Source organism: Hyperoodon ampullatus (assembly GCF_949752795.1).
Source record: "Hyperoodon ampullatus genome assembly, chromosome: 6".
NCBI lineage: Eukaryota > Metazoa > Chordata > Mammalia > Artiodactyla > Ziphiidae > Hyperoodon > Hyperoodon ampullatus.
In genome coordinates this window covers 62,518,576-62,590,664 of record NC_136919.1, presented here as the reverse complement: position 1 = coordinate 62,590,664, position 72,089 = coordinate 62,518,576, and the positions used below count along the sequence as shown (strand labels likewise).

Below are 72,089 nucleotides of genomic sequence, written 5' to 3'. Positions count from 1 at the left end.
TTTTTATTCTTCAATTATTTAATGCGGTATATCACATTGATTTACAGATATTGAAAAATCCTTTATCCCTGGAATAAATCCCACTTGCTCATGGTGCATGATCTTTTTAATATATTGTTAAAGTTGGTTTGCTAGTATTTTGTTGAGGATTTCTGCATCTATGTTAATCAGTGATATTGGCCTGTAATTTTCTTTTTTTTGTGTGTGGTATTTTTGGTTTTGGTATTAGGGTGAAGCTGGCCTCATAGAATGAGTTCGGAAGTGTTCCTTCCTCTGAAATTTTTTTGCAATAGTTTCAGAAGGATAGGTGTTAACTCGTTTCTAAATGTTTGGTAGAATTCATCTGTGAAGCTATCTGGTCTTGGACTTTTGTCTGTTGGCAGTTTTAAAATTACTGATTAAATTTCAGTACTGGTAATTGGTCAGTTCATATTTTCTATTTCTTCCTAATTTTGCACAGCAAAGGAAGCTATAAACAAAATGAAAAGACAACCTATGGACTGGGAGAAAATACTTGCAAATGATGCTACCAACAAGGGATTAATTTCCAAAATATACAAACAGCTCATACAGCTTAATATCAAAAACAAACAACACAATCAAAAAATGGGCAGAAGAGCTAAATAGATCTCTCTCCAAAGAAGACATACAGATGGCCAACAGTCACATGAAAAGATGCTTAATATTACTAATTATTAGAGAAACGCAAATCAAAACTACAATGAGGTGTCACCTCACACCAGTCAGAATGGCCATCATTAAAAAGTCTCCAAATAATAAATTCTGGAGAGGGTGTGTAGAAAAAGGAACCCTCTTACATTGTTAGTGGGAATGACTGGTGCATCCACTATGAAGAACAGTGTGGAAGTTCCTTAAAAAACTAAAAATAGAGTCATCATATGATGCTGCAATTCCACTCCTGGGCATATATCTGGAGAAAACTCTAATTCGAAAGGATACATGCACGGCAATGTTCATAGAAGCACTGTTTACAATAGCCAAGACATGGAAGCAACCTAAATGTCCATCGACAGATAAATGGATAAAGAAGATGTGGTGTATATATGTATACACACACACACACACACACACACACACTGGAATGTTACTCGGCCATAAAAAAGAATGAAATAATGCCATTTGCAGCAACATGGATGGACCTAGAAATTATCATATTAAGTGAAGTAAGTCAGGAAGAGAAAGGAAAATATCATGTGATATCACATGTGGAATCTAAAAAAAAAAAAGATAGACATGAACTTATTTACAAAACAAAAATAGACACACAGACATAGAAAACAAACATAATTACCAAAGGGGATAGCGGGGGGTGGGGGGGAGAAATAAATTAGGAGTTTGGGATTAATGTATACACACTACTATATATAAAATAAACAACAAGGACCTACTGTATAGCACTGGGAACTATATTCAATATCTTGTAATAGCCTATAATGGAAAAGAATCTAAAAAAGAGTATATATATAAATGAATCACTTTGCTGTACACCTGAAACTAATACAACATTGTAAATTAACTATACTTCAATTAAAAAATGGTTAAAAAAATAAAAAAAAGAAGAAATAGAAAACCTGAGTAGACCTATAACAGGTTAACAAAGTGAATAAGTACTAAAAATTTTCTAGCAAAGAAAAGCCAAGGTCCAGTTAGCTTCACTGGTAAAATCTAACCAACATTTAAATAAATAATACCAATCCTTCATAACTGTTTCAGGAAGTGGAACAGATTAAAAAACTGAGGTTTATTTATATAACAGAATACCACTCAGTAAGAAAAGGAAACAAACTGATACTCACAACATGAATGAATCTCAAAAACACAATGCTGAGAAGCCTGTCAAAAAAAGAGGACATATTATGTAAGTCCAGCTATGTGAAGTTTTGGAAAAGGCAAATCTAATCTAGAGTGAGAGAAAGCAGATCAGTGTTTCCTAGAGTTGGGAGTGAGCGGCCCCAGGGAATTTTTTGTGGTGACTGAATGAATATTCTATATCTTGATTGTGCTGGTAGTCATAGGGTGTATATATTTGTTAAGAACTAATTGAAATGTACACTTAAAATGGGTACCTTTTGTTGTATATAAACTATACCTTAATAAAATTGATTTCTAAATGGATGATATAAAATAATCTATAAAATTCCAAATTATATTCACTAAAAAATAAGTGGAAATAGGGAATTAAAACATAGAAAAATTATTGTTTCAAATGGGTAGAGGAATTAAAAAATACTATTTTTACATGAAGGTTACAATTAGAAAAATATAGGTGAATGCTTTTGAAATTTTTACCAATAATTATTAGAAGAATAAAATGCATGCTACTTACCTTTAAGAACACAAATGACATTATAAATCATATATGCAAAAATGAACTTTGCAAAAAATTGTGTTGGTGATATTTTGTATATCTAAAAAAATTTAAAGTTAGTCTCCCACTATACACTTATTACAAAAATAAAAGTTTACAGAAATACACAAAAACACTGAAGTTTACTAAAATTAAAGTTACACTGGAGTTTATAAAAGTATCTAAATGGATTCAGCAGCATAATACAAAAAAGCAAAACTATCAAAGTTTTTTGAAAAATAAAGGAAAATATATAATCTTGATTGAGGAAAGGCTTTTTAAAACAAGATAAAACCCCAGACATCTTAAAATGTTTAAATTTCAAGATAACTTAATTCTTCCATAAAATATGATTGTGGCAGATTTATTTTCCATATATGTCCTCAACAATACCTCCCTTCCAAGACGATTTTCTTGTTAAATGTGTATTGACACTCTTCCCAAGAAGTGGAGTCCACATTCTCTTTCAGGCAGGGTTGAGACTACAGCAGGCTTGTGACTTCTGAAACTAGGTCACAAAAGGTGATATAGCTCCTACCTGGTTCTCTTGGGCTACTCTCCTGGAACCCAGCCATCATACTGTGAGGAAGCTCAGATACATGGAAAGATCCAGGCAGGTGTTCTCAATGACAGCCCCAGCTGAGGTCCCAGCTGACAGCCAGCATCAACCATCAGACATGTGAGTAAATGAGGCTTTGGCTGATTGCAGTTCCCAGTAATAGATTTCTTCACAGTCTTCAAAACTTTCTAGCTGAGGCCTCAGACACTATGGAACAGAGAAAAACTGCTGTGCCCTTTCTGAATTCCTGACCCACAGAATCTGTGACCATAAGAAAATGGTTGGTTGTTTTGTGCCACTAAGTTTGGGGTTATTTGTTACACAGCAGTAAAGAAAAACCATAAAGAAAAACAAGAGACTGGGCTAAAATTTAGAAACATATTGAATAAATTAAAAAACAATATCCAGAAAATATAAAGAGTTAATAACACTCAATAAGGAAAGAGTCAAATGCCATAAACAAGGAATTTGGAGAAGAAAAAAAATGAACAGATGCCCACCTCTATTAGACTGACACAAATTTGAAAGATTAATGGTACCAAGTGAGGCTGTGTGTAAATTAAAGAATTTTGGGAGACAATTTGGTATTTCCTATCAAAATTAAAAATATGCACATCCTTTGACTTATTTCACTTCTAGAAATCTACTTACAGAAATACTAGCAAATGGACACAAAGATTTTTGTACAAGTGTTTACTGTAACATTGTTACCAACAGCAAAAAAAAAAAAATATATTTGAAGTGCATTATAGAGGCATGGTTGAATATACTTATTTATTTTATATATTTATATTTATTTTATACTTATAGGATATTAATATGATTAGATCTACAGAAAAGTTAGAAAGAATGGGATAGACTATTATGTCGTGATATGGATGATCTCCAAGATATATTGTTAAAAAGGCAAATCACAGAAAAGTTAGTTGGGTCTCCCTTGAAAGCCAAATAACCATGCGTATGAGAATAGATAGATAGATAGTTAGATAGATATGAGATATGTGAAGGAAAGGAAGAGGAATGATGGATACCAGGCTATTCAGTAGCTACCTTTGGAGTGGACAGTGGAAGAGGGGATTTTTCACATTTTGTTCTAGATGGTGGTAAGTGCTAATGGAGAAGAAAAAAAAAATAGCAAGAACAAAAGATAAGAACTGCTGTGAGGAGGTTTATGTAAATTTTAAAAATCATCAAATAATATTTCTCATGTTTACACACGTGAAAGTATAAAAACATGTTTGGGAATAATACATTCCAAATTTAGGATAGTGTTTACTTCCAGGGAGGGAAAAGGGGAAAATTCTACAAGAGTTTGAATACCAGGAGGTGGGGAACACCCGAGGTCCTTTTAGAGATTATCTACCACCAGGATCACCCAAATTACTGAAATTATTTTTCAAATATAAAAAATACACATGGAAAATGAATGGCAAAAATTAGAGCACTTTGTATGGATTGGAATTTTATATTGTGGATACTTTTCCATGTTGAGAACATGTGAAATGCTTTCAAACACTCAAGAACTCTCTAAATCAGACATCAAGTTAAAACATGTGTAGACCACCCCAAAAATTTGATATTGGTTATTTTTAGGTGCCATTAAAATATGAACCTGTTAAATGGAATGAGGGTATTTGGTCCAACAGCTACATAGCTTATACAGTTTATAGAATAAATTTCATTAACTTGATGGTCATTCCTTATTCATCAAGATTACTCACCCACAGCTTCAAGGTGGAACTATAACAACTCCACATTGTATTAGATCCTCAATCATTCAGTTTATGCCAAGAACCATCACTCATTAGAGTGAGGGAACACTTCTAGTTATAAAAATAGTAAATTTCAGTATTAAGAAAGATAAATACCATCCAGACCATTGCACAATTTACTACCAACAACATACTTAAGCATATATGTACAGTAGCATCTGAATGTTTGGATTTGTATATTCCAAGTTCTCTATCTCCTGAATTATTCTGGCTTTTTCACATGCAAAACACATTGCTATTTGGGTGTTGATCTTTAAACAGAGGCACGCATTTGTTTGGAGAAAAGGGCTAATTTGAAAAATACTAGGCGACCAGAGGACATATAAAGAATGTGTTGTGACTGATACAAATATTTTTTTAAGCTTAGATTTTTTTTTTTCAAAGCACACATCCTCTATCCTTCCTCAGTCCTGTTTGCTCAGCTGGATGTCCACAGGGTCCAATTTTCCCTCCAATTGCCCTTGCACACTAATGTAATTGCTGCTCATATGGATAATTGATCAGCCTAGAGCAGCATTTGTGCACATTTGTTCACTTACAGTATCTGGCAGCTTCTCAAATGATTTTGCAGTATTATAATACTATCATGTATTTTTAGTTTTTGTCTCTTTATAACAAGGCTAAATAGATGTGAATCTTTAAGAATGCTACATTTTAAGTACTTCAAAAGCAGGCATACAGAAATACAAATTCTCTTTTTAAGCAGCTAATGCTCCTTTTCACTTATCAAATATAGAGTAAATGAACTGGAGTCTCAAATGCATAGTGTTCTGTCCTACCTCCCCCCACCCCCCCATTGCTTTTCTCCCTAAACAGACTCAAATTAAGTAGACTCAAACAAACCTCAGCTTAAAAAAGAAAATGACAAGCCAGTTTCACTTAATATGCCCTTGATGAATCAGTAAAAATATTTTTTATTAAATCTTGTCCTTTGAGTACATTTTTGAATATTCTTGTTTGACAACATGGAAAGTAAACATGAAGCCCTTTACCTGCATTCCCAAGTATGACTGTTCATTCCTGAGGAAAAAAGCACTAGTGCTGAGTTGCAAGCTGAACTAGCCACATTTTTCATGGAACGTCATTTTTTACTTGAAAGAATAACTGACAAACTTTCATTTTTCAGACATGGGTATCTGGCAAACATTTTCTCAAAATGAGTGAAGTGAACCTGTCACCTTAAGGAAAATCACTGACATTGTGGTTACCAATAATAAAACTCAAGCTTTTACGTGAAAATTAGGATTTTACAAAATGTAATGTGTCATTATGAGCTTAACAGTTTTCTAGTACTTACTTTTTTGACCAGATCAGTGGTAATATTAGTTTAAAATTTTTAATTTAATCTAATTTTATCTTATTTTTATCGAATGAAATGTGTAACACTTGGATCTGTGTTACTCCAATAGTTTCCAAATGACTAATGAATGATGTCACAAAATCATGTATGGGTGAAGAGAACTTTCCAAAGTGAAAAAGAGACCAATGGCTTTTAATGTAACAGAGTAGGAAAAGTTCCTTGGTATTGTGTCCGGTTCTACAATGCAACTAAACTTTAAGAAACCATAACTTGTTGAGATTTTTATATTATCAAAGAATATCCACAGGCACCTGAAAAGACTATTAAAATATTCTTCCTTTTTCCAATTCCATTATTTGCATGAGACCAGATTTTTCTAGATACTTCAGCCAAAATAACAATGCAACGGATTGAGTGTAGAAGAGTATCAGGATCCAACTTTCTTTTATAAAGGCAGATATTAGAACTTTGAAAAAAATGTAAAATCATGGATCTCTAAATAAAAATACATTATTTATGTTAACATGCAATAGGTTTATTATTGGTATGTTTAAATGAATTAATAAATAAGCATTTAAAATACTCAGTTTTAATTTCTAATATAGTCAATATTGATAAAGACTATTTACATAAGCAAAAACTCCTTGGGGCCTGTAATAATTTTTATGAATACAACGGAGTTCTGAGACTAAAAAGTTTGAGAATTATAATTTATCATCACTGAGAAAGCACAATTATTTTAAATGCTGCTTTGAATCAGAGCAAAGGAAATTGAAAAAGGAACAAGAATAAAGTTTTATAATCCTTTAAGGTTTGTCAGCATGCAACAATTTGCTCTCATTTACCAATACAGCAAAGTTTATAGTTTTATCTGAAACTCTATCAAGTCGTTTAACTTATCTGTTAATTCAGAGTATTTATCAACATTACTTTTCTGGTAATAAAAATTTAAGAAGGGATTTTTAAAATAAAGTTAAGCCCCTATCTTTCAATCTCAGTTTCTACACCTTCATTATTTCTAAGACATACTGATTTGTCTTTTCAGATATTTTTAACCAATTTATACCCACTGATATACACGTCTCTGTTCTCACTTCTTGCATATACAAGTAAAGCAATTAGTTGAGACTTAGGAAATTTGTCAATAAAAAGCTACCCAGATACTACTCTTAGACTATAACTCCATAACAGCAAAGGCTCTAGGTAATTTAATACCCCTAGATCTAAAACAATGCCTAGATATATACTCTCTGCATTTTATTTTATGTAAATTATCCACAAAGAAAAAATATTTCCATAAAATACTGTCTGGCACAATAAATGTTAAATAAACGGGGTGACTGAACCTAGCCAACTGGGTCATCTCTAAACAAATACGCCTAACTAGAAATACTGCATTTGTCAATTTCAACCCTACTACATATACCCAGTTTTTCTTGAATATATAAACAATTTTGAGATTATAATAGAACAAAATCCTAAGGCTACTAAGTATGAATAATTATCCAAATTGCATAAAACTAAACAAAGTGGCCTGCCACACTGATAGTGCTGAAATCTAGAATTTGGGTTGATTTTAATAAATACAGAGGTGGGGGAGAAGAACAGTCCTATGTTTTTAAAAAATATTTATTTAAAAATAAGATTTCTAAAAATACAGTACATAATACATTTCAAGAGAAGTAAAAACTCCACAATTTAAATTAAAAACAATCTGCAAAGAAAACAGAAATATTACATGAATAAAACTAAATCGTTAAAATAAATTAAAAATAAAACAAAACACCGTTCTTAAAGTAGATACATGGTTTGTTTTTCATTTTAAGAACCAGTGTCGACTTTTCATTTAAACAAGTATATCTCAGATACATGGCTCCCACTTGTCATTTTCCTCCCTCTTCTCAATCTATTCTCATATTCCTCAACTACCATTTTCCTTATTACCTTTAGCACAAGAAATGTCAGTGAAGATTTTTCTTTAAATGCTCTTAGGGGAACTGCCAAAGTAAAACAGACATGCAGCAAAACAGCACTCAGATTTAAACATATGCACTGAATGAGAAAAAATGCCTGATAAATGTAAAAACAGGACCGTCATATGGCACTTGGAACATACCACTATTAAAATAAAAGTCTTTTATTTTAGGGATATAATATTAGACACCAGTTGAGGTTGACACACAATTTTAGGAGCCTCGAAATATCACAAATTTTGCCTATTCATTAAACTTGCCAGTCACATTTTAAAAAGACTAATTCCAGGGGCATAAAGCTCCTACAAGCAAGATCATCTACGCTCAGTTCTTCCAAAAGCCTATTCTATTCCCCCAGGTTAGACCTGCAACTTATTTGTCTGAGTATCTCCAATTGTGGAGAAACTTCTTCCTATTGTATCATTTAGTCGCTTTACTGTACCTATGCTAAAGTAGATGTTTCTTTTTAATATTCATCTCTGGAGGAGACCAGATAGTTGTGAATCTTCTACTACCCAATAACTTGAACAAATAACTGCATTCAGCCACATTAATTTAAGTAACACATAAACAAGCTGAGTAACTCAGAACGATATTGTCCCAACAAAATCTAGAAAATATATTGTTGACAGAGAGAGACAATGTTGTCTCTTCCCATTTTGCTTTTAAATTTTGTCTTTACCCCTAAAAATATGTACATCTGTATTTCTACATATCATTCAAATGATCCTAAGTCACATCTCACACTAGTTTGACTTGATTTTTTTCCATTCAGAATTCACTGCAAAACCATATATTGTATCTACATTCAAAGACAGAATGATTTTAGTTGATTGAAAACTATGCAAAACATTCTCAAATGTGATTGTCTACTTTTCCAATACATACACACAGTTATCTTCTTGCCAAAATTTTTAATCATTTCAGCTACGGTTTTTTTAAGGACACTAAATGAGTGCTTTAGAAGTCTGTGGAAAAAAATAGGGAACCAGGATAGTACACATAGCAGTATTACATTTGGACAACTACTTCTAAAGGATGTTCTCTCCCATTTTTTGTAAAATGAATCACAAAGCAGAATTAGTTTTAAAAATACTCTTAACTCTAACTTATGTAAAATGAGTAACAACATCCAGGCTTGTTTTTGTTTTTGGTAAAGTTCAATTTTCGTTTTGCTTTTAAATCAAAGTTTTGCATTTCCTCTTGGGCAAGAGTGTGTGTGTGTGCGTGTGTGTGTGTGCATACATATATCACATATGCGTATATTTTTAAAACGTTCTTTAATTTTATCTTTATTTGCAAAACAAATGGCAATTATCATTCTTTAATACTACTAAGGATTACACACACACACACACACACGCACACACACACACAGATGCAGAATTCTTCATCTGTAATCAGAATGGGCCCTTAACTTCTCCTTTTAGCATTTTGCTTTAGCATTTATTAAAAGGGCCCAACAAGCTACAGAATTCATCTGTAGAAATAAGAGTTATTATTTCTCATTTATTCCTGCAGAATAAGACAAAAAAATCTTGTGTAAAGTGTTTCAATTATCTTTTTAAGTTCGACCTATTAAACTACTTTTTAAAGTAGCCAATCTATACGAAAATACAAAATTAAAGACCATATTAAGTAAAAAAAAAAACAAAAACTTTTTTTTACTTTACTTTCTAAGTAAAAAAAAAAAAACAGACCAAGTGAGAGACATTTAAAACCAATTAAATTGAGGCAGCAGTGTGCAAAAACTAAGATCTATTAATCAAAATTGTTCTTAGTGACATTAAATTCTACTTTATAAATACAAGGATGTGAGAAGAAAACTCAGTGAACCAAAAAGAAAATTAACTCTTTGGTAAGGGAGTTAAAAATGTCACTCAATGCTAAAGTGAGTAGCACCAGGATGTCTTAGCTGTTGAGGCGGTGAAACACTAACTTCAGGCACCAGTAGTTCCAATGTCACCCGACACACCCTGGCAAGAGCACCAAGCGTGCAATATGCAGACTAGCTGTCCCTTTACTTGACAGCCTACCCAGGTAAACCCTGTATTTAGTCAACAGACAAGCAAAATCACAAAAAGACCACCTTTCACTGCTACTGTTTTGTCCATATCTCTGTTTAGATATAAAGCTATCAATACCCAAAAGATCAGAGTGTTGAACAACTGTGGTAAGCACCACATTACATGTTACAGGGATTCACAATACCAATAGCTACGGAGACCCTCAAGAGTCTACATATCCACAATACCAATAGCTACAGAGACCCTCAAGATATGAAAAACTGAAATAGTCCAAATTTTAAAGTGAAAATCACCCTTTATATACAAATTGTTGATTTTCCCTCTGTTGACAGATCTTACTACAATAGTTAGTATATCCTTTCTCTGCAAGAGGAGACTTATAAAAAGGTCCCAGCTTTTTCAATCAAACCTTGGGCAACCTATTCATTTCTGCTTGGCATTAAGTAGCTGTACTTTCTTGAACTTCATGTTAGCGTACACTGTACACTTACGATATTTAAAATTCAAAATAATTTCTTAAAGGCATCTGACTAGCTGACAAGAATCAGCAATATACACTCCTTGGATAAAATAACTCAAATGAAATGCTTACACGCATCAACAACTCTTACAGTGAAACAGTGTCAACAAGAGATAAGACTAAAATGATTGTAGCAGAGGAATTCTCTGATGTCACATATTCTGTATCCAGTAAACCCTGCTGCTGAGATGCTGATTACACATGCTCTGTCTAGCCTTCTCTCCATCTTAATACTCTCTTTATCCAATTTTGGCTACTCACTACTCATTTGTACCTGTCCTCTATGGTAGACAAGGGAAAAAGGAAATAATAATAGTAAAAAAAAAAAATAATGGAAAATACCGAAAATACCAATGATGTAAGGATAAACACCATTATTATTTCTGTTTCAAATTAGCACTAGCAGGCAGTATAACAGCATCTGAAGAACAGACAAAATGGTAGTAAATTTTGTTGTTAAAAATTGCACAATGATAATGAAAGGAGACATCAGAGAAAACACTTCCTGAAGTTAAACCATCATCATCCTAAATGCAGCTGAAATGCTAAATACTGATTGATATACAGAAGAACAACATTGGTTCAAAATACTTCAAGCAAGTTGGTTCTATTATTTTCTCACATTCTGCTGAAGAATATTCTAGAATTCAATTGAGAATGGCTAAATTCAGAGCATAATGAAATTTGTGATTTACAGAGAAATTCAGAGGATTCTCAGGATCGAAAGTAACAAATGTGGACATTAAATAATACACTCATTCATTTGTTAATTATATGGTTACTAATACTAGCAAGTAGAACATATTAAATGTACATGACTTACTAACTACATTTGCCAGTACTTATATTTTTGAAAGCAACAGTGGAATTGGGTAAAAAATCTAATACTTATATCTATTAATAAATTATTTAATGTTTGTAAGTGTAAACTGTATCAAGTAAATTCTAGATATATCTACATATATAGAGGTCATGTCAAAAACTTATTTAATGAAGCAGCAATAGTTTAGTAAACTTGAGCTAAGTAGTCTATTCATACATGAAGCACAAGGGAAGTAGACACTAGAGAAAAGTCCAGGGAAAGACTAGCAGCTCTGTTAATATTAATACCACTGTAAACTAGAGCTGGATACATTGTGATTTTATACCAACATATGTGAGAACCTTCAAACTGCTCCATTATCTAACACATAGAAAGGTATGTGGTTATAATCAAAACTACTTCATACTTCCTGGGTGGAGGTGTTGTTCTAACTCAAGTCTTTATGATTAGCATTAATACACCCTTTTGGGTGACACACCTTCAACTAATTATTTGTAGGAAAGTGACTTGAAAAAGCCTGATGAAGAACAGTTATAATTAGCCACCATCCTTAGAGGAAAATACCTCTAAGCATTAGCAAACATTCACTGATGTTCATTCTGACAGAAGTTTTAACTTAGCTGTTACACTAAACTTTATGCTTATGTTCTCTATTTCTATTACTTAAAAGTAAACTATGCTTTCTTCTGTTCAAAGAGATTAATATATTAATATTTTAAGTATACCTATCTCTTATGTTAACCACAAATATTTTTAATACAACTCTGAAGCAAAATAGTATTTTTCTCACAATGGAACATCAGCTAACTTAATATTTTTAAAATTCTGAACTCAGTCACTTTTTGCCTACAATCTTGAGCCCATAAACATTTTTGTTTGCAGAAAAGAACAGCAACAAACATAATTGTTCAAGAGGTGCAACTTATAACAAGTACTTAACAACTACTTTCATTTCCAGAAGTCCAATTAATGACTATGCTGAATGTAAAACATCCTTTAAAATACATTTTGCTTAAAATGAAATGAAATGTTTATAAGGAAATACTTCATCCAATATAGAGATTACATCAGTAATCTCACTGCTCATAATTATTTTCTAATGCTCGACATCATTAGTTATTTTCATGGTTATCCAGAATATATAATAAATTGGCTACTAAAGCTACAGCTCTAACTCACAGTAGGAAAGTTAAAAAGAATGAAGAGAAGTATAGAAAGAATTATTAATCTCTTATTATTTTAATGCAATTGAATCAGTTAAAAAAAATCATTCCAAAACTGGGATTAAAAAACTGAATGTATTTTTTTAGATATTCAGTAAGACACATTAGACACTGGCTTGCCATTGTAACTACGATAAATTTGTTTTGTAATAAATTGGTAATTTTAAGGTAATGACTTTTTAATTCTAAGAACTTAATTTGCCAAAATAAGGTTCAAAATAAAATTCATGAAGTGGTTTATATTTATTTATCCTGATCTGATATAAATTTGTCTGATAGTAAAAAATATAATATGAATATACATAAATGAAGCAAAGTAGTCATATATGTATGAACCAGACATCAGAATCATAAATAGGAACACATTCATTTTCATAAAACCTTACATTTTTGTACATAGAATTCCCTTAAGTTTGTAAAATGTTCAGAATTTGGGTATACATTTCATTTGGGCAATAAATCTCGAGCCAGTAAAATTACATCAATTAGCCAAAAGAGGGCGCAGAGAGCACACTAGAGTTTATGGACTCCCTAGGAAAGTGCCAGGTGTTCTCTCTCAGGTTGTCTAACAAGAATCATAAAACCCAGTTAGGTGTGCTAACTTTGAAATACTGAAAGTTACAGCATAAGTATATATAGATATACTTTATATAGATTCCTACATAAATATATTGATATGTAGCATTTCTGCCATTCAAACAAAAATAAATATATGCCTTGCCTAGTGCATTAGTTTGTATTCCAGTAATTTAGAGAAATCAGGTACAGAGAGATCAGGATCAGGGAAGGTAAAGAAAAAGGTGGGAAGAGGTGCCCTAGAAGTGGGAAACCTAAGAAAACCAAAACCAGAAACCATTGGAGTGGGAAAGAGACCACCTCTTGATTCTCATTACTGAGGCAGAGGTTGGCACTGAGTACCTCCCTGGTACCTTTCAAGGTAGCTACTGCTACCATATTAAGTATAAATATGTCCATAAAGCTCTTTAGGGGGTCTTCAGTTGGCTTTGCTGTTTTCTCAATGTCCTTATTTGAAAGGAATGTATACAGCATAAGGCATCTGACTGACATCTATCTACATTATCTATACATTACTCCTTATAACAGTTCAGTCACCAGGCCAAATTTGGTCAAAACCCAACCCATCTGCCTGGAATGAATATATGTACTAATTTTGTGGTTCATTAAGCTCTATAAATATACTTCTTATATTAAATTTACTATGAATCCTATCAGCACCAATAAATATTTCCATCTGCCACTAAGTTTTTAAATAATAAAGCATAGTAATCAGAACATGAAAGACATGGTACTTGTATCTCTGAGTAGACCTTATTCTATTATTTTAGGAGATATTTATAATTTCTAAAAAATAACCACAGTATAGTTAACTAGCTGACAATGGTAACCTTCTGTTTCATGATTTCTCAGGTATGACTCCTTGCTACCAAAACTAACCAAAAAGAAAATATTGATATGCTCCAAGAACACTAGATACCCCTTCAATCCTCTCTTCAAAGGAAAGGCTGAGTACATAATTATTTTTTAAAGATGTATGGATTTTGCAGTATTCTAATGGAAAAAAATTTTTAACTGAATTTTTTTCAAACCATGCTAAATTTTTTCTCACACAAATATTCTATGCTTTCCAAGAGACCATCACAATTAGCAATTTAAATTTGTATAAGGCTAATAATGAATATAGATTATTATATTTTCTCATTTTAAGGTCATTTCCTAACATTGGCTATTAACAAAAGGTCTCTCAATCCAGATTTTAGTTGGTCAATTAAAATTTAATTTCAATCTGGGTGATTACAGGTATACAAAAGTTACTTACTTCTACTAGTAACTTCCTATAAATAAAATTTCAATATTAGTTGGCCAATATCTATTATATAAAAACCTTCAAGGTGCAATTTTAGATCTACTAGTAGGTAAACAAAAGTATACATATTTTTTTAAAAGCACAATATTCTTCTTTATACTATACATTATATATTATCTAGTTATACTAGCATTTTAAAAACATATGCATTCTAACATAACTACACTAGAAAAGGTATCAGTGGAATTATTGCAAATTTTTTACCCTTTTTGCTAATAAAAATCTTAGGGTAAAATAGGAACACATGCCTGTTTGGTCAAAAATTTCCCCTTGGAGCAAATATTTTAACAAAAACCAATAATTACAACAGTACAGGGGAAAGAAATGGGAAAGGTAATGTGAAAAAAAACGTAATCTTTCCTTTAAAATAAGGTAGGTAGTTGGTGTTTTACTTTAGTGGTGTTTTTATTTTGTTTTTGGTGAAGAGAAAAAAAAACATTAGAAAGCTACTTCTAAGAAAACACTGTCCTTTTTTGCTGCTGTTTTTGTTTTTTTGTTGTTCAATCCTATATGCTAAATTTTAAAAAATCTTGCAGCACATATAAAAGGAAGTATAACATAAAATTGTATTTGAAAAAGAAAATTTACATATAAGGTGTATCAACTTTTGTAAAACCTAAAGAATGAAATTCAGATTTGGTTAGTACTGCTTAAGGGTGAAAAATTTAAATAAACATCTGAAGTTTCCCATAAAGTAAAATCTGTAACACTGTCAGTACTAAAAGAAATTATGTACAATTATTTCATCCCAATCACTGCCTTTTGAGTTTAATAACAAAAGCATTTAAAGAAATCCCTGTGGAAAGCTAATTTGAAAGTAAACATGCTTTAAAACTTAAATATAGATCATGTATTAGTCCCACAACAGGATCAAGATCACTATTAAAATAAAGCCTGGGGCACATTATGATGCTTAAGATTGGTGGGTGGATTTTAATTGACTTGAAGACTGTCATAGTTCTATTATCAGAAAACCTGTAACGCATTTCCAGCATGGAGGACCCATCTGTGCCCACCATCCATCTGTTTAGACGTGATTGGCAAAGTGGTAGGGAACTCGCAGTGGTTGCCTCTGCCTGAAAGGAATAAACCACAGGATCTTCCAACGAGTGCCAAAAACTTCCGAGAAGGTCTGCTGCCATGGCTTTCGGGGCCTCGATCTACAGAAGACAGCATTATTAGTGAAAGACAGCACTCCCATGGTGCACTTCAGTCAGCTAAAACAATACAGGTTGGCTGGGGATCCATTACTGGACTCTGATGAATTGTGTCCCAGCATCACAAATACAGCTTTTCTTTCATTATGGCATGCAGCTGAGTTTTAACTCTGGATAGCAGATACGGTATCTGTGTCGTCAATCAACCTAGGGCAACTTTTGAAGCAGAGGAGAATCTCAGGATTAACAGAATGTGTGTCAACAACACAGTAGCAAATCTCTTTTGATGTATTTTCAGGACAAATAATTTAACTTACTTTAGTAGGACAAGGAACAAGAATGATCAGTACTTATTTTGTTTGAAAACTATCACGGCTACAAGACCCCTACCCCTACTGTAAGACTGGATTATGCTTGCTAGCTCAGGTCTTAGAAAAGGCACCAAGAAAAAGCCATCATTATATTATCGTTCCACTACATGCACACATTTTTCAAATGTAACCAGTTGTTTGCATTTTTAAATAACACTACAGACTTCACTTTTATACTTACATTTCTTCACAACAGTTTGACATCTTTTCAATAGATGTTGTATCCTATTAAATCAAAAAAAATACTCAGATATAACAGTTATCAAGGCTTGATTCTATATCTATTTCATGATGTTTTTAATCATATTCGGAGAATATTCTAAAGATATAAAAAGTTTATATATGGGTACTAAGCTGGGACAAAGTGAGAGTGGTAGTGTATATAAGGACAGATATACACTACCAAATGTAAAATAGCTAGCTAGTGGGAAGCAGTCGCATAGCACAGGGAGATCAGCTCGGTGCTTTGTGACCACCTAGAGGGGTGGGATAGGGAGGGTGGGAGGGAGACGCAAGAGGGAGGGGATATGGGGATATATGTATACATACAGCTGATTCACTTTGTTATAAAGCAGAAACTAACACGCCATTGTAAAGCAATTATACTTCAATAAAGATGTTTAAAAAAGAATTTTAAATTATCTATGTACATTGCTGAAATTCCCTTGGAAAAACAGAATCAACATTACGTTGTGCTAAAAAAAACCAATTTATTCAATTACACCCCCCCCAAATTGTAGGAGTCTCACTTCATTAAAAAATAACCTTTTATTACACTTGCCTTCTTGATAATTCTTTTAAAAGTCTATATTTCATTCAACTGTCATTAAATATGCATTAAAAAATAAATACCTAAATGAAAGACACTATTGAACAGAAAACTGTCAAGAGCCAAAGAGTGCTACTGGTTATGGATTTCTGTAAACAAAGCCAAATTCAACAAGGCAATGTATGCCTTTGCCGTACTACAACATTTATTACTCTGAAAAGGAAAGCTAACTGATTACTGTTATTTGGTAAAAAACTGTTTTCTTTTTTTTTTTTCAAGAGAAAAACCAGTCCCTTCATAATAATGCAATTTCTCATTATGTGTTTTCTATAAAGCTGTTAACACAAATATATAAGAAAAACAACTCAATAAAGAGAAGAAAGCTTCTAGACATGCTGGTCTAATTCATGTTAATGGAAGACCTATCATTAGACTGAGAAACAGTGATGATGAGGAATATCCAAATAATCAAAACACAAATTATATAATCTATTTTAGATATATATTTACATTTTAAATATACTTTTAAGTTGTACAAAAGAAAATACATTCTTTTAAATATACAAAAAAGTCTTCCTCCTTTTATCCTTTCCGTTATTAGCTTCCTCAGATATAGCAGGTGGACTGCAGTTATTAAGCAGTACTATTCATGCAAATATTTGTGGCTGCAACTCCAATTGCAAGAACTTCTTTAGCTATAGAACTCTCTTCCAATAATACTACTGAAAAGCACCTTTATTTCAAAAAATTCTTTAAAGAAGTTACACGAATGGCTCAGAACATTAAATTCTTATGTATGAACAGCTGTCTAACTACAGTTGGCCCACATACAGGAAAACAAATCTATCATTTTTTAGGTGACTAGTAACTAATAACAGAGTTTCATTTCCAGATTTCTCAGGAATCTGTGAGGAGGCTATAGATTAGTCACTCTATATTCACTAATTTCCTAGCATTTTCTGAAATCCATGGTTTCCAATGACAATTCTATTTATAATTAACCTTTCCCGGTTCTGTTGCATAATTTCCTCAAAATAATGTTTTACTTTGTGAAAACACAGTCTGCAAATACATAAAAAATTTATTAAAGACTTAGAGGAAAGCTGGGGTTCTGGTTCCATGTCAGAAAAAAAAAGTGAAGGAAGTAATTTAAATGGTGTCTTAGAACTGATGGTGACAGGTTATTCCAAAACAATTAAGATAGCTTGCACAAAAATACAAAGGAAAAGACAGGAAAGAAATTTAAAAGTGTTATCAGTAAAGGTATATAAATGGCCCCAAATTGCAGGTGTAGATAACACTTAAAAGTGGAAACTATTTCAGGATAAGGAAGGCAATTACAAGGTTAGACTACTAGAACTAGCCAATGTTACAGGATATTTTTACTGTGCAGAAACTTACAACTCGATTATAACTTTGAGGAATATATTTGTGACAATAAAATAATCAATTTTAAGGACTTTGAATTTAGACTTCATATGGGAAAAGCTCTTATTTTCAAGTGCTTTTGACATCCTTCTAGAATCTGGTTCAAGAAATACGAGGAACACTACCTTTCAAGTCATCATAAACAGATTGTCATTCAATCAAAGGATGTGATGTTTACCATGACTTTATGAACAGGATTTGTGAGGCCAGCCAAAAAAGACTATTTTTTTCCTCTAGAAATGGCAAATGCTTTTCTCTCAGCTATCCAGAGTACTATTATAAGAAAAAAGAACAGCCAAACATGTCACAAAGTTTTTGCACTGGCATTTATACAGCATACTCAGGGCAACACAAGTTATCATGCTATCATATTTATATGCACAATAGAAACAGCAAACTAGAAGAGAAGAGAGGTTACTACTGGCAGGAATATTGACAACCATAAGTTATTTCCAAGTGCCAAACTAGGTTTAATAAACATTTTGTTTTGTTTTATTAAGCAGGGAATTGTGGAATATTTCACACATGAAAAAAAAAACTAAAAATATTTAAAATAGATTTTAGTGCAGCTAATTCCATTCAACATAAAAGACTCAATACCTTTAGTGACTACTCAACTAGTCACTAACTACTCAACTATCACAAAAATGACCAAAAAGGTAATTGCTATCTTCATGGAGTACATTTTATAAATTCTTAGTTATATGTAAAACAGCTATCTAGAAAAACTCACTCTTCAAGGAATGATAAGAGAGACATTTTTATTGTATTATCTACAATCAAAGATTGTATTTCCAAAAGAAATATTTTTTTTTATTTCCAAAGAAATATTTATGTCTTGATTATGGTCTAATGATCAAAATATCCAAGACTTCTGCCAGTCTGCATAACTGAGATAAACGAGAATGCTTTCCTATTTTAAAAACCGGAAGTTTATCTTCTAAAAAAAAGAATAAACTAGAAACAAGAAAGACTTACAGAAATATAGGGCTCAAGTATTTTATCAACTATACTTTATCTTCTCCGGACGGCTCATCTTACTCTAAGAAATGATCTTTCAGGTTCAGTCTAAGGAAATATGTTTGACTTAAAAGAAAACTGTATCTCAACTAATAAGATTATAACTGGAATGGAAAAAAAAGTTTCTAATAGGAAGGGAGAGGGAGGTATTCATTGCCTATTGGAAAAATTGAGGGGGGGAAGTGAGAGGCAAAGAGCAAGAATTTATCACCAGATGTTTCCTGGTTAACAGACCTGAGAATCTAGTCCTCTTGGAATAGACAGCTTGATGATACAATCCATCCAACTAACTCATTCTGCTTTGAGTTCATTCTCACAAAGCAACACTTTGCCATATATGTTGTTGTACAGGAGAAAGAATGTACTGCAGAGTCCTTTGGTACCTGACAATCATACATAAGGGAATAAATAGTCAACCTGGTTTATATGACTATCACTTTTGAGTCTAGAAGTAGAGTCACTGCTTCTGGGCCTGATTAACCCTGGAAACATTTTCAAAATGGAGTTTCCAGATCTGTCAAACTGAAGATCTGAGGAAAGTAAGAACATTCTATCAGAAAGTCTCCTTGAAGACAGTTCGATCTAACCTCAAGGATCGCCTGCACTCTTTAGTCTTATCATAGGTCTTGTTGATGCTTTTAACTCTACTGCACATACCTGATTCAATGACTCTGCTGATTTAACCTGGAGTAAAAAACACTATTAAGGAAAGTTTATCACAACTAGAGATTATATACCTGTTTTGTCTACTACTGATTTCTGCTAATTCTAAAATAGACTTTTGGTTGACTTCCTAGAATTTCTGCTCAACATACAGAGAGCAACTCATTTAACTTTGTATCTTTCATAGCACCAAACAGCACAAATTATTCAAAGTGGGTACTCAATATATGTTTGCAGCACTAAACTAATTGAACATGGACAGAAATAACATGATTCCTTATCTTTAATTTTTTTCAATCCAAAGAGAGAAAACTTTCTGTTAACCTTAGCTCTCTCTCCTCCTTTGAAGCCAGAACTCACTACTTTATTACTCACTTGAAAGAAATGGTTCATAAGCATCCATCTCCAACAAAGGACCAGCTACATCTTTTATTAGAGATCTTAAGTTAACAAAGACATTTAATCAATCATGAAACCAAACTGAGAAGGTAGTAGATGTTACTTTTATAGCCACTTAAAACATTTCTTTCCAACATAATTCCCATACTCCTCTTCATCAAGCCATTTTCTGGCTGTATAAAACCTTAAGAAAGTTACTAAAATTCTGTATCTCAATTTTCAAATACTACTATTTACCTCATAGGTTTTTGTAGAAATTAAATGAGTTAATATGTTAGAGCCCTTAATAACTCCTCAATAAATGACAGGCCTAAGTTTTTATTGTAGGGTTTGGAGCTATCTTAATAACCTTAGAATGTAACTAGAAAAATTTATGTTTAAACAAAAAAGTGGTTTTTATAATCAAAGATAAAATGACATGGACTGTAGGAGACTACACAGATAAAATCCAATGTCCACAAGGGGCTTATAATCTAGTTGAAAAAATAAGTACTAAGTACATAAAACATGATTCATTTACTCATTTATTGTCTATCAAAAATGTACTAAGGGGCTTCCCTGGTGGCGCAGTAGTTGAGAGTCCGCCTGCCAATGCAGGGGACACGGGTTCGTGCCCCGGTCCGGGAAGATCCCACATGCCGCAGAGCAGCTGGGCCCGTGAGCCATGGCCACTGAGCCTGCGCGTCCAGAGCCTGTGCTCCGCAACGGGAGAGGCCACAACAGTGAGAGGCCCGCGTACCGAAAAAAAAAAAAAAAAATTTACTAAGTACATATTATGACACAGTCCTTAGCAACAAGGAGCTTACAGTCTAGTGAAAGTAGTTAAACATACAAGAAATAATTATACAGGAATATACCGAGGATGCCAGAGAGGAGGATTATATACAATAACATATATAAATAAGCCATACACTATTTAGAAACAGCTGAAAACTTACGTTTGCAATCAACAATCAAATCAAGGTCAACTACTCTTACATTTTTAGTACAAAACTATACTTTCATAAGATTTTTGGTTATCAGTAGAAGTAAGATGGGCTAATGTGCCCCTTTGGCTGGAATTTGAGAAGTAATTAATATAGTGATAGACTGTGACAGAGAGAAGCATATGAATCACTGTGGAAAAAGATCTAAAAGTTAACTATAAATATAAAATTCACTGTTTTCTCCAATCCTATAAAGTTGTAAATTCAGATTAAAAATTCACGTGGATTCAGAACATGAACAATAAAATGGGAAAAACAGCAAGTACAACTCATAAATGTTTAGCTTCCTTACCAAAAAAAAAGCATCTATTTAATCACTCAAGCTATTCATCATGTTTTAAGAAAATTAAAATGCACTATTTCTATTGAAAAAAATCTACAGAAATAGATTTAAGTTGTTTTAAATTACTTTCAAGAAGTTTATTACATTGAGTAAAGAGAGAGGATGAAAAATAAATACATTTTCACATAGGAACATGTTTATGCTAAAGAGCAATCCACTTCCACATGTAATAATTACGATGCTAGCAGGAATTTTTAGAAAGAAAGCTTTTCTATTACTATGCAATGTAACACAGTATGTATTTAAACTAATTCCTTGGCGAGGAGGAACCTAGTTTCTATAAAGTTCTCTACTGTATCCAAAATTCAAAGAAATATTATAGCCAATATTAGAATATGACATTAAAATCATATAAGAAGTAACAATTTAAATTTTAATGATTTTTCTAGGTTTTAAAAAAGCTACAAGAGAAGATATTTCCCGTAATATTATAATTAGAAATACTGTATTAAAAATATATTTTGTTTTTATTAAATGAAAACATAATTCAGAAAGGAAAACAAAATGTTGTACAGAGCTCCCTTTACAGAAATGTAAGTGAGCTGGGTTCAGCATAATTAGCAATGATTTCCATATTTGCAATGCTGATTTGGAGTTGAGTAAACCAAACATAATTTGTACAGAGACTATACCGAATGCTGTTAACTCACCACACTGATTCGGGGGATACTTAGCAAAATTTCATTATAAGGATTAATAATCTCAGGACTACATTTCTAGGTACATGTTAAAAGGCAGGTAAGTCCACTAATCATCTGATTAATAAGAATGTTATTTAATAGATAATCCCACTTAAACTAATTTAACATTTTGAACACAAGATACTTTTCATTGTATAACATAATCAAGTTAAAATTAAGTCATTCCTGCATCTGTGATTCTGTCTATATTATTTAGGTAATCATGAGCCAGTATTTAGGGGGGAAAACATTTTCTCCCTTTATTTTGAAAAGCTTTGCTTTAAGCTATCTTTAGTAATTCAAGTAGCGTCCAACAATAGTTACCTGTGAGACCAAATATAAAAAGCTCAATTTCTTTCTTTGAGAATTTAAAGCCTTTTACAAAATTTCAACTAAATATATCTTCCCCACCCCACCCTCAATCTCACCACAACTGAGAAAAGCACTAAGCTCCAGAGACGCCATCAAAAGCTTAAGCTTTTACACAAACTCCACGGTGCCCTGAAAACAAAAATGCTTGTATACAAAATTTAGATAAACTGTCAGAGCAGTGTCATGGTATACAATAGCTCACTGTCAGACCCTCACCAGAAGGCGCTGTACCAGCTGTTACAGAGCTTCTTGATTAACTCTCTGCAAGCCCAGCAACTCAAAACATGACTAATACAATCACCCAGCACTCTCAGTGTTGGTGCTCATCAGAATGGACATTATTCTTGGCTGTGTGTGAACTACTGCTCAATAAGAAATTCTGACATCAATTACAATAATGACAACATCACTATCCATTTCATTCAGAAACAAACAAAAAGGCTAAACGGTCTACGTAAGGAATAATTAGAATAATCTGTTCCCTAACTAAATAAAGAATGCTTCAAAGCAGACTTTGAAAACACTTTAACTTCAGTATTAATTTTAGTAAAAAGGAACAAGTATATATAGTTAAATCTTGTTTAAAATTAAATCTAAAAATAATCAAAGGTAATCCTTTAAAACTGGGTTTAAGATTAGTCTGTTCCATAGAAACATCAGGTTGTGTTGAGATCTTTTAACCTTGGAAATGGGATTAGAAATCCACTGTTTTTAAATTTAAGTAACTTGTAATTATTTTATCTGCGTCACAGATAATCTGCTCTTACTAGGTCTAAAATGACATCAGATTATCATTACTATGATTATCCTGTTACCTTCTACTATCAACAAGATGGGATTTTTCCTCTTATACAGGAGAGAAATGATTTTTGCAAGTAAGAACAAATAATGGGGAAAAATGACTGAAAATTAATACACTGCTTCCTCAAAACCTCAACCTAAACCTAAACAGAGATAGCACTTGTTTTGCTTGTTTGTTGTCTAACAGGCCTATATTCAAGCTATGTAATTACGTAGTTTCTATAATGAAATGATACCCCCACCAGTGTTTTCCCAAAATGCCTCTTGGTCTTTGGGGTGCAGGAGTAGGGGAAGGAGGAAGACATCAATGAAGTAATTAAATTTACTGTGATTCTTTCTCCCCCTTTTCTTTCTTATGCTAACTGACAAATTCGTCACTTCTTTCACACTCTAAAGAGAGATCTATGGATTCAGATTATGACAAAAACATGTCCAGATGTGAAATACCCTGTAGGCAGTATTAATTTTTTCATAAAATGAAACAGCAAGCATATTTTATAAAGGAAGCAAAATCTATATTTTAAATTTGAATTTCAATGTTAAATACTACTTTTAAACACTAATAATTCATTAGATTTAAAATTAAATACTGAATGCATAACAACTTCAAATAATTAAGCCCTAAAGAACCTTAAATCAGTGTGGGGAGGAGTGAATTCTGGAAACCTTTAAAAAAATGTTTTTTTCATTCAAAAAGAGTGGAACTTGAAGTTCACTATGAAAGCCCAGGTAAATGGAATTGAAATTTACTGTAATTTTTTTAAGTACTTAGATTCAAGAGGAAGTACAGTGCCTAAAGGTTGGACTAACAAATGGAATATATTCTCTCTCTTAATGCTTGCATTCCTTTTTAAATGTTTCACAAATGTATAATTTCCAAAGACATGAGACCTGTCTAGAACAGAGTGTTCTGAGAGGGTACTAAATGTATACAGAAAGAGATGAGACTTGGGGAGAGAGCATTACTTAACAAATGTGGTTTCTACTCAGTTTTAGAAATATCACAACATCAGAACCAATCTCCCTGTCTTAAAATGGTGAAATGTTGTTCAATATTATAGCAAAAGAGAAAATCATGCAATTTGAAAATTAATATTAACATACTGGTAGTACGGAATAGCCAGAAAGGAACCTGATACTATATACCCTTTAAAAACCAGCAAATACTATAAATAACTTTATGTCCAGCTCAGAAGTGAATACTAAAATTTGAGAATAGGAATTCTTAAAATATCTTGAAGCCTTTGCTGCCAAACCCCACCTTCTGCTTAGGTGAGAAGGAAACTGTTACCCTCAACCATAAACCTCTGACAGCTCTCAGAAGTAACTTGTAGTCTTAACAGCAACACTCTCAAACGTCCATTTCCAGTCATTAATCATAAGAAATTGGGGGAAATCAGAGAAACTTCATTCCAGGAAATATAAATATATACCAATGATTTGGGCAAATTCAAAAGTGGAAATTCAAAAATGCAAGCATAACCTGGCAATTTAGACTTGACTTATGAATAGGCTATAAAGTAATTATGAATGAGTATAAAAGCAGAGAAAAAAGATGTTAGGGGAAGACCTATTCTCATCCACAGGAATGTGATTAATATCACGTTATTTATCATCATCATTAGATAAATCACAAGAGATATTAGAAAATATTTCAAGCCACTGAATAATAATAAAAACATATTTAAACAGACATTATACAATCCATGAATGTCCAATAAGCACATGAAGAAGTGTTCAATATCATTAGTCATCAAGGAAATGCAAATTAAAACAACCAGATACTATTAAAACCTACTAGAACAGCTGCAATTAAAAAGACTGACAACAATAAATGTTGATGAGGATGTGGAGCAACCAGAATTCTCATACATTGTTGGTGAGAGTGCAAAATGATACAGTTACTTGGGGAAAAGGCCTGGCAGTTTCTTATGAAATAAAAGGTAAACCTGTCTTAAGTGACCAGCAATTCTTCTCCTACGTATTTACCCAAGAAAATGAAAATGTTTCCACAAAAAGATTTGAACAAGAATGTTCACAGCATTTTTATTCATAATTATCAAAATCTGGAACCAGACCAGTTGTCTTTTAATAGAATGGATAAACAAACTGTGGTATAGTCATACAATGGAATACTACTCAGCAATAAAAAGAAATTATCAATACATGCAACATGGATGAATCAAAAAAAACATTACATTGAAAGAAAGAAGACATATTAATGGGTATAGATGAAATTCTATAACCAATACTAATCTGTGATGGATGGGAAAAAAAAAACAGATCACTGCTGCCTCTGCAGAGGATATGGATTTACTGATAAGAGGCATGAGGGAACTTTCTAGGGTGATGGTAATATTCTCTATTGTGAAAGCGGTTTGGGTTGCACATGTGTGCATTTATGCCTTTCATTGTATGTAAAATTTGCCTCAAAGGAAAAAACATAAACAAGCACTGAGCTCTAGTTAATGATTTGTGTGGTGAACTATCTGATGCTGCAAATTACTTTGATATATATTACAACATATAATGGATTGATGGACAATTTGAAGTGAGATAAAACAAATACTCTAAAATGTTAATTGTGGTTGAGGATTCACTGTAAGATTCTTTAAAATTTCCTGTGTGTTTAAAATTTTTCCTATAAAATCTAGAGAGGAAAGGTTATTATGAGTAGCTTGCAAAATATTAAAACAATGGTTACACAATAAATATGTTTTCCTTCCATTTCTGACTGCATTCTTCCAGTTTTCTTCAGAGGCCAGTACCATTACTAGTATCTCATGTGTCTTTCCATAGATAGTCTTTGCATATAGATAGAGGGATAGAGAGAGAGATACCTCCGCATTATTTCTTTTTTTTGAAAGTTAATGTTTTTATTAATATTTCTTGTTAAACCATAAGAGAAAAGAACACCTGAATAGAAAACAAAGGACATCAAGAAACCATATATAAAATGAATAAATAAATGAATGAATGTGAACAAATGAATAAAATTAACATTTAATTTATGCTAGAAATATTTTTTTGATAACAGCTTTATTGACATATAATTCATATACCATAAAATTCACCCATTTAAAGTATACAATTCAATGGTTTTTTAGTATGTTCACAGAGTCATACAACCATCACCACAATCAATTTTAGAACATGTTCATCACCCTATGAAAGAAACCCTGTACCCTTTAGCCATTATCTCCAGCCCCCACTAGCTCCCCAACCCCACACAACCACTAATCTACTTTGTCTCTATAGACTTGCCTATTCTGGACATATCATATAAATGGAATCATACAAATATGTGACCTTTTGTGACTGGTTTCTTTCACTTAGCATAATGCTCTCAAGGTTCATCCATGGTGTTGCATGCATCAGTATTTCACTTCTACTTATGGCCAAATAATATTCCATTTTATGGATATATACCACATTTTGTATATATCCATTCACCAGCTGATAGATATCTGGATTGCTGAGAGTTTTGGTCTATTATGACTAATGCTGCTATAAATATTCATGTACAAATTTTTATGTGAACATACGTTTCATTTCTCTTAGGTACATACCTAGGCGTGGAATTGCTGAATCAAAACATAATTCATGTTTATTTACAGAATGGTCAGACTATTTTGTAAAGTATCTGCACCATTTTACATTCCCACTAGTAGTGCATGAGGGTTCTGCTTCCTCTGCATCCTCACCAAACTTTGTTATTATCTTTTTTTATTATAGCCTCCTAGTGTGCATGAGAAGTGATACCTAATTATGGTTTTGATTTTCATTTCCCTGATGACTAATGATGTTGAGCATCTTTTCATGTAGTATTTATTGTCCATTTGTATCTTCTTGGAAGAAATGTCCATTCAGATCCTTTCCCCATGCTTTAATTAGGTTGCCTTCTTATTACTGAGTTTAAGAGTTCTTTATCTATTCTAGATACAAGTCCCTTATCAGATACACGATTAGCAAATATTTTCTCGCATTCTGTGAGCTGTCCTTTCATTTTCTTGATAGCATCCTTTGAAGTGCAAAAGTTTACAGTTTTGAGTAAGTCCAAATTATCTTTTTTTTTCTTTCTTGATTTACACTTTTGGTTTCATATCTAGGATATTATCTCCTAGTCTAAGATTTACTGTTGCCTAATCCTTACTATTGCCTAATCCTATGTTTTCTTCTAGGAGTTTTATAATTTTAGATCTTATATTTAGATCTATGATCCATTTTGAGTTAATTTACATATATGGTATGAGGTAAGGGCCCAACTTCATTCTTCTGCATGTGGATACCTAGCTGTCCCAGCAGTATTTGTTGAAAAGACTTTTCTTTCCCCTATTGAATAGTCTTGCTACTCTTGCTGAAAAACTGATTGACCATAGATATATGTGTATATTTATGGACTCTCAATTCTATTTCATCTATCCTTATGTCAGTACAACATTTTCTTTTTTTTTTTTTTTGGCCACGTGGCATGTGGGATCTTAGTTCCCCGACCAGGGATCGAACCCAGGGCCCCAGCAGTGAGAGCGCTGGGTCCTAACCACTGGACCGCCAGGGAATTCTCCAATTTTTCTTTTCTTTTTTTTTTTTTTTTTTGCAGTACACGGGCCTCTCACTGTTGTGGCCTCTCCCGTTGTGGAGCACAGGCTCCGGACGCGCAGGCTCAGCAGCCATGGCTCACGGGCCCAGCCGCTCCGTGGCATGTGGGATCTTCCCGGACCGGGGCACGAACCCGTGTCCCCTGCATCGGCAGGCGGACTCTCAACCACTGTGCCACCAGGGAAGCCCCAACATTTTCTTGATTACTGTTGCTTTAAAGTAAGTTTTGATGCATTTTCTTACATTTTTTTCCCACTGAATATTGTTTTACAAACACTTAAGTTTTCATACACTATATACATATCAATATAACAATGAAGATCTTTTTTAATATACATACTTATTTACACACATGTGAAAAAACAGTGTCTAGAGGTTGGTCAAAAGGGCTGTGCATTTAAAATTTTGATAGACACTGACAATTTATGCTTCAAAAAGTTTATACCAATTTATACCCCCGCCAACAACATACGAAAAAGCCTATTTACTCTGCATCTTCTGCAATGCAGCGTATTTCCAAACTTTTAAATACTTAACCAATGTTATTCTTCTCATTTTTAAAATCTTTTCTGTTGTGACAAATCCACTTTGGCTAATAAATACGTTCAAAAAAAAGTTTAATTACTAATAAAATGTTTCCACCAGCAACATTCCATTTTTTGGAATTTACCTTAAGTTAGTAGTTTAAAGAGGAAAAAGAGATGTTCAAAGAGCTATTTGTAATTTAGAAAAAAAAGATTGCATAGTAGATGCTGATCAACAGAAGAATGATTAATTAAAATATGGTATGTTGGGCTTCCCTGGTGGCGCAGTGGTTGAGAGTCCGCCTGCCGAGGCAGGGGAGACGGGTTCGTGCCCCGGTCCGGGAAGATCCCACATGCTGCGAAGCAGCTGGGCCCGTGAGCCGTGGCCGCTGAGCCTGCGCGTCCGGAGCCTGTGCTCTGCGACGGGAGAGGCCACAGCGGTGGGAGGCCCGCGTACCGCAAAAAAAAAAAAAAAAAAAATGGTATGTTCACTAAATAGTATATCCAACTATTAAAAACTATAAACATGATGTCTGTAGCCATATAAAAATACTTTAATCTAATCTTTAAAAGCAGGATACAAAATTATATGTACACTCTGTACACTGATTATAACTACTTTAAAATTACAGGCATACGGAAATGGAAATATATAAATGACTACGGATAAGTTTCCTCTTTAATTTCTAAACTTCCTATAACTTTTTAGAATTAAGTTCGTAATTAGGGAATATGTTCACAAATACATTACTTTACATTAAAAATATACTTACTGTGATGATGCCAATTAGTTGAGTATAAAAGAGTCCAGTTATTCCAACTAACATTGTAATGCCCATAAAGGCAGCTAGTCTCATTATGGCCAATTCATGTCTAACAACAAAGAGGTCCTATAAGAAGAAAAAGAAAATCTTAAAAACAATTCAAATATTACTTGCAGTAATAGTTGCAATAATAAAGAACTGAGCCATAACATTTTCCCTTATTATCTTAAAAGAACTACTCTCCCCATTTTTTAGTTTATTCCACTTAATAAACATATAAATATTTGAAAATTTCAAAAATAATTGTTTTTAATTCATAGTAGCAAGCTGAAAAATGGGATTTTACTACTCTATTGTCATAAAAACCCCTCAATCCTAAAGTTGCAAATCAGCCATGCTCATTTACTATTTGGAGCAAAAACAAAACAAAAAACCCTCCAAAAATCAAAAAACAAAAACAAAACAGATGGTGTACAATCTCTGGTTCAACAAAAGGAAATTTTATTATGGTACTGCTAAAAAGCTTGAATGCACATGTCTGATTCATAATATTAAAGTTCAAGTGGCCAAGATACCTAGGGATTATGTATTTTAGTCAAAATGAGGGGTAACACAAATAATAGGATCACATGAACAGCTCTCTGCAAGACCAACTCATTCATTCATCCATCCACTCACTCAACTACCACTGCCAAGCACTGAGCTATGTAGTAGAAATGTAAAAAGGATAAAGAGATGGTCTGTGCCCTCAAGAAGTATGCAGCTTATTCAGAGAGAGAGCCCAACTCTGCAAAACTCCAAAACAATGTGATATATACTTTAACAGGAATGTGTGCACAGAGGACAGTAGAGACATAAAGGAATGCCTAGACAGGAGAGAGAAATGGAAACGCTGTGAGGGAAAACTGATTTTCCAGCCCAGGGCATGAAAATGAGGGTGTTGAAAGTGATCCAAAGAAACTGTGGCAGGAGGTCAGGAAAACCAGGAGAAGCCATTTCATTTACCCTCACTGTTCTTTCACTCTCTCTCCCTTGTCTGGCCAGACCATTCCAGTCGAGGGAGAGAGAGTGAAAGAACAAAGACTTCTGGAAACCTGTAGTTACTAAGCTTTGGAATAAAATAGCCACAGTGGATAAAAAGCAACAAACGAATGGGAAGGACCCCAAAACATAACCACCCACATGCTCTTTTAATACTGATTCAGGTTAAGGCTTAAAGGTACCCTGGTAGCAATACCAGCAACAGGGGGGTCACCGAACATAATGATCTTGTTTGAAACAAAAGAACTGATGCTTTTCTGTGTGGCACAGTGATCATCCACCTGACTTAAGCAAAACTCTGAGTCCACACCCAAACCACTCAGTTTATTAGCCAGGGAAAACTTAAAATTCACCAAGACACTTAAGGTGTTATGTAACAGTTACATATTAGTTTTGACTATTTCAAAATTTCACTAAAAAGAGCCTAATGCAAAATCTTTACCAAACATGTAAAGAGGAAAAGATGGGGCTATGAATGATATTAAAAATTCAGTACAGTAAACTCTGCTATTATGCTGTATGAAAACGCAAGTATGTTCCAACATGACTGATACATTAAACAACAATTTGAGCATAGCAAGACTCTTGTGTTTGTTTATGTGTGATTTTATCCGCAAGAAACCCAAGATGAACGGTAAAAACTTCACCCAGCTAAACCAAGCCATACAGGAATACACAAAACACCCCCCCCCAAACATCTACCGGCTAACTCAATTTGTCATGTGTGTTATAAGCCACACTCATCCGTACCTGGTATCACAATTTTCCCTCCAATTTCATATGACTCTCCTTCCATCACTTCGTAATAACTCACATAACGCAACCCTTCTGATGCCCACTTCCACAAGAAAATTTCAGGTCTCTTCTAAGGTAAAGTGCAATGTTTGTTGTAGTATTTACGTATTTCTTAACTAGTTAACATGTATAAAACAGTGCTGCTATTTTTATTAGGAACCCTTTTAAGTGTCACTGACAAAGTTCTTGAGTGTTGTGTCTTCATTTTCCCATAAGCCCTATGGTTTTCATCGCATGATTTTGCACAGTGGGGCAAATTTTAGGAATGAACATACTGTGTCATAGTAGAGCTTACCCTAATAAAAATACACATGGTTCCCAATTTACAATGGTTCACCTTACAATTTTCCGACTTTTAAGATGGTGCAACTTTGGATATTTTCAACTTAGAATGGGTTTATCAGGATGTACCCCACTGTAAGTCAAGGAAGATCTGTGCCATATATGGCCAAATAAAATGCATCCTCTTTTCTCCCAGTGAAAAGATTAAAAAACTTCTTTGTCCACTAGAATTTATACATGTTAGGGATGAAGATGAGACTAAAAGATGTACTTAAAATTACATTTATTCACTTAGGTATACATTTATGTTAGAGAGTACTTGTGTAAAACAGTAAATTAATTCAGAAATTGCTTTTTATCACTCTTATATTTTCAAAAAAATGCATCCCAACTTTACATACACATAATTAACATCAGTACTAAATCCATATTTTGAGTCATTTAACATACTTCTCCAGAGCACAACATCTTTACTTCTATCTTAGATTTTTTTTTTTTTAGATCTAGCACTTTTTGAATCCAAAAACTGGCTTGGGAAATTTTATCTAAATCACAAGCATCCATTTGCTATTCAAATCTTTATGACATAATCAGTGTTATTATGGCTGAACTGTGTCTCTCCAGAAATTCGTATGTGGAAGCCCTAACCCCACCCTCACCCCAGCACTTCAGAATGTGACAGTATTTGGAGAGAGGGCCTTTAAAGAGGAGATCAAGAAAAATGGGGCCCTTAGGGTGGACATTAATCCAATCTGACTGGTATCCTTATAAGAAGAGGAAACTCAGAAACACAAAGCGACACCACGGATGCTCAAGCACATGCGAAGACACAGCAACAAGGTGCCATCTGCAAGCCAGGAGAGAAGCCTCCAGAGAAACCAAACCTGCCGACATCCTGATCTTAGACTTCCAGCCTCCAGAACTGTGAGAAAATGAGTTTCTGTCGTTTATGCCCCCAGTCTGTGGTATTTTATGTCGCCCTAGAAAACTAATACAGTAACTGTATTTCTTTATCGTTTTCATTCCTTTCCATTTTTTGGTTAAGAAATGTGCTTATATATAGATAAATGCATAAAACATAAGTTCAGTTTAGAGAAAAGAATGCAAACATTTGAAAACATGCAGATGCTTTCCTCAGTGCATTTCTTCCCCATCACATCCTCTCCCGCATCCCTACCTTAAAGAGAAAGGTTACTGATTCGTTCTTCAGACATTTTCGATACTACATTTTCAGTTGCATATTACAAATATCTTTTCCTACTCTGAGTCTACTTTTTCATTCTCTTTACGGCATCTTTGGATAATCCCAAATTCTCAATTTTAATGTAGTCCAATTTATCAATCTTTTCTTTTATTGCTTTTTATTTCCTGTTTAAGAAATCTTTCTCAACCCTGACGTAATGATGACATTCTTCTATATTGCCTTCTAAAGCCTTTAAAAGCTTTATAGCTTTGCCTTTCACATTTAGGTCACTAATCCACCTGGAACTGATGTTTGTGCACTGTGAAATACAGGGTTCTGAATTTACTTTTACTATATGAATACTCAATTGTCCCGGGACGGTTTATTTAAAAAGCTGTCCTTTCCTCAGGGATCAGAGGTCAAGTGTCTATACGTGCCTGAGTCTGATGTGGGCTCTTTATCCTGTTCTCTTGGTTTGTTTATCCCCGTACTAGTGAGCACATCTTAGTTACTATGGCTTTGTAATAACTCTCCATACCTAGTAGGCCAACTCATCCCAACTTGTTCTTTTTCAAGAATATCTTGGTATGGGATTAAGAGACACAAACTACTAAGTATAAAACAGATAAGCAACAAAGAGATATTGTACAGCACAGGGAAATACAGCCTTTGTTTTGTAATAAATTTAAATGGAGTATAATCTATAAAATATTGAATCACTATGTTTTATACCTGAAAATAACATAATATTGTAAATCAACTACACTTCAATGTAAAAAAAGGAATGTATTGGTTATTCTAGATACAGCTGACCCTTGAACAAGGCGGGTGTTAATCTGCCTATATCTTATAGCAGGCCCTCAGTATCCACGGTTCCTCAGCATCAGCGGATTCAACCAACCATCGATCCTGTACTACTGGAGTATTTACTACTGAAAATAACCGCATATAAGTGGATCTGCACAGTTCAAATGTGTATTGTTCCAAGGTCAACTGTAATTTGTATTCCCATAAAAATTTTTAAATTAGATTTCGAGTTACAACATACTCAGACATACACACATATATGATATATTCTCTCCACTAAGAGTCACAATTTTCCCCTAGAGGTCTTGTGCTTTTCAAAGTCAGATTTAATTCCTGTTTCTTGATTCTATTATAAATGGTTCTGCTGTTAATTTCATTGTCTAAAGCATTGTTTGCTAGCATATAGAAATAAAACTGATTTTTAAAAATATTGTTTTATAGTCACACTTCTTAAACTTTCTTAAAAATTCCAAAGAATCTACAGATAAGTTATTTACATGATCATACCATCTAAGAGTAATGATGGTTTTCTTCATTTCAGCAGTTATACCGTCTCTTTCTTCCTCTTGCCTCACTGCATGGACTAGAACTCCTAGGACTATATTTAATAACAATGGCAATGGGGGCGCAGCAGGCATCAACACCTTGTCCCTCAACTTGGAGGGAGAAAGGTCAACATTTCATCATTAAGCATGCTACAGCTATTGTGTTGGGTTCTGTGTGTGGTTTTTGGTTGTTTTGGAACCTTTTATCTCACTAAAAAAGTTCTCTAGTTCTAGTTTGCTAAGAGTTTATAACATGAATGGAGGCTGAATTTTATCTTTGTCTTCACACACTAATACATACAGTCTCCATACATCTGGGTTTTTTTCCCCTAATCTGTTAATTGATAAAGTATACTGACTGATTTTCTAGTGTAAAAACCACCTTTCATTCCTAAGATAAACTCAACTTGATCAAGCTGGTTATATATGACCAGATTCAGTTTGCTAAAATTTTGTTTAGGGGTTGTTTCTCTATGTTCATAATCAGACTAATTTCCTTACATTCTCTTATTGTCCTTAATAGGATATACCCAACATATGCTATACACATAAAATGAGTTGGGGAGTTTCCTCTTTTTCTAGTGTTTTGAAGAGTATGCATAAGACTGGAATTACTGTTTCCTTTCATATATGATAGAGCTAGGACTCACTGGTAAATGTGTGAATATTCTTTTCAGGAAAAGTTTTAACTACTCACTCATGATCATAGGACTACCCATGTTTCCAACTTCTTCTTGCTGCTATACTATGCTTATGATCAGGAAACTCAGTAAGGTACAGATGTCAACTAACCAAACTGATGTATAGAATTAATACAATCCCAATAAAATTCCCCCACCAGTAGAGTATATACTGTTATATAATGGTAGGAGTTTTTTACTTTGTTTTGATTTGTAAATTGCTAAGTAGGCTGTTTCTAAATTTCACTGAAAAAGACAAAAGCAAAGGATAGCATACCACTCCTATATAAAAAGAACAAGGAAGAGGATCTGCTCTACTGCATGCATTATCAGTAGGGGCAGTATCGCCCCCAGGAGGGAGAAAATTGGTTCTTGGAGGAAAAAAAAATTTAGCTATTACAGTGATTTGTGGCTGTCCACAAATCAATCCTACCTGACAAAATCTTATTCCTTAGTATTTAACTTCATAGAGAAAAGAAGAGAAAGTGTCTAAAAAGGCTCCTGATGGGAGCAATAATAATGAAAAAAAAAAAGGCAGAAAAACACTCTTACACTGGATAGCAAGATTTATTATAAAACTACAGTTGTAACAGTATGGTGCAACCACAAAGATAGACTAATGGACTAGAAAAAAAAGCAGAAACAGATACACACATATATGGCTCTTCGTTTATGACAAAGATGGTATTGCAGAGCAGAGTGGAATTATCTTTTCAATAAATGGTGCTAAATCAATTGGATATCCATCTATGAAAAAAATGAAATCCTAACTCCTACCTCATAAGCATAATAAAAATCAATTCCAGGTGGAAATATAAAAAATATAATACTTGGAAGACAATATAGGAGAATTATATTGATGATTTAGGATAGAAAAATACTTCTTAAATTGAACCCCAAAAGCACTAACTAAAAAGGAAAAGACTGGTAAGTTGGAGTAAAGTTAAAACTTCTGTTCATCAAAAAATAGTATTAAGAGAGTAAAAAATTTAGCTACAGAGAAGATATTTACAACATACATAATCATAAAAGGACTCAAATCTAAAACATCATACAATTACCAGGAAAAAAAAAAGTCAAATAACCCCCCTACCAAACATGCAAAATAAACAGACACACTGCAACCTCAATGAACCTCCAATCTGTTGACTCAACCACCATTTCACTGTCCATCAATGCCTTCCTCCAGTACCTTCACTTGACTTCCTACTTGTTTACAGTCCACACTACATTGTTATAATTTCTCCTTCAATATATACCATCAACTTTCCTTTTTTTTTTTTTTTTTTCTGTACGTGGGCCTCTCACTGTTGTGGCCTCTCCCGCTGCGGGGCACAGGCTCCGGACACACAGGCCCAGCGGCCATGGCTCAAGGCCCAGCCGCTCCACGGCATGTGGGATCTTCCCGGACCGGGGCACGAACCCGTGTCCCCTGCATCGGCAGGCGGACTCTCAACCACTGCGCCACCAGGGAAGCCCCCGTCAACTTCCTTGATGCTCTCTTTCACCAGTGCTCCCTGGTTTCACCGGGTACTCCTGCTTAGTCACCTTTCTGTTTCCTCCTCATCTTTCTGTCTTCTAAAATTTAAGAGTATTCCAGGCTTAGTCTTAAGACCTCCTTTCTTATCTAGCTATACTTACTCCCTAGAAAATCTCCTATCAGGTCCCATGGCTTTAAATACCATCTTTACACCTAAAGGTCCCAAATTTATATATCTAGCTCAGACCACTCTACTGAAATCCAGATTCTCATATCTGTCTACTTAACAACATCTCTTCTTGGATATCAAATAGGCACCTCAATAGAACCAAAATCTTTTAACTTTTTCCTAAAACTTACTCTTCCTCCAAACTTCTCCATCTCAGTAAATGACATCTCTATTCTTCCAGTTGTTGATGACATAAAACCTTGCAATCATCCTCTACTTGTCACTTTCTATCTCATACCCCACATCCAAATCAACACTAAATCCTGTCAGCTCTTAAACTATAACGCACCACTTCTCAACACTTCCACTGCTCTCCACATCATCTTGTTTGGACTATATTTTAACAGTCTAGTAACTGGTCTTCTTGCTGCCATGATTGTCCCTAAATTTATTCTTCCTAGCAATCAGGTTTCTTTCTCTAATGTAAATGAGTTTGTGTAATTTTGCTAAAAAACCTTCAAAAGCTTCCAAAGTCCCAACCACTAAACATCCTGACAAAACAAACTCTCACCTTCAATCCCAGCCCTCACTGCTCTCAATTCATCTCTTACAACTCTCTCCCTAACTCACTCCACTCAAGATACACTGGCCTCCTTATTCTTCCTTAAAAATGTCAAGCATGCTCCCACCTCACAGTCTTGGCATTGGTTCTTTCCTCTCACTGAAATGCTCTTCCTCCCAATATCAGTGACATGCTTGAGCTCCAGGTCTCTGCTCAAGTGTCACTATGAGAAAGGCCTTCCTTGACTATATAATCAATCATTACTTTCTATCCCTTACTCACCTTTATTACACTTCATAATACTAATCTTGTATACCATATATTTGTTTATTGCCTGTCTCCCCCAATTAGAATGTAAGCTCTTTAATTCAGGAACTTCGTTTTGTTCACTGCTGTATCCTCAGGCCTAGAATGGCTACCATGCACATCGCAGGCATTCAATAAATATTTGTTAAATGATTTACTGACTGTTCTTCATAATTTCTGAAAATAAACAACTGTTTTACAAATAAAATTTTACATATAAAATAATAGTCTTATATTAATCAGTAGGAAGCAATTTTATTTATAAACTATTATTTATAAGTCACTTTGTGTTTTTATGAGACTAGCCTGAAAATTAACATGTGAGGTATTTGTTATCTTCCTCCTACTGAAGGGGTTTCTCAACCTCAACATTACTGTACTTTGGGCCAGATCAGCCTTTGTTGTAGGAGGTGGTACTATGATCGTAGGATATTTAGCAGCATCCCTGGCCTCTACCCACTAAATGCCCATAGCATTCTCCCAGTTGTGACAACCAAAAAAGTCTCCAGATATCATTACCAATGTCTCCAGGGTGGAGGGGGAGAAGGGGGGCCGGAGACTCCCTCCTTCCCCCACTGTACTACTGGAAGGGATCTGTTTTCTCTGTTTTTCAAAAATGAAAATAACTTAGATCACAACTAAGATATCTAAAGTGTACAGATTTGAATTTTCAAAATGGCTAAATAACCAACTTCACATGCTAAGGTTAGGTTCATGTGGCAGTTACTCTTGCATAAAGTAAAATCCTACCATATCTGTATGGTTATCAAGCACTTTTGGGAATGGGCCTCAGCTTAAGTTTTATCATTACATTCAAAATTATAGGCAAAGAAGTTGCACGATTATTCTGTATATCCTTCTCACCTCCAGCCTCCAGGTAAAATGTACTTTTTTTCAGTCTTGTTAAATCCTAATGGAAATTAATATCTAAATGAAAAAAATCACTATTCATACTTGACTCATGGCTATCACTGAGTGACCAGAATTACACATTCAATTTTGATAGATATAAATGCAGCTTTCTTAGGGAGCAAATTTCACTGGCACCTGACTGCTAGGTTCATGGCTGAGGGTAAAATATTTCAGAAAAATCATTTTGTCTGCCTTCCCATCTTTTAGCAGTAAAAACTCTAGAAAAGTTATAGTTGTTCAATAAGAAAACAAAATACCATATTTTCTTGCTACATTTACCATTTAATACAGGCTACAGCATTTGATAAAAGTAAAAGATGAGTGAGACAATAAAATTGCTGCCAGCGTTTAACCATTTAAACTCAAAGTGACTGAAACATTCTCACAGAGAAATAAAACTGCTAAATTTTTATGCTAAGTGCTATAATATTCATAAATAATTAGCTATATAAAATTTAATGAGGACATATATTCAGTAGACCTGGTACTGCAAGGCAAGGTCAAGATTTAGCATAAGGTTTCTTTGTTCCATCTGTCAGTAAAAGCACAGGGATATATGACATATAGAATTGACAATTGTTAGAATAATAGGGTAGTCTTATACTTTTTTTTTTTACAAACGTAAACTAATTATATATCTGACACCATACCTTCCAAGCAAAAAAAAAAAAGAAAAAAAGAAAAGAAAAAGAGAAAGGAAAGTAAAATTTACCAAGAGATCCTACTACCTCCACTAACATTTCAGGATACAGAGGCAAAAGCACCAAATTACCCTTATACTTGCTAATGAAATAATTTTCATTTCATATTTATCTTAATTCCACACTATTCTTGGCTATTCATGCCAAAAATAAACTAAATACATATTTCAGCAATTTTATTCATTCTAAAGTGCCCACAATAAATGACCCTATATAAATATTGAGTAAAGCCTAAATCATTTTTTTAAAATAGCAATAAATAACAGAAGTGCTCAGGATACTTTGAGATTGATTATATAAAAAGATTAAACTAAATTGTAAAGAGCTTTACTAATATTCAGAGCTACCTGCAACTAAGTCCTCTGGCTACTTCTATTCTTTGTTAGCCAAAAAGCTACGCAAATAACTCTGTGGCATAGTTCTATCCAACATCAAATCCCTAGCAACACTATTACATAGGAGCTAATCAGAATAATAATGTATCTTCCTAGCTGAAGCTGTTGGCTGGACTGCTAAACATTATTTATTTTCCTCTTCTGAATATTGGCAGTATGTCCTTTATTCAAATTCTCACCCTTCCTTCGCCACTTCTATCACTCTCCCCATAACCTTAAATGCAGTTAGTATATTAGTTTTTGCCCTTCACATAAAAATAGATACAAAGGAATCAGCTGGAAATTATCTGAATCTACTTCATCTAAAAACAATTTAAAACATATTACTTTAGAACTATGACACAAATGATTAGTTGCATAAGCTCTACACTAATAGCTACCAATTGTTTAAGAAAGAAAACAACTGGTTTTCTCACATAGAAAGAAAGTAGAGATAGTACTGCCTACAATATGTGATTATCAGCAGGTACATAATTTAAAAAATATTTTTAACCTACTATAATGCCTTTATAAGATGTATGTTGACAGCCTTTAGATTAGATTAACTACTAAAAATGTACTGCCTCAATGAAAAATGAAAACAGCAAAGTATGAATTTACCAATCAGGAGATTCAATAAGCTTTCCCTGAAGAAGAAATTTTGTGATGCTTGAGTATTTTTTAAACTGCTAAAAAATATCCTCAGGGAAAAGTGTGAAAAAGAGAAATAGCAGCTTGATACTATAGAAAGAACACTGACTTAGGAACAGACAGAAATGGGCCCAAATCACACCTCTGCCAAGTGGGATAATTCTCTGCTTAAACAAGTTACTGGACCTCTCTGAATCTCAGTACCTTCTCTGTACAATGGGAACCATACTACTTATCCTCTCAAGGATATTTTAAATAAGTTGACATTTTCCACTAATCCAATTCTTACAAATTGAGAATAATATAAAAATCCTGAAACATATGACTAATGAAATATTCATGGATCAATAAATAATAATCTTTAGAAAGTATACTCCCTAATTATAATGATACCTTCCTTCATATTTAATCATTGGGTTGGCCAAAAAGTTCTTTTGGGTTTTTTTCCATAAGATGTTACAGAAAAACCCGAGCAAACTTTTTGGCTAACCCAATAAAATGCTATAATTTTCTAATAATGGTTTTGGTAAACAACTAGCATACAATAAGACGAAGTATATTTTTGTAATTTAATAATATGCAAAATGGCCAGGCATTTGCTTATAAACATCTAAAATAACTATGTGAAAAACAGTCAAATATAGACTTTGGCCAAAGAAAATTTATTTTATTTAATATCTATCCATTTTATTCATTTAAAATGCCACATCACTCCCCACTCTACAGGTTTTGAAATCTTTAAAATGATTTTCATCCCAATAACTACTTAAAGGAAGACATTAGTGTCAAGAGGATTTTAAGTAAAAGTTAACATTATAGCAGCATGATAAATACAAATGACGGTCAAACTAATTTGACATCTAACATTTGAAAATCTTCTCCAAATATCTCCAAGCTTATAATCTTTACTAATTTTAGATTCTGTGATTTTAACTAAAAATGCTTTATTTATCCCCATTTATTTGGAAAGACACCTATTATTACATTTCTGCAATTTTCTAAATATGAATTTTTGTCTTAATATCAACTGAGAATTTAGAGATTTTTTTTTAGTTACTATTTACAAAGAAGATGGTAATACTAATTCTTCTTAGGTTTGTAGGCCTTCTTTATAAGACTTAGGATATAAATCAATACTTACAGCATAAAAGTAAATCCTTTTTTGGGGCACTGATTCATGATGGATAAATTCCTTATCTTCCTTACCTCTTATTAACTCCTTCTCTAACTAAAGGATATATTAAAGTATTTCCTCAAAACTTCACATAGTAAAAACACATAAATCCTTGAAAGTCCATGATAGGTGGATATTTTAAAAGTAAAGATTAAGAAGAAATCTAAAAAGCACTGAGTTACTCTCAAAAACAATGGGGTTATTGCAAAGCAATTCAAACAATCCAGCAGAGAAAGCACTCCCCTGAAAAGAGAAAGCAAGAGAAGAGAGAAATGGAAGAAAATCAGGTCCCAAACCCTTTATTTTCCAGAGTTTGTGAACAGCCTGCTTTCTCTCAACTTTCTTTCCCATGTGCTTAATCATTAATGTACCAGTTTTCTACTAAATACAGGTTAAGTGACATCACCACTAAGTTTAAAAGTCAGTCCATGAATAAACACTTTCATGTTAAAAAAGAAAAGAAACAAAAACCTAAGTAAGAGTTTTTAACACTTTCTTTTCCCACCCAGAGATAAGCACTCAGTTTTAGAACTTAACGAAAGATACTATGCTGCCATCTATCTACCTGAAAGGATATAAAGAAAAATGCAGACTACAGCTTTCACTTCCTCTGGCTGACAGAATATAGAGTCAAAGTCCATGGCATACTTTCATTGTACTTTTTCTCCGTAAGAAAGAAGCACAGTAATCAATAACACAATCTCCAAAGACAATTAGGGATATCTGGGGGGTCTTTATACCATATCCCATATAATGGAAAGAATAACAAAGTTTATGAACAACTTTACACACAAAATGAAGACCCGGATATACTTTGTTTGTTTTAGAGAAAAATGAAAGAGAAACAGGCAAGGACTTAGAAAAAAACTGATGGGGCAGGATTGTTTGAAGAATATTTCACTACAAAACATTATTTTTTTTTAAATGCCAATAGTGACTTTTGTACTGAAATTATGGGCAATTTTCTACCTTTATAAAAAAATGTAATAAATGTCATCACCAAAAAAAACCCCCCAAAAAACAAACAAACAAAAAAACCCTGTTATACATAAGGGCAATTTTCTATTATTTAGCTTTAAAAATATTTGCTATAGAGTTTTTTAGTATCTTAGAAAAAATGTGACCTTAAAACCAATTTCCAATTAACTGCCTCAAGCTTTTTGTTATTATCTTGTCCAGCAATGACTTCCTTCATCTCTCCATCTGGTTAATCTCTACCAATATTATCAAGTCCATCACCAGTCTCATTTTCTACAGCACAATAGTTCTCAAACCTTATGGCTATAGTCGTATGGTTCTGCACAACTCCACAGGATATTGTTTACATAGATTATGACATGAGTGTGGTCTCCTGGAGTTGTGTAGTTTGGGAGCAATGATTAAAATCACTTGGGAAGAAATTTTTAAACAAAATGTTACTGCCAATGACACCTAGGCAGGAAGAGATTGTATGAGACTAACCCTACCAATAAGAACATTACTAAAAGCCAGATAAAATCCAATTAATTGGTAAATAAATAGTTGACTGAAGACACTGGGAAGGAGCCAAACTAGCCAGGACTTAAGGGATAAAGATCCCAGAAAGAGCAGAAATGCACTAAGGTGAGTCCTACATTCCTCAGTGCTTTTTACTTAAAGGTACTTGCCACCTCATAAACATTACATATGAAAGGTCAAGTAGAAGTGGAGGCTCAGAGTTTTCTGCAATCCCACAGAACTGGGGAAAAAACAAGGAGAAGGCACAATCCACTGTTAACACTGAAGTTTCCAGCTGAGAAACTCCTGAAGGGCTATGACATAAGAGAAAGGGCGAACTGAAACTAGTTCTTATGAAGACAAAACCCCAAATCATAAATCCTTACAAAGTCTCAATAAACACAGTAAATGTCATCTTCAAAAGCACTGCTGTATTAAGACCAATATTCTGTTATTAGCCTTAGAAATATTTATTATACAAATCCTTGACTGAATCAAGATGAGTCTTCTCTTATTGACAGTCCACAAAAGAAGTAAATCATATCTTGAAAAAGAAAGTATCAACCAGCTCTTCTACAATTTGTCATATAAAATGCCCAGTATCTAAAAAAATTTATTAGATATATCAGAAGAAAGGACAAACTATCTGGAAACTACAAGAGAGAAGAAAAAAAAGTCAATGGAAACAGACCCACAAGTAGATCTCAACACTGAAGTTATCAGACATAAACATTAAAATAACTTTCATTAAAATGTTCAAAACTTTAGATGACAAATGAAGAATTTCACCAGAGAAGTGATCTATGAAAAAAATATCAAATGGAAATTATAACTGAGAAAAATATAATAACTGAATTAATAACCTCAACAGAAGGGTTTGACAGTAGATTAAACAGAGCAAAAGAGTTGAGCAGTAAACCAGAACAGGGGTCAGTAGGAAATACCCAGTCTGAAGCACAGAGGGAAAAAAAGGAAAAATGCAGGAAAGACTGCAAAAGTTATGCAGCGCAGTGAGATGTCATGTGCATATAATCAGAATCCCAGAAATGCAGGAGATAAAGTTGGGCAGAAGTAACAGTTGAAGTGACACAGGCCAAGAAATGTCCATAACTTAAAAATGTCATCAAGCCACAGATTTAAGAAGTTATATAAACTCTCAAACAGGAAGAATGCAAAGAAAACAACAATGAAGCACATCACAGAATAACTGCTAAATACAAAAACAAAATGAAATCATAGGAGTTCTGGTCCAAGATGGCAAGAGAGAAGGCTCGTGAACTCAACTCTTCCCACAGACATAATGAATCTACTACTAAGCATGAAGCAAATCCCTTTGAATGAAATCCAGAAACTAGCTGAGTGAATCTTATATTGATAGATCAGGCACAGCACTAAAGAAAATCACCAAAAAACAAAGGAAGAAAGCAAGAGAAAAAGAAAGGAACAAAGGAATTACAGAACAGCCAGAAAACAATTTTTTAAATGGCAACAGTAAGTCCATACCTATCAATAATTACTTTAAATATAAAAGGACTAAATTCTACAATCAAAAGACAAAGAATGGCTGAATGGGTAAAAAAAACAAGATCCAATTATCTAGGACCTATAAGAGATTCACTTCAGCTTTAGGGACACACAGACTGAAAGTGAAGGGATGGAAAAAGACAGTCCACGCAAATGAAAAGCAGAGAAAACCAGAGAAAACCAGAAAACCAAAAGAAAGCAGAGGTAGCTATATTTATATCAGACGAAATAGACTTTAAGCCAAAGACTATAAGAAGAGACAAAGAAGGTCAATATAAAACAATAAAGAGTCACTCCAACAAGAGGATATAACATTTGTAAATATGATGCATGCAACACAGGAGCACCTAAATACATAAGTCAAATATTAACAGACGTGAGGGAGAACTAGACAGCATTATAATAATAGTAGGGGACTTCAGTACCTCAGTTTCAACAATGGATAGATCATCTAGACAGAAAATCAATATGGAAACATCAGACTTAAACTACATGTTAGACCAGATGGACTTAACAGACATTTAAAGAACATTCCATCCAACAACAGTAGAATACACATTCTTCTCAAGTGCACAGGAAACAGTCTCCAGGGCAAATCATATATTAGGTGGCAAAACAAACCTTAATAATTTTAAGAAGACTGAAATCATATCAAACATCTTTTCTAACCCCAATGGTATGAAACTGGAAATCATTTATAAGAAGAAAATTAGAAAATTCAAAAATATGTGGATATTAAACAGCATACTACTGAACAACCAATGGGCCAAAGAAGAAATCAAAACAGATATTAAAAAATATCGAGGCAAATTAAAATGGAAATACAACACACCAAAATTTACGAGATGCAGCAAAGACAGTTCTGAGGGAAGTTCATGGCTATAAATGCCTACATTAAGAAAAAAGGAAGATCTCAAACAAACTTTATATCTCAAGGATCTAGAAAAGGAGGAACAAAATAAGCCAAAAGTAGAAAGAAGGAAAAAAGAAAGATTAGAGTAGAAGTAAGTGAAATAGAGACTAAAAAGACAATAGAAAAGATCAAGGAAACTAAAACCTGGTGTTTTGAAATGATAAACAAAATACACAAACCTTTAGCTATACTCACTAAAAAAAAAGAGAGAGAACTCAAATAAAATCAGAAATGAAAGAGGAGACATTGCAACTGATACCAAATACAAAGGATCATAAGAGACTACTATGAAAAATTATATACCAACAAACTGGACAACCTAGAAGAAATTGATAAATTCCTAGAAACAAACAACCTACCAACAATGAATCATGAAGAAACAGAAACTCTGAACAGACCAATTACTAGTAAGAAGATTGAATCAGTAATCAAAACCCCCAACAGTGAAAAGTCCAGGACCAAATAGCTCCATGGATGAATTCAACCAAACATTTAAAGAATTAACACTAATCCTTCTCAAACTTTTCAAAAAAAATTGAAGAGGAAGGAGGAACACTTCCAAAATATTGTACAAGGCCAGCATTAACCTGATACAAAAACCAGACAACAACACTAAAAGAAAAGAAAACCATATCTCTGATGAACAAAGATGTGAAAATCCTCAACAAAATATTAGCAAACCAAATTCAACAATCCATTAAAAGGATCATACACCATGATCAAGTGGGATTTAATTCCAGGGATGCAAAGATACTTCAAAATCTGCAAATCAATCAGTATGATATACCACATTAACAAACTGAATGATAAATATCATATGATCATCTCAAAAGACGTAGAAAAGCCCTTGACAAAATTCAACATCCATTCATGATTAAAAACTCTCAACAAACTGGGTGTAGGAGGAAACATACTTCAACATAATAAAGGCCATATATGACAAACCCACAGAAACATCAGACTCAGTGAAAAGCTGACAGCTTTTCCTCTAAGATCAGGAATGAGACAAAGATGCCCACTCTTATCACCAATATTCAACACTGGATATCAGAACAATTAGGCAAGCAAAAGAAATAAAAGACATCCATTTAGAAAGGAAGAAGTAAAACTGACATTATTTGCAGATAACATGGTATTACATATAGAAAACCTAAAGACTCAACCAAAAAACTGTTAGAACTAATAAACAAATTCATAAAGTTGCAGGATACAAAATTAATATACAAATATCAGTTGCATTTCCATACACTATCAGAAAGTTATTAAGAAAACAATCCCATTTACAATTGTATCAAAAAGAATAAAATACCTAGGAATAAATTTAACCAACAAAGTGAAAGATCTGTACAGTGAAGACACTGATGAAAGAAATTGAAGACAACACCAATAAATGGAAGGCTCTTCCACGCTCATAGATTGGAAAAATTAAATATTCTTAAAATGGACATACTACCCAAGCAATCTACAGATTCAATGCAATCTCTATCACAATTTGACTGAATTTTTTTTCACAAAAATAGAACAAACAATCCTAAAATTTGTATGGACCCACAGAAGATCTCAAAAAACCAAAGCAATCTTAAGAAAGAAGAACCAAGCTGGAGGCATCTCATGTCTTGATTTCAAAATATATTGCAAAGCTATAGTAATCAAAATAGTATGATACTGACATAAAAAGGCACTTAGATCAATGGAACAGAAGACAGCCCAGAAAAAAACCCACTCTTATATGGTCAATTAGTCTATGACAAAGGAGCCAAGAAGAGTCAATGGGGAAAAGACAGTCCCTTCAATAAATGGTCCTGGGAAAACTGGACAGTCACAAGCAAAAGAATGAAACTGGACCCCTATCTTACACAATACACAAAAATCACTCAAAATGAATCAAAGGTTTTAACATAAAACCTAAACCCATAAAACTTGTGGAAGAAAGCATATTGGGTAAGCTCCTTGACGTTGGTCTTGGCAATGATTTTTTGGATTTGACACCAAAAGCAAAGTCACCAAAGCAAAATAAACTAGTGGGACTAAATCAAACTAAAAACCTTCGCAAAGCATAGGAAACCACCAACAAAATGAAAAGGCAACCTATGTAATGCGAAAAAATATTTGCAAATCATATCTCTGATACAGGATTAATATCTAAAATATATAAAGAACCCATACAACTCAACAGCAAAAATAATAATAATAATTGATTAAAAAATGGGCAGAGGGGCTTCCCTGGTGGCGCAGTGGTTGAGAGTCCGCCTGCCGATGCAGAGGACACGGGTTCGTGCCCCGGTCCAGGAAGATCCCACATGCCACAGAGCAGCTGGGCCCGTGAGCCATGGCCGCTGAGCCTGTGCGTCCGGAGCCTGTGCTCCGCAGGGGGAGAGGCCACAACAGTGAGAGGCCCGCGTACCGCAAAAAAAAAAAAAATGGGCAGAGGACCTGAACAGACATTTTTCCAAAGAAGATATATTGATGGCCAATGGGTATGTGAAAAGGTACTCAACATCACTAATCATCAGGGAAATGCAAATCAAGACCACAATGGGATATCATCTCACACCTCTTAGATTAGAACGGCTATCATAAGAAAGATAAAAGGTAAGTGTTGGCAAGGATGTGGAGAAAAAGAAATCCTTTTGCACTTTTGGTGGGAATAGAAATTGGTGCAGCCACTTTGGAAAGCAGTATGGAGACCCCTCAAAAAATTAAAAATAGAACTACCATATGATCCAGCAATTTTACCTCTAGGTATATATCCAAAGGAAATCAAAGAGATATCAGCACTCCCATGTTCACTGCAGCATTATTCACAATAGCCAAGATATGGAAGCAACTTAAGTGTCCATCAATAGATGAATGGATAAAAAAGATGTTGTATATATACACAGTGGAATTTTATTCAGCCATGAGAAAGGAGGAAATCCTGCTATCTGTGATAACATGGATGAACCTTGATGGCCTTATACTAAGTGAAATAAGCCAAATGGTATCACTTATCTGTGGAATTAAGAAAAAAAAAGTTCAACTCATAGAAACTGAGAGTAGACAAGTAGTTGCCAGGGGCTGGGGTTGTGGGAAATAGGGAGAGGTTGGTAAAAGGGTGCAAATTTTTGCTATAAGATGAATAAGGTAAAGATCTTATGTAAAACATGGTGACCACTGTTTTATCACCATACTGTACAACTGAAATTTGCTGAGAGAAGAACTTAAATGTTCTCATAAAAAAAAAGATTAATATGTGAAGTGTTGGATGTGTTAATTAACTAGATGGGGAAATCCTTTCAAAGTGTATACATATATCAAATTATCATAATGCGCAATTTAAGTATCTTATACATTTATATGTTAATTATATAATTATGCCTCAAGAAAGCTGAAATAATATAAATAACTAAATCATAAAAGCAGTCAGAGAAAAGATACACTACTTCAATGGAGGAACAATAAAACTAACAACTGACTTTACAACAGAAATGATGGAAACCAGGAGACAAGGAAATAACATCTTTTAAAGCCTGAAAATAACTCCAAACGTATGATTCTATGCTAAGCAAACAAATCCTTCAAAAATGAAAGAGAAATAAAGACATTTTCAGATGAACCAAAACTGGGAGCATCTGTTCCAGTACACTTCCACCAAGAGGCAGAAAAAAAATACTCCCAGAAAGAAACTTAGAAACTTACGAAGACATGAAGGACTAGAAAAAGCATCAATATGTGGGTAACTCTAAACAAATAGTGACTTCATATAACATATGTATTATAACACATAATATATAAATGACAACAATTACTTCTTGTTGTCATGAGTTTTAGTTCAACATCTATTTTATGCGCCCAGAATACCAAAAACGATGATAGGAGGGGTTCTAAGGCCACTACATTTACTATCACAGCAATGTTTAAAGTACCAACTTATATCAAACTTCAGAAAACCAAGGAAGAATGTTTTGATCTCTGGGAAAACCACTTTAAAAAGAGTAAAAGGAGAAACACCATGAGAAGGGATAAATTGGAAATCTTTTCTAATTGAAAATTTCCAAGCAGGTAAGAAAAGAAGAAAAATGGAAACAAAGAATAGATGGGTCAAATAGAAAATACACAGTAAGATGATAGGATTAATATGTCACAGTAAATTAAAATGGACTATTCCAATTAGAAGACAAAGATTATCAAACTAAACTTAAAAAAAAAGAAATATTTGGTGTCTACAAGGCACACTGACAAGACATAACTGATAAAGGTTGAAAGTAAAAAGATAGAAAAAGACATACCATGAAAATACTAACCAAAACAAAGCTGATATAGCTAAATTAATAACAAAGAAAAACACTGTAAGGCAAGAATAATTACTACAGATAAAAAGGTATAATTTATAATGATACAAGAATTAATCTGGACTTCCCTGGTGGCACAGTGGTTAAGAATCCAACTGCCAATGCAGGGGACACGGGTTTGAGCCCCGGTCCGGGAAGATCCCATATGCCACAGAGTAAATGAGCCTGTGTACCAGAACTACTGAACCTGCGCTCTAGAGCCCGCGAGCCACAACTACTGAGCCCTCTTACCACAACTACTGAAGCCTGCGTGCCTAGAGCCCATGCTCCGCAACGAGAGAAGCCACCGCAATGAGAAGCCCACGCACCGTAACAAAGAGTAGCCCCCGCTCGCCGCAACTAGAGAAAGCCCGCGCGCAGCAACGAAGACCCAATGCAGCCAAAAATAAATAAATTAATTAATTTTTAAAAAATAAAGGATCGGGCTTCCCTGGTGGCGCAGTGGTTGAGAGTCCGCCTGCCGATGCAGGGGACACAGGTTCGTGCCCCGGTTCGGGAAGATCCCACATGCCGCGGAGCGGCTGGGCCCGTAAGCCATGGCCGCTGAGCCTGCGCCTCTGGAGCCCATGCTCCGCAACGGGAGAGGCCACAACAGTGAGAAGCCCACGTACCGCAAAAAAAATAAAAAATAAAAAATAAAAAATAAAGGAGCCAGATACTTAATATTTTAGGCTTTTAGGCCATATGCCTCTCTCACAACTATTCAACTCTGCTGTTGTAGCACAAAAGCAATCATAAACATATGTAAATAGACGAGAGCAACTGTGTTTCAAGGAAAACTTTATTAACAAAAACAGGCAGAGGAAAAAGAAGAAAAAAAAAAAACAGGCAGAGGTTCAAACTTATCCCAACGCCCATAGTTTGCCAATCCCTTCACTATACTATAATGTATTCCCTCCTAGAGAAGCTCTAGTAGCTTTTCATTAATACCACTAAATTTTACCTCTCTCTCAGTTTTTAAAACATTCTGATCTTAATCTTACTGGTAAATTTTTATTTTAATGCTTTTCTTATTAGGCTCAATCTACTTGAAACAGGTTACTCTTGGGAGAATATGTATAACCTTTTACATATTTTAACTACAATACCAATTATATCAGAAATTAACCTATAATTGAGATTCAAACCCAGGGAGTTTGGCTTTAAAGTCACACTCATGGCTAGGTCACCTCACACAGTTGTTGTGGGAATTAAAAGAAATAACACGTGCAGAAAAAGTACCTTGTCGACCCTAAATGACTCTCTAAATATTAGCTGCTATTGCATTAGAACTTTTGATCTGGATGTTTTGGGTGACCATTCTTTTGTACCTGGTCTTATTAGAAAGTAAAATTAAAATATGAGAAAGCATAAAAAAAGAAATTAATCTATAAATAAAACGTTTCTAAAACCATAGTACTAGCATACACTAAAGTCTCAGTGTGATGATGTCAAACACCTATATTTACAGTTCTCCCTTTTGAACTTTTTTCAGTTATTAGTTTTTAATTGCTCACTCTGTATTTAATAAGGAGAATTATCACAAGGCCCCACTAATATATGCAACTAAGCAACAACAGTAAATATCTTCTTTTAATTAAACACAATGACCATGTGTATAAAAAAGATCTAAATACGCAGAACTTAAAGACCTTCTCTCAATCGCTCTCTTATTACAAAATTTAATTGTATGTACCACCACCGAACTTGTTATTTTTAATAAAAAAGATTTAAACAGTATAAAATGATATAAATAGGAAAGAAAATACCCTTCTCCATCAGGGAATCTATTCCTTCTTCCTTCTCTCTTCCCTACCGGTTTCCTCACACGCACCCTTGATCATACTCTCTCTCTCTCTCTCTCCCACACACAACACACACACACACACACACACAGGGCATTTTAAAAACACAATCTAAGTCCAAATGACATAGGATCAGGCTCAAATACCAGTTCTACACACAAAGCACACAAGATATGATGCAGAAAACACAAAATCAGGTTCAAATCCCAGCTCTACAACTAAAACCAGTTTAATAATCACTTCCTAGCTTTGCATCTTCAGTAACTATTTATTCAACCTCTATTAGTCTGTTTCCATCTATAAAATGGGGGAAAATCATACCCACCTCATGTGGCTGTAGTGAGCATTAACGTGAGAATTAAAATCACACGCCCATAGCATAGTGTTGATATACAGTCAAGCCTTAACATTCCTAGGTGATGCTATTACCACCGCCACCACTAACACCACCATTCTGGGCAAATCTTGTTAACATCTATTGTAGTTCCTCTACAAAATGGAAAAAGCAATGCCTCAAACGGTGTATGTAATAACTTTTTAAGGCATCCTGCAAATTCGTCTTGTCCTTTCTCTCAAGAACTTAATGTTCCTTTGAGAACCTTTAAGAATTAAACTAGTCTATTTTTATTCCTGAGAAGAAACAAGAAGCTAACATTTTTCACTTTGTTTTTCATTACTGTAGATATTTTTAAACCAATATATTATTAAGAGATCTAATATGTCACTTTTTAAAGAACTCAACACTAATAAATAATCATAAATAGATGTGGTTAAAAGGCAATGTCAGAACAGGGTCCACTTTCTCAATTCCAATATATTTTAAAATGCACCAATTTGAGAGTTTATGTTTGTTGTTTTTGTTTTCAATTTTCTGCACTTAAAAGCACCACATGTTAATAACTGTATAATATAGTTGCTCTAACATTAGTTGATATAAACATTTCTTACCAAGTTACGCTTTTTTAGTGGAAGAAAGTAATAATAGTGGCAGAAAGAAAACATCAGTGCATAGCAAGTAAGAAGTTCAGTGTAGAAACACAACTGCAGAAAAAGCCAATGATTATCTTCACCAACACAATTGTTAATCCTGAAGAAAAAAAGGAGAAAGAAAAAATATTTCAAACTTTAATGTTAATTTTAGTATGGTAAAACTAGAGATAAACGCAAACACACAAACTTCACATAAAGCACAAACTTCATATGTGTTTTACTTCACGGAGATAAGCTAAAGTCACTCAAACCTAAAAGCAAAGAGTACATAAGATACGACACAAATATGCCACTTCACATTTGTAAAGCACATTCTACTTTTTAAAGAAGTCCTGTATATGATTCCCCTTCAACTCAACAACAACCCAGTGAGGCAAGGAAGAACAGATGGCAGCCTCCTTGCTTCACTGATACAAAAAAGGAACAAAGGAGTTAGGACAATTGCCAGAGGATGTACAGTTAGGAGAGACAGTGGTCAAGAGAGCAAGAACCCTCTTCTCTATACTGCCCTTCCACTGCAGCATTCTAGCTGTGCAGACCAATTTGAATGATGTGAAGTAAAATAACTTAAACCTGCCACTCTGATATACTGCTAAGCATTCACAATTTTTCTTACTTTTAAAATCTAACCTTGCTTCCTGAAAATAAACACATATTCAAAAGTATTTATAAATTCTTAGAGCTACATTTCCACCAATATAACAGTGAACCACAACTAGGAAAAAGGATTAATGTCATAATCCCAAAATATTCAAGATTAATGCAAGCTATTTTATTGTTCCAAGGTTATTTATTGTACCTAAATTTTCAAAATATTTTACAATTCCAGCAGAAAACCCTAGTTCAAAACTACAAATTACCTTTCACAAATGCTTTCATTTCAATATAGCATTACACTGCCACTATTTGAAAAAATAAATAAATAGGGTCAAATTCCTAACTTAAATTGTTGTTTTAAAGGTGTGCTGACTATTTTTTTAAATCAGATATATAACTGAACAGAAAACCTGGAAGAGGCATTTCTTAGACTAAAGAGTGCATGCTTCGTAAACAAGAAAATTTCCTGTGTTTTGTTATCTGCAAGCAGGGCTACCAGAGAAGGGTGCTTCTGTATGCACTCAAAAATACTCTTCAATAGCTGTTGCTTGAAAGATGACTTATACTTGCCCCATTCCTTTCTGTCCCCCCAAAATTTGAGAAATAACTGCTATGATCATGGCATTCTTCTTAAGCACAGAACTTTAAGGAACACTAAGATAATCTACATGTAAGAGTTCTTTTGGTAGCAAGTTCCTTGGAAGGAGTGATTAGAGCCAAAAATAGAGTAAACCTTGAGGTCATCAGAGAACTGACCTCCAAATCCAAAGCTGTTAAGCAGTTAAGATAATGCAATTTCTGAAAAAAAATTAAAAATTCTCCTTGCTTCTAGTTTATACTGTACATTTCCCTCACTCTCTGAATATCTCAGCATTTCTCTATTAGGGAATTCAATCACATAAATCCCTAAATCTACTCAGGCCCCCTGGTCTACCCTCCCTTCCTATGCTCCAGCTCTTTGTACTTTCACTCTTCTTCCCACCAGTGTTCTGAGAAGGTGACTAAAACTATGGAGGCACAAGGCCTAGGAACAGAGAGCTCACCCCAATCTTAGAATTTTGGTTAAACAGCACCTTATTTTGTCACCAAGTCAATCTTTATTCCTTGAAAATAAATAAAATCACTAATCTATATAGTACCAAAACAGTTCCTAGTTGATTATTTTTTAAGCTTAAGCTATTGCATTCACTTAAAAGGAGGTATCAATATCCAACCAACTATCCTGAACATTTATTAGATTTTTAATCAGAAATATTACTCTAAAAAGTGTATAAAATTGAGTTTTTAAGTGTGATTATCCCTTACCTGAATACATGTTTTATATAGCTTTAAAAAATCTACTACTATTGCAACTGTAAACAGAACACTGAGGTTTGTAAAATCACTTGAGAATTAATCTGTTTAAAGTCAACGCACATTTTTTCAACACCAAGAGTATGTTATATACTAAACTATCCTGTTGATGGAATTTTCAACTTTTTTACATAGTAACAAAGTGCTTTTACTTTTTCTTAATCTCAGGAAATTACCTTGTATTTAAACAATCAGTTTATAGTGAAAACCAAATTCTTACTAAAAGCTGGCTAATAATAACTTGTGTTATCAAAAATAAGGGAAACTCTAAATTGATTAGCATTACTAGGCAAAGCTAAACTCTACCCTGAGTCAACCTTAGATAAATGCAATTATAAATTTAAGAAGATTATTACGTAGCTAACTTTGCATATATGCATGTATGTGTGTACAAACATAAATATATATGTATATAGATATATTTATAAAGTGCTACACCATACCAGTTTAAATATTTATACAGAGATCCCATGCTAGGAAAGCAGAATTAAATACAATATCTTTTTCACAGATTTTTGTGACAGCTTTGAAATGAGATACAATGAAGAACTCTCACAGCATTTGTTTTCAAAAATTCTATTTCTCAACTGAACATTTTCTTTAAATATTACAAGAGAGCCCCCTATTGACCAAAAATGTTGGCAGTTCAGCAGAATCAGCTAACTACCACTTTTTACACATCCAGCCAGCATGTAATATTAATACCTATTACCAATTCATAACACTGAAAAAGGCTGAAAGTGGGTGAAATGAGGTATAAGGGTATCTGAAATGTGTTACTCTTTAATTAAACAAATTGGAAGGGAAATACAAACAATGAGATGTATACGGTTTATTACAGTTAGAAACAATAACAGCTACTATATTTATATTTAAGTATTTTCTATGTCAGACACTATACTGAATGCTTTACATACATTGCCTCATTTAATAAAACCACCTTAGTTCTTTTGTTTATTTGGGTGCATGTTAATTCTTAGTTTTCTGCTCAAATATCTCCTTGTGAGAAAATATAGGATCTCTGGAAAAAATGACTTTGGGAGTTGACAGAACCATATGATCAAATAAAGGGATCTTCATTAAAAGGTTTTCTTAAACTGTATAACTCTAATATAACCTTTGTTTAAATCTGCTAAGTACTAAGATTTATTTTTTATTACCTTTTTTCCAAAAAGTGAATTACTTATTTCTTACCACGGACAGTGATGATCCATTCTTCTAACACAGTGGCCGCAGCGGCTGCAGTGATGGGAACGCTTTGGTCTCATCAAATTACACTTGTTACACAATTCCCAGAACTCCCTTTCTAGAGAAGGAAATTAAAATCCATTTAATAAAGGCACATGAATAATGTTGAAATTTAGCAACAAGTGTTTAGAAGAGTTTATAGGAATTCTTCGATATATATGTCTAAGTCTTCAGTGTAAATGTTTGCCAAAAATGTTGCTGCTCTATTCTATGCATGTTTTATTTTGTACGTTTCTAATTTTAAACACTATAAAAATAAGACACTATTAATAGTCAAACTAAGAGATAGAAAACAACATATTTGAGTTTAAACATATTGTTGTAAGTAAAATTTAATGACAAAACCCCGAAGTACAACCAAATTATTACATTAAAACAGAATTATATTTAAACAAATTAATTTCTAGAAATTTATTATCTAAAAGCTCTAAAGAAGAAAAAATGCTGAGTATTGGTTTAATAGATTAATAAGTCAAAATCAATCGTATGATATCGTAAGAAAAACAGAGATGGCATCCCCCCAAACTCCCCACACGAAACCATTTTTTAAAATATTAATGGATTCATTTGGGAATGAGATAGGGTTGGAAAAAGATTTCAGATGGCTTTAAGAGGTACTAAGATAGTTTCAGAAGTGAAGAAGATTACAAGAAGATTACTATTTAACAGAAATAAAGGAGTTCTTTACAAAATTCTATCCTACCACCAAGTAGCAATTTCCTCTAGTCTGTTGTGAAAGAGCACACAATTAAGCTTTGTGCTAAAAACATGAAGTTTACAGGAATAAAGGGAAAAGTCATTTGTTTTCATTAAGAACTACTCTAATTAGATCCATAAAAACTCTATGGGACAGTCATCTACCAAGATAAGACAATTGTTATATAGAACATATCATTTTAATATTTCTTGAAATGGAATTTTTTAATAAACATTCTTAAACTTTATATCACTTATGGAAAACTATATCCTAACCTCACTAAAAGTATGGGCATAGTAAAATTAACCTAACTCCAATACTCAGAGTGAGTATTAGTATATGCAAAGTGTGGCCTAGCACACAGTAAGTAGTAACTAAATCCTTGCTAAAGCATGAAAAGTTTAAAAATTTTTTAAATGAAAGATTCTAAATATAAGTAATAGAATTGTGGGTAGTTTTCAATTTTCTAAAAAGATACCCTATTTTAATTCCATTATTTCTAGTTTAATGGCCAGAAGTAAAATCAATATACTGGAATTTTATAGTAAAGTGTTAGAAAAACATTCTGCTACAAAAGTCTCTGAAGAAATCAATAAAGTATGAATAAAAGCTATATCAAATCAACTGTTCATTCCAATAATATGAAAGTTGAGAAATTATCTTTTACATTTAAAATATTTCACTTTAAAATAAAATTCTCTTCCATTTCTTACTTACAATCCTTATTTTAATGAAAACATATTACATGAGAGGGCAACAATATTAAAGCTTAATTTAGGTACAATTAAACTATGATAATTTAACTGTTAGTGAAACAGAAATATTTCATATGTAGCATAATACCAGGTCACAAGCATGTCACTTTTTTTTCCCCCTAGATGTTAGTGGATGTTAGATGTTCCCAAATATCCCAATGTTAAAACTTTGAATTCACATACTACAAGGAATATGGTCAGGAAGGAGACTCTCTTCGATGAGCCGATTTTCATTAAAAGAAAACATGAAAACTTTATGTTCTTAAACCAGCCCCTTAAAAAATAAATATGGGGTATTCGCTATTGGCAATTTCAGCACATAATACTGCAAAGAATAAATTATTTATTTCATACTTAAAATGTTGTATCCTCAGAAAAGAGCGTTTGGCTAGAGTCAGAGAAAGACTGTAATTCATTCTGTAGTGTAGACTATGGTTGGCAAACTACGGTGAACAGGGAAATCCAGGCCACCACCTGTTTTTGTGTGACCCATGAGGTAAGAATGTTTTTTACAAATTTAAATGATTGAAAATGATAATGATCATAACAATAATAATTTGTGGCATATAAAAATCTTGGAATTTAAATTTCAGTGTCTATAAATAAAGCTTTATTTGAACACAGCTATGCCCGTTCATTTACATATTTCTACGGCTGCTTTTGGGCTACAATGGCAGAGCTGAGGACTTGTGACAGAGACCATATGGTCCATAAAGCTAAAAATATTTGCTATCTGGCCCTTAACAGTACAGAAGAATGTGTTGACCTATGGTCTGGAACATAAATTTGTTCAAAGAAAGGGTCTGAGCCATTTAAGGCTCAATTTAAGATGTAAGAATCTAAAATGAAAAATACGAATGAAAATGCACATTTTCACACACAAGTATACACACACATTTATGTTTTTAGAAAAGAAAAAAAATCACTATTTTTAAAATCCAGAAATTAAAGTAGCATCTATGTTTTTGCTTTGCAGAGCAAGAAAGAAAGCCATCCATCTTAACCTACCACCCTATGTATCTATAAACCATTTCTTAGTCTTCTCCCTTTTTTCTTCTTCAGGGTTTATTCATGTCCAAATAGGATCTTGGTGACTGATACATTCTGGTGTCTGATGGTCACCTACAAGACTGTTGTACTACCCATCTAACAAAATAAAATAAAAGCCTATGGGAGACAGAATCCAACTGCTAATTTATGGTAGCTATAGAAGATAAAAAATTAACAGACACATTTTTTAAAGGAAAGAAAAATCAAAACATAAAACAAATAAAAGAAAAAAGGTAAACTCTATAAATGATAGATGCTCTTTAATGTAAGGTAAACAGCATCTCATTGTTTAACAGGGAACCTTATTAATGCTGTAAATGCATGAATGACTATAAAGCAAGATTTGGTTTGGTTTATCCCTCAAAAAGGAAGGAATCACCTTCTATTTGAGTCTTTTAAAAGACTCACATATTAGAGGGCCTTTTCTCAATTACTATATCTCAAATCACAAACTAATGTTTTGGGGAGAAAAATATAACTCGAAACTACAAAAATCAATACAAGGGTTGGGTTTTAACAGAGGCTTTCTGACAGAATCGGTTGTCAGTGTAGCTTTATAACAATACCAAGAGACTTTGGAAACATTAAAATGTGATAAATGAATGCATGTTTTTTTGGTTGGGCAAATGGGAACTCTTCACTGAAGAAAAACAAGCCAAATGTCAATGAGACCAGATATAATGCAAATATCCAAACAGTTGGCAAGACGCCATGGTGTCCTCCATCACTGGAGTCTATAAGCTAAAGGTAACACAGCAGTTTCAGGTGGATTCAATCTGACCCACAGGTATAATCTGTTTGGTATTTATTTTAAAACAATGCTTTAAAAATTTTGAATTAGTTGCCAATATTTTTAAAAATCATGATATGTCTCATAAAAATTGAGATTCCATATTTTCTCTTCAAAAACTGTAGTATCTAATAATACCAGGCCTGTATGACTATTTCACTGTAGCTGAACAGTGCCACTCCCTTTAGGTAAGATATGAGATTTTCAACATAAAATAGTTCCTCCCTGGCCCCTTTCACTGATTTGCAGTATCTGTCAGATGTAGGCATTTGAATGTTTGACCACAGCAAACTAAAGATTTCATCAGAAATGAGTCCTGAGTTAGGAAAAGCCTGCTTCTTTGATTTTCTGATAACATTGGGTTTTAGAGTTGAAGTAGAAAATACATGTATCAGTATTTTAGAGAGCCTTTGGTTTAGGCTAGTAGAGAAGAGGGATTCTATACAAATTATAGAGTGCCATCCTCCCTGTCCAAACACAGGTACACGCGCGCGCGCACACACATGATAACTGCTAAATGACAGTGATACTGCTTCTATAAATTAATAAAAACTAAATATTCAAGATAATTTTCAGAAACTTCTACATAAACATCAGTGTCATATTATTCCCACTTAATCGTTAAACTTGCAAGACCAAGTAAGCCCCAAATGATGGATCTCAAAAAACAGTCGGAAACTAAAGGGAGGCTATCTAAGTGACTTGCCAGTTAATCTAATTTTGGAAAGAATTAGTACATTGGTTCCCAAACTTTGTGACACACTAGAATCACCTTGGATCTTTCAAAAATACGGATACCTGGCTCTCACCCCCAGATATTCTGATTTAATTAATATGGGATGTGATCTGGACATTGAGGTTTTTTAAAGCTCCCCACGTGGTTCTAATGTAAAGCAAGTTCGGAAACTACTATAAAAAATTTTCTGGTTCTATAATGTATAACAAAGACATATAAATTTCTTTCTAGAAGAAAGTACAGCGAGTTCTCAAAGCTTACATAGCAAATGATGGAAAAGTGAAACTTGGGAAAGAGGGTAAAGGAGGTTTACTATATCTGGCATGTAATAAAACAAGCAATACATTTGTAATTTTTTTTGTGTTGCCTGAATGGTTACTATGCAATAAACTGACCAAAAATTACCTTCATTGACACTAGAATAAAAGGCTTTCAAAATTTTCACTGAATTGTTTGAACTTGAAGAAATATAGGCAATAGTATTATAATACTACAAATATTTAAGCAATATTATATCAATAATATCATGAAGTGGCACCATCAAAAAATTCCTTTAGGGCTTCCCTGGTGGCGCAGTGGTTGAGAGTCCGCCTGCTGATGCAGGGGACACGAGTTCGTGCCCCGGTCTGGGATGATCCCACATGCAGCGGAGCGGCTGGGCCCGTGAGCCATGGCTGCTGAGCCTGCGCGTCCGGAGCCTGTGCTCCGCAACGGGAGAGGCCACAACACTGAGAGGCCCGCATACCGCAAAAAAAAAATTCCTTTACTAAATAAAAATATAATTTCTCAGTAATTATATATCATTCAACAAATACTTACTTAGCAACTATTACTAAGTGACTATTTAGGCACTAAGGATACAGTACTGAACAAATGAAGAAAACAACACAAAGAATCTACACCCTCACAGAGGTTATATAGATGTGGAGTGGGAGGAGGGAGAGACAAATAAATAAACAAGTAAAGTGAAAAGGAGAGCCAGAGAGTGGGGGATATGAGGAGTCAGCTAAGATTTGTGGTTTTAAATTGAGAAGTCTGGAAAGGAAACAATTGAGGAAAGACTTGAAAGTGGCGTTACATGACATATATAATTAATATACTAAAGGCAGTCAAATACATTAATAAAGATGATAATTCTGGCATTGTAAAACTGATCAATCTGAAGGGTACCATACCTCCATGTGGGATCTTTGGGTTCTCAGGGAGTCTTCCTGGATCAGTTATTGAGGCCCTCACTAAGGCAACCAGACAAAATATGGCAATGCCATAGAATACTTGGAAATAAACAAACAAATAAGTAAATAAATAAAATTAGTATTTACCCTTCAAAACATTTTTCAACAAGCATATCTAAAGGATAAATGTATATTTTAATTAATACCATCAGGATAAATAATTTTCAAAAATAAGATGGAAAGATGATTAATTCATTTCATTCATCAAATAATACTGCCAAGAGGATTATCTAAAATGTAGTAATTTTAAATAGTTATTTTGTATAATAATAACTGATAAACTTGTTATAAACCAGATTCTTTATTAACAGAAATTCCCTACTAATATTGGTATAAATGAATCCCTTTTAATTATTACATGTACTATATTTGACAGAATCGAAGCAGCATTTTTAAACCTATGCTACAATTAAACTTTTTCATTAACTCTAAGTGGCTAGCTTCAAAATTACATTGGATTAGTGATGTTCAATTGCTCTTTTCAATAGATCTTAAGATAGTTAATTTGAAAATAAAGAATCTAGAAATTTTTGTGTTTTAAAATGAATAACCAGAAAAAATAACAGTAAAGGAAAATATATTCATTCATCATAATTCTACCTTTTAGATGAAAAAGAAATAGGTATTTTGTTGGGGGGATAAAGGTACTGCACCTGTAATAGGAAACTTAGTTCAAGTGCTAACTCCAGGACCGACTGCATGGTATTGGTCAGTTTTATCATTTGTAAAACAGATTATACTTCCCACAGCTCTTATGAGATCAAAATGACAGAATGTACATGAAAACTATAAATGTCATGTACATGTAAAACATATCACTTCAATCTTATTCTTTTAATCATACGCAAACCATCACCATTAAACTATAGGAGAAAATAATTATCCAGAAGTTCAAAGTATTATCATAATCAAAATCATAATCAATAATTTTTATATCATGAAACTTTTTCTCAACAATGTGTATCATAATCATTCTTAAAACTCCTTCCACATTTGCAAAAAGTATATAACAGAAACATTAAAAATACACACAGACCTACATAAATAGCACTATTGTGCCAGTCTTTTATTAAACAAAATGGTCTTTATATATTTTGTAGAGTTAGATATGAAGATATCACACTTATCTAACCCTGCAAAATATATAAAGGCCATTCTTTTTAAAAATGTCCATAATTTAGTAAATAACTTCATATTAATAGCACTGAATAATATTAAAAGGAAGGTTATTATAGTGGTATTTTACTCCAAAAACATTCACAATGAGAAAAATCTTTAATTATCCAAAGAAATAAATAAAGATCTAGAAACTTACTTATTATTAATATGCCTGGAATATGTCCTTCTTCATAGTGAGGAAAGAGGACAATTTTGGGAATTAAAACAAAGTTGTATAACCAGACAAAGACAATCAAACCCATGCAGCACCAACCATGTGGGTCAACAACAAAGTGAATCCGGAGACCCATTTTGCAGTCCTATGACTGCCTGCCAACCCACAAGGAAAGACGAACCTAAGGAAAGGGAAAAAGAAAAAATTACTTATATAGGAAAAATTATTTGAATAAAACAAAACTACCTTTTTGGCAACTATAAAATGACACTTAAATTTTCTTTCTATGTATGTGTGTATATATATATATATATATATATATATATATATATTTTTTTTTTTTTTTTTTTTTTTTTTGCGGTACACGGGCCTCTCACTGTTGTGGCCTCTCCCGTTGCGGAGCACAGGCTCCGGACGCGCAGGCTCAGCGGCCATGGCTCACGGGCTTAGCCGCTCCGCGGCATGTGGGATCTTCCCGCACAGGGGCATGAACCCGTGTCCCCTGCATCGGCAGGTGAACTCTCAATCACTGCACCACCAGGGAAGCCCTCTATGTATATTTTTGACAAAATAGAACACTTTGTAAAACAAAGGGAAGTTTCAGCCTATTAAAATTTCACCATAAGCTTCAAATAATTTAATTTCAATTTTCATATGAATTGCAATCATAGAGTATAAACTGGCATTACCTTCTGAAGTTAAACACGAGTCTGCCATTAACTCAGCAATTCCACGTGTAAATTCAAGAGAAATGAGTGCACATATTCACAAAAAGATATGATTTAAACTACTAAAAAGTTTTGTACATAAGACTAACTGATGGCAATACAAGTCAAAAGAGTGCTCATCTTGTGGTGGGAGGGGTGTTTATTAATTGGGAAGGGAAATGGGGGAAACTCTGAGGAGTTAGAAATGTTCTAGATGTTGACCTGTTGCCTTACAGATATCTACATATGTAAAAACTCACTGAACTATAAACACTTAAGATTTGTTCAATTTAATTTAATTTTAAACCACAACAAAATGCTTAAAAATCATTTTGAAAAATTATAATAAAAAGTGAAAAGTAATTACAAATTGCCAAAAATACTTAAATTCATGGAATGAAGCCCAACTAATATTACTATCAATTCGAGAAGACTCCTGTTTAAATGGGGCTTTTTTCAGTTCAGTATTAACAAAATGCTAATAGGCCTCACAATAAGAGGCTTAAAGTTAAGATACTTCTACATATGGTATTTAAAAAGTGACCTAAAATATATCCATACTTTAGTAGCTATAACTTATAAACCTTAAATAATAAATTACTATATGAGATCTAGGGGGCAACATTTTTACATAAAATACAATGGAATAATACAACAATACACTAGGACAATGTTTCTCAAACCTATAAGCAAACTGGAATCAGTTGAGGAGCTTTTTAAAAATACTTATTCCCAGGCCTCATTCCAGATGTACTGAATCATAATTCTTTACAGAGTAATGCTCAAAAACCTATAAAATGTTCTAAAATGCTCCCCAGGTGTCTCGATACAGCTGACTGGTATCCAGGAACCACGGATCCAGGAGCTTCACTAAGACTTCAACATACAGCAATGAGCTGAACTCAGTTCAACAAATATTCATTGAGCCTCCACTATATACCTGTCAGTTGCTAGACACTGTAGATACAATGATGAATAAGACATGGTCTTTGCTTAAAGGAACTAACAGTCTAATTGGGAAAAGAGCCATAAAATGGGTTTAATATAATATATTACAGGGATGTGGACAAGATCTTACTATAGGCACAGAAAGATGGGGACTGATTAAATCAGGGCAAGACCCCCTGCAGGGGAGTGAGCTGAGTTCAATCTTAAAAGAGTAAAAGTTATCCAAGCAAAGAAAAGTGACAACAATACTGCAAACAGAAGGAAGAGCAGGAGGTAGACAAGAGTAAAAATTGTAGTAGGTATTACAAACTGCCATGATAAATCACAAACCTTTCAGTGGAGAGCAAGTGGTAAGAAATAAAAGGCTATATCATGATGGATATAAAGATGCCATTCTTAGGCACTGGAAAGCTACTAAAGCAGGCGGGTAACATAATGAGGTTTATATTTTAAATAAAGGATTAAAGCTCTGGTGTGGAGGATGAAATTAAAGACAAAGATCATTTAGGCTAAGAGAAGGCAAAAGCCAAAATTAGTTTTGGAGAGATCAGCTGAAAAAACAGAATCAAACCAGTAAGCTTCTGGAGGATGACTCCCAGATTTCCAGCTTATATCCCAGACTACTTCATTCTAAGGATAATTTATCATCAGTTGAAGAGCCTCAGGGTACTACCCTTTAGAGGCCTTGCCAATGTTCTTTAAAGTTACAAAGCTACCAGGACAAAGAAAAAAAGATTAAGGATTAATTTTAAAAGTATACCCCTATCCTGTTATCCCTAGAACCTGGAAACACTGGGACAGTGAAAAAAAGACAAGAACTCAAACTCACCACCCAACTCTTTAAATCAGATATGGTCTCAGTTAGCACTTATGTATGAATTTTAAAATAGGAATAGTGCCTAGGCCTTTAAAAAAGTAAAAGTTGAACTTCATTACCTTTTAATTTAAAAATTAAAAGACCTATCAGTATCATTAAAGTGAGGAAAGTCACAGAGGATTTAATTTTCTAGGTATGATTATTTTAAAAGCTAAATGAACTCAAATACAAATGACAAGCTATCAACATACCTAAAAAGAGAAACATTAAAAAGAATGTTTATTTTTATAGTCTTGCCAACCATCAAGTGCTAAAAGAATGACAGAAGGCTCTGTCTCTCAACATGTTCAATATCATTAACTTCATGTACTTTCTTTCTTTTAATGTTTCAGTTCCATTCACGACTAAAAAAACAGACAGTGAATTCTAGTAACTATACAGAACAGAGTAATTTCATTACTTATTTCTAAATGTATTAGTATTAGAAACAGAAAAGCATACAAGCCAGCAAAACAAGTAGCAAAATTATCAAACACTCATTTGTTTTTTTAAACTCTATTTTTGTTCTCCTCTATCAGAGAATAACAAATTTTTCTTATCACAGCAAGAGTTCCTCACAACAGAAACTATAAATGAAAAGTATAGTTAAAAATGTGTCTGTTTTTCCTGGATATAAACATACACAGACAACAAGCTCTAAAAGAACAAGCATCCCCAAGGAAAAGTGCGCTAAGGAGAGAAAAATAAAACAATGAACAAATAAGATGTTGAATACTTTTTTAAATACCTGAGTAGTGAAAATTAATCCACGTAATTAGTGCCACATAATCCTTACAACTAGATTGTAGAGAAGAAAACAGTAGCCTTCCAAGAGCTCCAAATCAGATTACAACCAGAAAGGTGTAACTGGTAAAGTTGCAGGATCACTCCACTCAGTTATTATCTACCAGGCGTGGCTCACGGCTGAACAGAAACTATTACACATCCTGAGCAACAACCAAACTGAACACAATGCTGCTACTCAGTCTTAAGGGTGGCATCTGTAAATACTTTCATCAGCTAGAGAATCCAACATATTAATCTGTATATTAATTGGTAAGCTCATAACTCTTTGATGTAACTAGTGGACACACTGGTATTTCAACATTTTTGAAGATTGATATCTGATAACTATACTTGAGTGCTCTCACTTCATTAATGATGTAAATTACTACAGCACGACTTTTTTTTTTAAAGAAATTATAACTCAACTCTAATAAACTAGACTAGTAAATATTCACAATGTTCAAACTACTCTGGTAGGAAACCACCTTTCCCTTTTTTGCCTTTTCAGGCAACAAAATTTCACCACATATTTTCCTCAGGAAGAATACTGAAGTCACTATGAAAAGAAAGTGACAGAAAACTATTATATGACAGAAAACTATAACACCAGAATGCAGATTTTTAAAAATGATAAAAGTGAGCTAAAATAATTTACAAGAAATGGAGCCAAATGAATATCTCTAAACTTGCAGTTTTATATGACTCGCCACCTCAGCCAGTGGTCTTATTATTGTTCCATGAATATGAAAAATATATTCCCTCTCTCATTCCTTCTGTCCAAAATGTCTCTACCATTTTGTCTACTCTATTTAAATTCAACTCATACTTCAAGGTCAATTTGAATCTCACTCGCCATATGAAATTTTTCCTGGCACCTTAGTTCACAGTGATTTCTCCTTCTCTTCAAAATTCCAAATAAAAAGCAAAACTAGTAGAAGAATATAGCAAGTGGTTTTATAATCTTAGAATGAGGAAGCTCTTCAACAAGACCCATAAGCCACCTTTGACCACATAAAGATTAAAATTTCTGAAGCTCAAAACACACCAGAAACAAAATTAAAAGACAAAGCATCCCTGGAAAAAAAGAATATACCATATGACTAGTAAGAGGCATACAAAGTAAATACACAGAGAGGCAATTCACAAAAGAAAAAAAGATCCAGTGGTTAATCATTACTGATTAGGAAAATGTGAAATCACTAGGTATATTTTTTACCCTTCATACTGACAAAATTCTAGAAAGACAGGTGACACCCAATGTTGAAAGGGCAGAGAGAAAAGGACAATCTCATCCATTGCTGATATGCATGTAAACTGATAAAACCATCTTTGGAGGGCAATTTGGCAGTGTCTATTAAAATGTCAAACTTTTTGACCCAGCAGTTTTATTTCTAGTAATATCTACAAAAGTATTCATTAGAGTGAACAGGTATATACACATACAAGGATGTTCTATATAGCACTATTTGTAATCACAAAAATATTGCACAACCTAAATGCCCATGTAGAGGGAAGGGAATGGTCATATACTATAAATTATAATACATCCATAGTGTAGACTATTTCCAAGCTACTGCAATTTTTAAAGAAGAAAAAAAGGAAGTAGATCTAGATTTGCATATGGCTACCCACGCATAGTGTTGAGTGAAAAGAGGCAAATTATATAGGCAAAATCTATGGTGGGGAGAAATATCCTAACAGTAGCTTCCTGGAGGGAGGGGAGGATAAAGACGAACTAGGAAAAAGCATAAGGGTACTTTCTGGGGTGCTGATAAAGATCTCTATCTTAACACGAGTTTGAGATACACAGGTCATACATTTGAGGAAACTCAGCAATACACTTAAGATTGGTGCATTTCATGATATGTAAATTCACCTTTAAAAAAACCCTTTAAATGAATAATGAACTCCAGTTAATGATACGGATGCTGTATTATTGGGGAGAGGAGGGAGGAAGTATACTGATGTCTGCAATTTACTTTCAAATGGATCCCCCCCAAAAATGGACTGATGTGTGGACAGAGAGATGGATGAGTATGTGATGTAGTTCAGTAAAATATTAGTTGTAGAATCTAGGTGACGGGTATTCAGATGTACGCTGTATAACATGATTCTTTTTTCGTTAAAAAAAAAATATGTATAAGTAATTTCCGTATGGGTGGAGGAAAACACATCTACCAAACTGTTAACAGCGGTTACCACTCTGCTGATGAAGGAAAGAGTAGTGAGAAGGAATGCTGTCACATTTTATGTATATATTTATGTGTTCATGTAAGCTTATTAATAGACATATGTACTTCTAAATTCTTCTCGACCAACTGAAAAATAAAGATAGCCAATGAGGTGTGATTCGACATTACAACCTCAAACAAAATTTTTACTTTTAGCCTCTCTTTATCACTATGTATTATCCTTATATGAAATGCTTTTAAAATTAGTATCTTTAAAAATCCAGCACAGAAGCATCAGCTGTAAAGCCATATAAGACTTATAATTCAGGAAGATGTTTCTGAAACTTGTATTATTTACAGATTTTTTTCTCTATGGAAAAAGCCTTATTTAAGAAAATGTGTAGCTAAAAGTTAATATGAAAAGTTTTATATAAACATAAAGTAACTATCTTTTTTTTTTGTAAATGAAAGATTGTTAAATTCATCTAAACATAACACTTTAAGGATACTACACGGGCCTCCCTGGTGGCGCAGTGGTTGAGAGTCCGCCTGCCGATGCAGGGGATACGGGCTCGTGCCCCGGTCCGGGAGGATCCCATATGCCGCGGAGCGGCTGGGCCCGTGAGCCATGGCCGCTGAGCCTGCGCATCCGGAGCCTGTGCTCCGCAACGGGAGAGGCCACAACAGTGAGAGGCCCGCATACCGCAAAAAAAAAAAAAAAAAAAAAGGATACTACGCCGCACAATTCAGAAACATATTCCCATTAAAATTAAATGCACTTACCACCTGCAAATTCACTGAGATGTGTTGTAATTTTTCTGGTACTTGCATTTAGAGGTTTTATCTTGATTCATTCTTTTTTTAAATTACATCCCAACAAATGGATCTCTCCTCAAGAGCAGTTCTCCATGTGAATCTATTAATGGTTTAACAAATAATATCTCACAATAAAGATAAAAACTGTAAGCAACTAAATATTCTAACCGTAAAAATTTCAATTACAAAAAAAGTTTAAATTTAGAAATAAAATGATTCAACTCCACTTAATTCTATGCTTTCATATCTAATCCAGCCAGCCCCCCAAAATCTTTATTTGATTACCACTATACATGAACATTCTCTCTTTTGAAACCACTCAGTTCCCATAAAATCAAATTAGTATTACATGTCCAGCATTTGGGCTTCATCAAACTTACTGACCACAAATCACAAAATGACAATAAATTCTGAGGTCACTGATGTGACAAAATCCAATGTAATATCTATCAAGATATTAGGCCTGGAATATCTAATCACAATTGATAAACATAAAATAAAGAGTTTAAAATAGAAGCATGTATTAGTTTAAATGTTTTAAGGAAAAAAAGTTATCCTCCTATAATGAAACCATTAAGAGAATCAACCATTAAAGTTAGTTTCTACAGTTCAGGCTTAAACAATAATACTGTAAAGAGTTCTAGAAAACATATACTGATTCAGTATCTCACTAATTCAATCACTATCTATATTACTACGCCTTGGCACTGGTATAGATAAAAAAGAGACCATCCCTATTCTCAATAGAGACAAACTAGTAAACAGACATGATCAATACCAAGTAAGACAAAGTAAGACAGAGGGCAAGGGGGCAATAATGCATCTCATACAGGAAGGGTATTGATTCATGGAACTTTTCAATTATGTAAACATTTGTGTGTACGAGCTTGCAATAAAAAATTTATTTCTTTTGGTAAGTTACCATCAGGAAAAGATTTCTGGAGAGAGCAAAACCTGTGGATGAAGAATGGAGGCTCTTCTGAACAAGAGAGCAGAGTATGCAAAGGTATAAGGGCAGGCAAAGAAAATCTAAGTAAACTGAAATGACTAGAGTCATTGAATATAGAAGAATGGGATAAAACGCGTTTAACCTTTCGACCACAAGCATCTTTAAGAAGTATAGTTCAGGACATCTGGTAATATATACACAGAAATATATGAGATATGTGAGTATATATTTCACATATATAAAATATATAACTGAAAAAGTTTAATGAAGTGATATTCACCCTGACTATATGTGACGTACTCTGATACTGTACTATTTTATTATATTTCACCTTACTAAAAATACATAATGCTGGTCACAGCCTACTAGACTGATTTCATGACCTACAAGAAGAGAGTGATCTAAGAATAAAAAACACTGTTAAACCATGCCAATGAGTTTGGACTTCACCCTGAAGACAGTAGTTTGGAAAGTACTGAAGGATTAAAGGCAGAAGAATGCCATGATGAAATGTGCATTTTGGAAAGAAGAGCAACACTCTGAAGAATGAACTTGGGTGGATGGATAAAGCTCCAAGACTGACTATATGGAATAAGCTAGGCTTACTGGTTATTCAGGTGAGAAATGAGGGCACATGGTAAGTACCCCAAAAGCAGTAACTTCTAAAGGAAGTGGGGAGGGGAGGGGGGTGAGGAAGGAACACTTAAGATAGGAGGTATGCTGGAAAAGGGCAGAATAAGAACTTAATGAGTAAAACTGATAGGACGTGGTAATCAGTCATGCAAAGGGCAGATGCTACGATGACTCCCAAGTTTTTGGCTTAGGGTCTAGGTGAATGGTGGTACCATTCTCCAAGAAAGGAAATAAAGGACAAGTTGTGAGTCTGTTATGCATATTGCTTACCATAGCAATAGGAATCTATTTTCCACATCTGAGGATGTGGAAAAAAAATCAAAATCATTATCATTACATTTCCATTCCCTTTACAGACTTTTTTTTTTTAAACTGTACTTTCTCCCAGGGTCACTTTTTCTATGGTCCATGACTGTTAGATTGTGAAATATAACTTGTTTATACTCTAACTTTCTAAGCTAATTTAAAGTGGTCTCTTTGGCTGCACATTTGCTTCTTAGAGACAAAATACAGAATGATTTAGTAAAGGAGCTGCTACTCTAGTGGCAATGAATGAATTCATCTTCTTCTAGAAAAGATTTCAAGCAGAATTAAGTGTGGTACAATGAAGTGCTCTGAAACATAGCCAAAGTCAGGAATTCTGCTAAGGCTATGACTCTAGGGTGGCTTCTTACTGTTGCAGCAAAACAGTAGTTTCCATCAGTAACATTAGGTAACAGCACAAGTCAACCATCCATGAGTCAAACCCTAGTCACTCACTGGCTTAAAATCAAGGAAAAAAATCCTACTTTACATTTACAGTTATCAGAACTACATCACAGCCATAGCATCCAAAATGAGATGAACATTTTATCTAGTTCAGCATCGCCATCACTGTGGAATCAAATCTCACCCACGTGATATAAAAGCAATTCTAGTCTTAAAAACCCAAGACATTTTGTGATAACAAAGAATATCTCAAAGTTCTATAACTACAAAATGTTAAGTATTTTTAACATTGCTACATCTGAGACTGCAATCAACAATTTACAGGGCAAACCAAAAAAAAAAAAAAAAAAAATCCCCCCCAGGGTCAAAACAAAATGGTTAATATACAAATATATAAAAATTTAAAATATATAAAATTTAAACCTTATAAATGCAGCTTAAAATGAATCTTACATATTTACACAGCTATTTAATTTCTGATTTTATCAACTCTGAAAAATTGGTCAAGTAATTCTACCTAAAATATCAGGATATAGCTGTCTTTAATAATTAGCCAAAGAGGTAATCCAATTTTTAAAACATCAGAGGTATTCAGTTTATTTCAATAGAGTAGGAAATTAATCTTATACAGACACTTAAGAGAGCCACATTCAAATTATGAAACAGCCTCTTATTAGCTTCCAAACTTCAGTTTCTTTTCAAGCTTCGGTTTAACCATCTCTAAAATGGTAATAAAAGTATCAACACACAAGGTGGTTGTCATACTTAAAAGGGAAATTGCCTGGCAAATGATAAACACCTCCAACAATGGCAACTTTAAAGGGGCATTTGTGGGGGGGTGGAGGACAGGGGGGACTAAAGATGAGTGGTACATCTAGTCTTACAAACTCCAGGGTGAAACAGTATTTCTGGGTCACCATCATTAAATACAATTTAACTATACCCAGCTGCCTACCTTCTCTAACACTGAAGTCTGAGAACTACTTGTCAGAGATGAGAAACCTCAGATAGTACAGTACACAGCCTTTTCCCTCGCATCACACTATAAGCATGTAGGGAGGTTGTATTTCCACAAGGCTGGCGTGAGGTCTCTTCAAGCAGAAAACCAAAAATAGAGATCTGATCTAAAACAGAGTGACTGAACTAAAGCCTGTAAACTAAATTTCTTTCAGGTAAAAGTGGAAGGACTGGGAAATTAAGCAATGAAGCATGGCAGAAAATCAGGATGTGATTTCAAAAGCTAAGGAAGAATGCAGAATTAAAGTAGGGAATTCTGACCCAATTGCTGAGTTCTCCAGGAAGACTCTGTTAAAATGTGGGTAGACAAAGTGTCAAAGCATATCAAACCTGTACCATCAATGGTTTCAAGGATCCACTTCCTAGAACAAGTCTTTAAATCACTATGTTCTGGGCAGAACTGAACATAAGCTGTTGCTCTTCTGTGTACCCGCCTCGTGAGTGAAAAAAATGTAAATTAATACCTTTATTAAAAGTATTGCACTACAACGACACACTTCTTCAGAATCTCCCAACAAAAAGCAAAAATAACTGGGAAGGTGTGTGATGATATGAATTAAAGACTACCAAATACTGTTTCAATCAGTACAAAATGTCTAGGCAGGACTCTTCATTTAGGAAGGTATGGGTGTGGGAAAAAGGACAGGACAGGCAAGGGAAGAACTGGAGTTAAATGCAGGGTAGGAACAGGAGGCACA

The 72,089-nt window shown here is 33.8% G+C and overlaps 1 protein-coding gene across 1 annotated transcript; it reads right to left on the bottom strand.

The window, feature by feature from the left end:
- Positions 1–15,477: 15,477 nt before the first annotated feature.
- On the bottom strand, positions 15,478–61,936 carry ZDHHC21 (zDHHC palmitoyltransferase 21; the record flags this gene model as incomplete). The annotated part of the gene is made up of 7 exons (XM_079706247.1): positions 15,478–15,610; positions 16,160–16,203; positions 29,336–29,452; positions 51,965–52,103; positions 55,151–55,262; positions 60,408–60,506; positions 61,783–61,936. 7 exons carry the CDS (start codon positions 61,934–61,936, stop codon positions 15,478–15,480), a joined length of 798 nt encoding a protein of 265 aa, XP_079562373.1.
- Positions 61,937–72,089: the final 10,153 nt, after the last annotated feature.